This window comes from Trachurus trachurus (genome assembly GCF_905171665.1).
Source record: "Trachurus trachurus genome assembly, chromosome: 3".
NCBI lineage: Eukaryota > Metazoa > Chordata > Actinopteri > Carangiformes > Carangidae > Trachurus > Trachurus trachurus.
Window position 1 is genome coordinate 24,396,184 of NC_139893.1, and position 72,089 is coordinate 24,468,272.

General features: G+C 39.9%; 4 protein-coding genes, 1 long non-coding RNA gene and 1 pseudogene across 6 annotated transcripts; 4 read left to right on the forward strand and 2 right to left on the reverse strand.

Moving 5' to 3' along the window:
• Positions 1-4,285: 4,285 nt before the first annotated feature.
• On the reverse strand, positions 4,286-6,290 carry phospho2 (phosphatase, orphan 2; the record flags this gene model as incomplete). The annotated part of the gene is made up of 4 exons (XM_084000523.1): positions 6,062-6,290; positions 5,455-5,532; positions 4,979-5,073; positions 4,286-4,851 (listed from the first exon to the last, which is right to left on the reverse strand). The coding sequence occupies exons 2-4, from the start codon at positions 5,523-5,525 to the stop codon at positions 4,286-4,288; spliced, it is 732 nt and encodes a 243-aa protein (XP_083856649.1). The 5' UTR covers positions 5,526-5,532; positions 6,062-6,290.
• A 124-nt stretch (positions 6,291-6,414) lies between these two features.
• On the forward strand, positions 6,415-10,751 carry LOC310984154 (synapse-associated protein 1-like). The gene is made up of 9 exons (XM_083969289.1): positions 6,415-6,728; positions 7,046-7,164; positions 7,296-7,362; positions 7,870-7,943; positions 8,039-8,178; positions 8,836-8,987; positions 9,719-9,768; positions 9,883-10,039; positions 10,136-10,751. The coding sequence occupies exons 1-9, from the start codon at positions 6,527-6,529 to the stop codon at positions 10,264-10,266; spliced, it is 1,092 nt and encodes a 363-aa protein (XP_083825415.1). The 5' UTR covers positions 6,415-6,526; the 3' UTR covers positions 10,267-10,751.
• Positions 10,752-25,742: 14,991 nt separating this feature from the next.
• adgrg1 (adhesion G protein-coupled receptor G1) lies at positions 25,743-36,062 on the forward strand (the record flags this gene model as incomplete). The annotated part of the gene is made up of 12 exons (XM_084001576.1): positions 25,743-25,806; positions 28,782-29,047; positions 29,575-29,761; positions 32,209-32,255; positions 32,407-32,523; positions 33,578-33,620; positions 33,735-33,841; positions 34,035-34,150; positions 34,258-34,526; positions 34,617-34,716; positions 34,826-35,100; positions 35,929-36,062. The coding sequence occupies 12 exons, from the start codon at positions 25,743-25,745 to the stop codon at positions 36,060-36,062; spliced, it is 1,725 nt and encodes a 574-aa protein (XP_083857702.1).
• A 3,042-nt stretch (positions 36,063-39,104) lies between these two features.
• Positions 39,105-43,967, forward strand: LOC310984182 (Y+L amino acid transporter 2-like; the record flags this gene model as incomplete). Its single annotated transcript, XM_083969318.1, has 6 exons — positions 39,105-39,192; positions 42,195-42,778; positions 42,878-43,003; positions 43,391-43,535; positions 43,626-43,749; positions 43,860-43,967. The coding sequence occupies exons 2-6, from the start codon at positions 42,289-42,291 to the stop codon at positions 43,965-43,967; spliced, it is 993 nt and encodes a 330-aa protein (XP_083825444.1). The 5' UTR covers positions 39,105-39,192; positions 42,195-42,288.
• Positions 43,968-47,159: 3,192 nt separating this feature from the next.
• Positions 47,160-51,235, forward strand: LOC311008141 (synapse-associated protein 1-like; annotated as a pseudogene). The gene is made up of 9 exons (XR_014596513.1): positions 47,160-47,303; positions 47,553-47,718; positions 48,045-48,163; positions 48,295-48,340; positions 48,845-48,918; positions 49,012-49,155; positions 50,260-50,312; positions 50,428-50,584; positions 50,674-51,235. The product of XR_014596513.1 is annotated as a synapse-associated protein 1-like (transcript).
• Positions 51,236-64,281: 13,046 nt separating this feature from the next.
• Positions 64,282-66,274, reverse strand: LOC311005633. The gene is made up of 5 exons (XR_014596359.1): positions 66,191-66,274; positions 65,814-65,927; positions 65,503-65,591; positions 64,785-64,976; positions 64,282-64,365 (listed from the first exon to the last, which is right to left on the reverse strand). It is a non-coding gene; the product is annotated as an uncharacterized lncRNA (long non-coding RNA).
• Positions 66,275-72,089: the final 5,815 nt, after the last annotated feature.

The following is a 72,089-nucleotide window of genomic DNA, read 5'->3' on the forward strand; positions in this document are numbered from 1 at the left end:
AGCGTACACCTACAATTAAAGGTAACAAACCTACTGCTATGACTATAGCAATTATGACAATGGGCCAATTTGCCAAAATGTTGAACTATCCCTTTAAGTTATTTCTCACACTGAGGGAGGAGGTTGAGAATCAACATTAGGTACTTTCTTTAGCTTTAAGCTCACTCATTAATAAATGTAACATCTGTTTTTTTCCTTGTCTTATGGGTTAACAATAAAAGAATCACCCCTCTAGCTCTAATGAGTACATCTGTTGTGGTGTAGCAGTATATTTTTTGTGTAATATATCAAATACAAGGGATGTTATGTTGCTCGTGGGGATTTATCAAAGTTTGCTCCTTTAAATATTTATCAACACTTAATGCATAATAAATGGTGCGGTGGTGATATAATATAAATTACGGTGTTGAATTTCTCCTATTTCTCGTATAGTTCACGTACACAAATGGCAAACACATTAAAAGCTATTACTGTAGGTAAATTCAATGACACCCTCACAATACTGTTTATCAAAATAAAAAGTATTATCTTTTGTTTTATGAGATCTACTTTTGTAACAGTCGTGGTCCTTCTAGTTGATGAACTTAAAGGGATAGTTCACCCAAAATTCAAATTGCACTCATTATCTACTCACCCTCATGTCGACTAAGGGCTGGGAGAAATTTCAGAGTCCTCCGTGCCTTCTCGGAGTTACAGCGGGGCTCCGTGCAGCACTGCATGTCCATATGACGGTTGCGAACGGAGCTCACTTTAATTTGTCCAAAAAGACACACCAAAAAACATCCAAATACCTCCACACAGCTCGTCTGTAATGTCCCTCTTGTATTGAAGCCCCAACATGAGAAATTGTTCCAAAAAAAATTAAATAAGTCTATGTTTTAAGCTTGTTTGTAGCGAAGCTCCCAGTGTCTCAGTTCACTGCTTTGCCTGTGTCTGTGCAAATCTTGCACGATTTGCATTGACAATGCAATTTTTTTCGGAACAATTTCTCATGTTGGGGCTTCAATACAAGAGGGACATTACAGACGAGCACTATGGAGGTGTTTGGATGTTTTTTGGTGTGTCTTTTTGGACGAAGAAAAGTGAGCTCCGTTCACAACCGTCATATGGACATGCAGTGCTGCACGGAGCCCCGCTGTAACTCCAAGAAGGCACAGAGGACTCTGAAACTTCTCCCAGCCCTTAGTCGACATGAGGGTGAGTAGATGAGTGAAACTTGAATTTTGGGTGAACTATCCCTTTAAATAAGTCTATATTTTAAGCTTGTTTGTAGCAGAAGCTCCCAGTGTCTCAGTTCACTGCTCTGCCTGTGTCAGTGCAAATCGTGCCAGATTTGCATTGAAATAAAGGTAAGCAATACAGCGTGAAAATCAACTGCAGAGGCTTTTGCATGTGATATAAACATCTTGAAATAACAAGCAAGATTTATTCAACCAATAAAACTTGAACAATTTGAAATAATAATAATAAATTCCACCCAAAAGTCAATTTATACTGTAAGATCCACTTTAATCTTATTGTGTAACTCTTGAGAAGTGAAATGGTTGTTTTTTGGTTCTTTCTTTACACTTATTTGGAAAAATGTTCCTCATACCTTAATTATAACTTAGCATCATCTCCAGGTAGATGCATTGATACTTCCACAATAAACAGTAAGTATATCCAAGGGCAATAAAAAATGTGACAATCCTCATATTGTGATTCAAGTGACTACAATGACATTGATGCAACATTTCATAACGTGAAATATCTCATCAGTAGTTTCTGCGTCAGCCCCAACACTAAACTTTCTGAGTCCAAACTTCCTAAGATGTATATCCCAGTTTGACAGCCTCACAGTTGTGCCTGGCTGTTACTTATGCAACTAAGCATCTTCCTTTAATACAGCAAGCCTCAACTTAAGCTTCTTCCCACCAAAGGGAAAACTCAGGGAGTAAACAAAGCCTGCTGGGTCTTGGTCCATAATGCCAGGTTAGATCTTAGGCAAGAGCTGTTGGAAGAAATCCCTCTTGAAAATCCTTATCCATTTGTTCCAGTCTAGTGTTTGGGGGTTTATTTGTTTGTTTTTCTGTCAGTCTTGGGAAGAAATATCTTTGCATTTTCAAACTATGTATTTGAACAGAATGGATTAGTCGCTTAAATAACCCACTGGTTGAAGTTTGGATGGCAAGAGCAGAAGTTACAACAATAGCGACAACAACAAAAAAAACAGTTATTCCTCAATAACAGGCATATTATCACTAGAGAATAACACCCACTGACTCTGGTCATACCCTGAACTTTCCATTAGAAAAGAAAAGAAAAGTATGGGTCCAAGAGGTTTCTGGTTTTAATTGCATCATTAGAATTACAAGAATAAGAACAACAAAATACATTTGAACATGTTGCCTTGTGCCATTGTCTGAATTGTTCTTAAACATGTGAAACAGAGATGGACGGATGTAAAAACACTGGATATTAATTTCATTTATCAAATTAAACTGTTTGTTTATGTTCATGCAACTCAATAAAATCAACCTAAACTTTACATGATCAGGATAATCCAAACCCGTGTGACTTCAGACAACAGACCTGAGGTGTGAAACTGTTAAAATCCCTCAGGGTAGAGATGTTTACAGCCACAGAGAAGCGTATATTATAAACATTGAACAAATAAAGTAAAATAGGCTAAATAAATCCAAACTCCAACCGTTACAGTAATATATAATCATCTCAGTGTTGTCACACTTAATAATCTTAAAAATAAAGGCTTCTTTTTCTATCTACGTACGTACATGTGGTTACAGTTCAATCTGTGAGATTGAGTAACATTCAACAACGCTGAACTTTTATCAACAATTTAACTGTCATGATAGTTTGCATTTAGTAGAAACTCTCATGACAGTGGAAATAACACTATTTATTTTTTTTGTTATTTACTTACACTATTTACTTCCATTTCCTATAGATTCCTATACATTACGTCATGTCACAACAGGAGGTACCAATAATGAACAATGGCTGAATTCCATTTAGCTGCTTCAGTTCTTGCCCTGGTATTGTTCATGCTGGCTCACTGGGACAGTGGAATTACTGTTAATATCATTCCTTATATTAACCTATATTTCTACTTTGACACTCCAAAATGTCTACTCTTAAAGAAAAGGTCTGTTTACACTAAATATCAATGAGGTCAATACGTGTATTGGTGTTTTATCATGTTTTAGTGTACAGAGTTAGCAGAAATGTTCCAAAGCCTTCACACATATTTAATGTGATGACTAATTGAAAAAAGGCTGTGTTTAAGGGTGATGGGTTTAAGAAAACAGCAGTTCAGGTCACCAGTTATTAGCCTTTGTAGTAGAATGTGTCCTTTCTCTAAAACAGGGCCTTTCTAAACCCTATGTTTGTGTAAAGTTGTCCTTGAATTTCTCTTCAACAGCTCCTGTTAGCTTGGCTGTCTTTTGCTTTCTTCCCTGGGTCTCGGATCAGGCCCTTGATAAAAAACTAGGATTTTGAAAACAAAGTTAAATAAAACTCCTGAATCAGGATCCAGCGTCTGACAAACACTGCACATGTAAATATTGGCTCTGTACGATATTTCTTCTTTAAAGCAGAAGTAAGCGATATATTTGTGTTAATATAAGTCTTAAATAGTTCTATCTTCCGACAGCAATCACTTACATAGAGTGTTTGGTCTGAATCACGGGTCTGTCAGTCACTCTGCTCTGCTCTGAGCCGAGGAGAAAACTTTTCTCGTATCCTACAGTTTTTATCCAATGAGGAGAGAGAACGGCATGCAGGGCTGTGTGTGCAGCCAAGGGACGCCGTGAATGTGGTGACGTAGGGACGAGGACTGTTATGGTGCGTTCAAGGCAGACCGTAACTCGTGTTTTTCCGACCTGTGAAGTCGTACCAGTTCGATCTGGTACCACTTCACGGGTCGGAAGTTACGAGTGGCCGTTATAGTGCACTTTCACAGGTAAAACAGGTCAGAAAAACACGAGTGGGTTGCCTGGAACACTACAAAATCGTAAGTTGTGACTTGAAGCTGTAATTTACGGTTTCAAAAGCCGGCCTGGAACGCAGCATTAGCCAAAACGACCGGATCGCTTACTTCTGCTTTAACTGAGCTGGAATGTCTGCATTCCCTAAATGATTGATTATAATTGTACTTTTAAAACCATAAATACCTGATGATGTGACAACCATTGGAAGGGAACAGAAGATGTCCCCTCTAGTGCAAATTAAATATTTGCTAAAAAAGCAATCAAGAAGTCCCTTAATAATACTGCATGAGCTCTTCCTATGACTGCGTACTTGTTTTGAGTTCCTGGAGAATGTCAGTGCCACTGCTCCAGGCAAAAACTCTGGCTCTCAAAGAGGTGTTGTCCCTACATCCCTCCAGTTTGGACAGCAGTTTCTCTAGGGTGTACCCCTTTCTGGGCATCACAACATCATGCCCCCTCAGACAGAAAGTAGGGCACAGATCATTCCCACCATCTCCCACATAAAATATCTGCCCATACTCCACACCTACATCAGACTGCTCTGACAGGTAAAGCTCCAGGACTTTTTTCTTACAGAGGTTGACAGGGCATCGATCACACTCATGAGAGTGGTAGCATTGTACCTCCATGTACCCAAGATCATTGATCTTAGCAGGGTTGGTGTAAACCCTGTCGACGGCAGCGTGGAGCCCAGCGGCTTGAAGAATCCATTCTATGAATATGGTGTTGGCGTCGGAGATGACGATGCAGTCAATGGTGTTTTTATTCTGTGATATGTATGTCAGCAGATCTGTCATTCCAGCTGTGAAGGGTATGGTCTCCATCACACTTTTGACCCTGTCAGGGCTGATCTCCTGGTCCCCTGATGGACAGACCAAAAAAAGGTCAAACAACTGAAGAATGACCGTAGAATGTAAAATGTTTTTGTCAATAGTATTTGCAGCTCTGTGCATGAGTAAAATAGGGCTTGGCCGAAAGTTAATTCTCACCTATATAGTTCATCACTCTGCCCATGTACTCAGTCCAGTGGCCTTTTTTGTAGGAACACTTCACAGAGTCAGGGAGTGTCTGATCTGGAAGACATCTGGAAACACACAACAAAACTCCAATCAGAAAAACTGAAATTGTTATGTAAGAGTACCACATTGCACATATCTTAATATCATAAAAAATGATAAGATTTATTATGCCAATAATAAACAATAGTTAATATGTAGCTACAGGCAATTTACAATGAATTGTGTGCAGACTGAAATTCTCTGAGGGAAATGGTGATATTGCTTGTGTTTGAAATAGAGGAAAATCAGGTAGCCTAACATCTTTTTGTTCTGTGAATGTGGGACAGTTAGCAAATAGTTATGCATAACTTAGCCTAAGTAAAACATTTTGCTTCACATCCTATTCATGGGCTGAAATACGTCTTGTTATTTGGGATTTGATTGAATCAGTCAACATAATCCCTTACCTTACAACCCAGGTATCACTGTTGTCATCGACCACAGTGTGGTCAAAATCAAACACCATCAGAGTCTTCATTTTTCACCTGAAATAGATACAACAGTCTCAAACACAATGAACAAGAGGAGCTGGTTGAGAAAGTCAAACGTACTTTCGCTTTTGTTTTTCGAAGTGATGTTGTCACGTATTGTTCAGTCCAGCCGTGACCTTTGGCATGACTTCGTTAGACAAACTGTGTCCCTTTACTTTAATTAAACTTTAATAAGGGTCATCTTAACTGCACCAACCAACATTTCGGTTTCAACAAATCGTTTTCCCTAATATGCCGATTGAATCCCGACACACCATTTTATCTTAGAATATATAGAGAGTTATTTCTTCATCCGAATAAAGTTAAAAATGTAAGCTTATAGTTTTAAGTGGCATATTTTATACGGAGTCTGGTGCAACCTCGAGTCTCCTCCCGACTAACCGGCCACACAAACAGACCAGTCCCTCGATTTAAATCATTCAAAATAGATTTATAGGAGACAACACATATTAACGTGATTACTGCACTAAACCACTGGTAAAAAGACACATTTTTACAAAGTAGCCGAACCGGCGAAACTGACCTGAGCCTGCCTGTCATGAATCCGGCGCCTCGTCTTCCTCCTCCTCGTCTTGTTGTTGTTCCGTGGCGGTGCAACCTGTCCGGGCTCGTTACCGCCACCTGCTGGTAACGTGACGTTGTCGTCCCATGTGGATATTTAAGCCAACAGGATATAATAATACATTCAATACTTGGAGTTTGTAGATTTTGTTGTAACATGCGGCAAAAGTACACAACACGAGAAAAGTCCCTACGAGTGAAAAATGTAGGAAACTGCAGTAACTTTTGACTGAGAGCGCGACGGTCCCACCTCGTGACCACCGGGCGGCGGTAGAGCGCAACTTGACCTACACAGACACAACCAGGGAGGAAGACAGCGTGTCGGTTTAGTTCCTGGTTGCATAAAGTCGAGTGTCGCTCACTGGCCTACGTTGTTGTTTTGTCTTCATCTTTTAAGCCGACAGTTTTTCTTATTATTTCCACAGACATGTTCAAAGGTTTGGGGACGTGGTTGGGGTTGGAGAACCCGACGTACACGAAGACGTCGGATGACAAAGAGGAGCTGAGCGTGCAGCAGGAAGAGAAGGTGGTGGAGGCACAAAACGAGGTAAACAAACAGCAACCAGCTGACCAGGATGCACAACCAGAGACGGACCAGGAGGACTTGGAGGCTAGCAAAGGACTGGGTGGTGAGAAAAAAAAATGTTTTCCATCATATTATCATTGCTGTCTTCGTAAAATAGCTGTATTTAATATCAAGATCGAAGATTTGGCTTCTCAGTGACTCCAGGATCAATGCCAGTATCTCTGTCTGTGATTAGTCTGTTAAACCAGTAGATTGTAACTCTTGGTGAAATATCCCTTTATCCTATTCTTGTAGCTACGAATTTATCTTCAGCTTTGTTAAATGTTGCCCTTAACTCACCCTGCAGTCTTCTGATACATTTATATATGTGTTGTATACAACTACACATACATTAACCCTCCTCTTCCTCCTCATCTGAAGACTACATCTTCAGTTTTGCCTCCACTGCCACCAAGAAGATTTCCGAGTCAATGGTAGAGACAGCTCAGACCATCAAGAAGACTGTGGAAGAGGGGAAAATTGACGGCATTATAGACAAGGTACATAGCTGTGTTGGGTGGTTGTTTGACGAGTTCTGCAGCATTATGAAAGGCAGCTCTGTGTGATGGATCATTGTCATAGGTTGTTGTGCTTTGTGCTCAGCATAGTGTGCATGTGTGTGTATTTGCAGACCTTTCTTGGAGACTTCCAAAAGGAGCAAGAGAAGTTTGTGCTAGAGAAGAAAGCGAAGAAATCAGGTAAAATCAGAAGACAAAGAGGAGTTTTTGTCCTGTTAAAGAATGCTGCTTTACAAGACAAATTCAATCTCAGTGAAGTCTAATAGTTTGCATATCATGGTTTATTGTGAAAAACACTGGTGAATTTGCCTAAAAGCTCCCATTGAGAAAATCGAAACAATGGAAGAGTAAAGTATCAGTAAAGACGATAGGTGTAAGATTGGCAGTAGGATTCTAGTCTTGTAGTATGTAATAAACAATTCTACACAAATGTGCAAGGTAGGCTATACACAGACTGAAAATGTACCAAGCCCACTAATCCTGGCTGGTCAACGATTTGTTTTCAGATTGGCAATAGTGATTTAAAATCCTTCTGATTTCCTGAGAAAAAATGCAGTCATTCATAAAAATATACAGGTAAATCAGTTTATCAGACTGTAATAGCACCTCATATACAGGTCAGTGACACTGAAAGCACTTGACAAGGTTGCAGGGAATTTAAACACATAACTGTGTTTGTGTGTGTAGAAGTAGCAGTGCCTCCCTGGGTCGGCTACAATGAAGAGGAGACGATCCAGCAACAGATCCTTGCTCTGTCAGCTGTAAGCAAAGACACATGACTTTTATCAGTTGTTTGCAATATTGTAAAAAAAAAAAAAAAAAAAAAATCAGACTGAGCTCTCGCTGCTAATTCCAGGACAAGAGGAACTTCCTGCGGGACCCTCCCGCTGGTGTTCAGTTCCACTTTGACATGGAGCAGATGTATCCTCTGGCTGCAGTGATGCTTGAGGAAGACCAGCTACTTAACCGCATGCGCTTCGACTTGGTTCCCAAACAGTCTGTACTGTTCCAATATTGTGTGTGTTGTTGTATGTTTGTACGCTACCAGTCAAAAGTTTGTACACACCTTCTCATTCAGTGGTCTTTCTTTATTTTTATTACTTGTAGATTCATACTTAAAACATCAAAACTATAAAGGAACAAAATATAATTATATAGTAAACACTAAAAAGTGTCACCTGATGTAAACTCAACAGAGATGGTTTGGGACGTGTTGGACCACAGATTGAAGGCAAAACAGCCAATAAATGTTCAGCACCTCTGGGAACTCCTTCAGGATTGTTGGAAAACTGTTCAGGTGACAACCTCAAAGAATCAAAAGTGTGCAAAAAGCTGTCATCAAAAAATATCAAATCTGAAACATATTCTGTTTTGTTCAACACTTTTTTGCTTACAACATAACTATGTCACATAATATCTGTTCCTTCATAGTTTTGATGTCTTCAGTTTGAATCTACACTGTAGAAAGTAATTAAACTAAAGTAAAAACATTGAATGAGGAGGTGTATCCAAGATTTTGACTGGTAGTGTATGTGCGTGTGCAGTATACATTTTACATGAGTGTGTTAGCGGAACACAACTACTTTTATTACTTTTGAAATCACCATTGAAACGATCTCTCAGAGTGGATGGTGGTGTGTTTGTGTTTGACAGCGTGAAGGAGGAGATGTTCTGGAGGAATTATTTCTACAGAGTGTCTCTGATCAAGCAGTCGGCTCAGCTCACGGCGCTGGCAAACCAGCAGCAACAGAAGGACGATGAGGACAGAGGAGCCGGCGCTTCACCCGAGGACGTTGTCTTAACAGGTGAGAGGGCTGATTCACCTGTATGGGTTTCTGTTTTATGACTATGTTATTGATCTAACATGATTAATTCACATCAATGATTTGAATTGATGATACACCTTTAATTATTGACACATGCTCAAAAACCAGTAGTATGTGGTAAATGGTACATTATTCTTTGTACCGACAGGTAATTTATACAACTTACTATGGGTCTATTTTCTTTATACCCTTTAAAAATGTAAATTGGACAGTTATGTGTAAACATGACTTAGCTCTGGAAGCTGAGCTCATGATATAATCAGAGACCCTCCACAGGGGAGGAGATGTTAGGAAGTTTATTGTGTGGTAAAAGTTATGGGAGGAAAGTGAGTGAGTGCCGAAGGTGAAGGCAGCTGGACTTCTTTTCAGTTCTTGAAGACGTTTCACCTCCCACCTGAACGGCTTCTTCAGTTCTGAAAAACACTCAGTGTGGGAGTCCAGTGAGTCACACTGTGGCACAGGTGACGCTAACCACCACCTCCACGGTGAAAACCAGGTTACATACCGGAGATTCCCAGAGGTGAAAGGTCTTAAAAACTGAAAAGAAGTTCCGTTACGTACCTTCAACTCTAGCATTTAATGACCTGCATAACTGAGAATCTACACAGACTTATTAGCTCAGCTTGTCATTGCTGTTATTGAAACAGCAGACTTATGATTTGCATATGCAAAACTAACTGTACATACTGCTGTATTATTTGACTTTACAGACTCCGTCAGACCAAAAACTCCCCCAGTTTCTATCAGCGACTTACAGAAGGTAAGACTAAACAAGAGTGTATGCAGAGCTTTGATAGTTTCCAACATCATTCCAAAACCTCATGGACATTAATCCATTTAGTTGCCTTTTTAATCCTGCCCACATCATTCCCAGCCACCCCAGGATGAAGAGGAGGAGATGTCCACAAGTCCTGGAGTGTCAGAGTTTGTGAGCGATGCTTTCGACTCGACGGCCATCAACCAGGAGGACCTGAGGAAAGAGATGGAGCAGCTGGTGCTGGATAAGAAAGACAGCACACCCTCTCCTGATGGTTAGTCCTAGAAGGTTGATTCTGTTGATTCTTGGAAGTACTCAGTACAGAGCTCATTCAGCCAATTTGGGTGTCATTACCTTTCCTTTTATCCAGATGAGTCAGCAGACTGGGAGAAGGAGCTGCAGCAGGAGCTCCAGGAGTATGAGGTGGTGACCGAGTCAGACAACAAAGACGACCAGTGGGATCAAGAGATCGAGAAGATGCTGCAGGCTGATGACAGCTAGACGACTACCATGTGCCTATCTCCTGTACAGGCAATGATCTGACCCAATATGGATGATGATGATGATGATGATGATGAATCATGATGAATAGTGACCAGTGATGCACAACGGGCTGCACATCCACACCCTATGCCCCCACCCAGCTGTGATTACTATCTTGTGCAAATTGATGAAGGTGTAGAGGTGTAGCAAGAGAGTGTCACCTCTGCAGGAAGCAGTGGCCATGTTAAGACGTATTACTTCACTGCCCCTTCCTAAATGAGTTTTATCTGCTTTGTTTCCCCCACTAGAGGGCGATACAGTACAAGTATCATGGATTTTATAACGGAGAGGGTTTGTTGAAAATCACAGATCTGTATCAAATTTTATCTTTGTCTCCACTGCTACTTTGTGGTGGGTTGTAAAGTTGAGTCTTAGTATAGCTCCAGTATGGTAAAGTAAAATGTAAAGTTATGTTTATGTAAATAAAGAAGATTCTAACACTAGCCCTAACTTCAAGTTCCTTTTCTCATTTATACTTTTGCATTTTGAGCTCAAACTCCACGTAATGTGTTCATCATACACACTTCTTTACTTTGTTTTCACTGCAGTTTGATTTTCTATGTTTTCCCATAGTTTTTAAGTCATCTTTAAGTTTTTTTGTTTGTTTGTTTGTAGATATTAGGTGGCCACTCTGACCATGACTGATCATTCAGGCCCCTGCCCTCTGTGTATGGGGGAGGGCAGGGTGTTCCTTGTAGAGACCACTATCAGGATGGAAATGTTTTGTCATAGGACACTGGTGATTACTGCCAACAACTTAGCGTTGATGATCCATCTCCTTTTCCTTTGAGTAGACAGCTGAACTGTCGCCAAGCAACACAAACATTTTCATGACTTACAAATTAGCTACACGTTGCCTCAGGGGAGCACTGAAGTATTCAGGATTCTTTCCTTTCCTTCACCCTCTTTTGATGACCACACACTTCAATTCAATCACTTCAAATATTATTTCAGGATGTATTTTCATCTTTGAAAAGATTGTCAAACTCCAAAAAAAACAACTATTATAGTAATGTAACACCGATTCATGATAGAACACCTATACAGCAGAGATATACAGTACATAAAAGTCCTATATCATCACTCACAATACCTCTCGTCCAGTCAAATAACTTGGTGGAACTAACTGTTAATGGTTTTACATATAGACACAGTTAGTTGAGATTCAAACACAGATCATCTTGAAAAGAAAAGGCAGTGTTTTTCAGTACAGCTTTTTTTTAATGTAACATACCGGTAATAGTTCGATATTTGCCATATAAGCTTATTTGCGCTCTAACAGAGAGTTAAACAAAATTGTGACTCTTGTATCTGTTTATCAAAGGCTGGAGTCAGCAGCAGCTGGTTAGCCTAGTTTAAATTAGCACAAAACTAAGACAAAGGGAAACAACCAGTCTAGCTCAGTCTGACGGTCTCACTCAGATCCATGTTTTTTTGTTTTTTTTTGTTGTTGTTTTTAAGCAATTCCAATGCAGTTTCGGGGTAATTCTGATTTTCACTTTCTAGTCGCAACTTCCCGGTGGTACTCTGTGGGCATGGAATTTACCGTGCTTTACATGAATAAATGCACTGCTGTTGGTACATGAATGAGGGCTGATTGCAGTAGTGGGTAAGAGCGAAGTCTTTCAAGAGAGTGAGTCAGTAAGTGAGGAATGATACCGTAGAAAGGGGGCTGGATGTTTTGGTAGTAGAAAGTCTATAATCATGTTAAATGACTAGAGACAAACATGTAGCTGTGTTTCTGCCAACCAGACCTGTCTCTGCATGTTCCCTATACACTTCACAGGGGCAGAAACCAACCCAGAAACAGATGGTAGCCTACGCTGTGATGACTGTCAACACGACAACAACCACAATCAAGATACTGAAATGAATTGGAGAATAATTACTCATTTGCAAGTAGCAGTCAATACAAAGATCAATATGTCAATTACTGCTGTGCTTTCCTTCTGCTCTCTGGGTATCTGGTCTGTGTCCATGCATGTAATGTGAAAAGCCGTAAGGTGAAGGAGCAGATAAAAATCTCAGTGCTGCACAGTGTGCTCTCCCTCTCTTTTGTCTCTCTTTGTCATTTACACACACACATCACCCCCATCGCAGCATCACAGCTAGTGTCCACCAGCTGGTCTCTGGTCTCACTGTTGTCACCATGGTGACAAAGCCCCAGCAGATGAGGACCCATGTGTGCAGTTTATTGCTTGTGTGTAATGCTGGTTTAACAATGTTTTAATAATACATAAAGGTGCGCCTGTGTGTGTGTGTGTGTGTGTGTGTGTGTGTGTGTGTGTGTGTGTGTGTGTGTGTGTGTGTGTGTGTGTGTGTGTGTGTGTGTGTGTGTGTGTGTGTGTGTTTGTCTGAAGCGCAGACAAGGATATCTGCAGGCTATGTGGGCGAGACAGACAAAGAGGCTGAATGAATAGAGATGAAAGATAAATATGCTGTAAGATCGTTAGTAGTATGGCTACATCACAGACCACGTGTTTAACGTTTGATATTAAATACCCTGTGCTGTTGGGCACAGATCCTCATCAAATAACCAATATTTTGTTGAATATTTAGTATTTTACAGAAAAGGTCCATAGGTGTTTGATATATTGCCTACCAGGATACAAAAGGGAAAAGTGTGTTCCTATCATGGCTGCGTTTTAAAGCAAAGCTGAATAAAAAAGAATTTTAGCATATTTTTACTTCAATCCAGTAGCTACCATCCTGTGTAAAAGGACATGTGAAAAACTGAATTAAATCAACCCACTGAAAACCCTCCGATTACTGTTCACTAGAGTTGGCATTGCTGCCAGTGACTTGTGCCAAACCTTGGAAAAAATATAATATCTGGGGAAGCCAAGTAAGGATGAAATTATTTCAAATCCAGTTGTTAATCCCTTACAATTTTGCTTTGAATGAATCTCTCTCTCTCTCAAATTGAATCGTAGGCAACTGGACTTGTAGGAAGATGTTTCGCCTCTTATCCAAGGGGCTTCATCAGTTCATACGAATCAGTCTCACTAGTCCGCACTAGTCTGACTAGTGCGCATCGGTCTCACTAGTCAGACTAGTGCGGACTAGTGAGACCGATGCGTACGAACTGATGAAACCCCTTGGATAAGAGGCGAAACGTCTTCCTAGACAAATACAAGTCCAGTTGCCTACAATTCAATTAGAGAGAGATAGAACAATGACTTGGATGAATGAGAATATTCATAGACTTTGAATTAATACAAATTACTTCATATCCCAAAAGGGAAATGCATTTGTCTGTCAGCTCATCTACCATTTGCAGAAGATTTTGCCCCTGTACTATATTTTAAATACGTTTGATCTCTCTAAAAACAGAGACATTTTAGTTCCCTTTTTGTGTTTCTTTTCAGTCAGTTTTACAGGAAGTGTTGGCTGTAAACCTTAGTCTTGTTTGCGTATTATAATGTTCCACCAGGCCTCAAAATAGTAACTATGTGAGCTTAGGCCTACATTATGGCTGTTATGCAAATTATTTGTGCATATTGAAGTGTGTTGTCCAGAACATAATGAACTAATTTTCTACTGGCTCTCATGTGATCACCTCCAGAGCACTTAGCCAAGGGTATCACATTTTAGTGCTTTTAATAGGTAAGCTTGGAATTGGTCCTTCATCCAGTCCGATGGTCGTGACTTAATTCCACACCTGAAAACAGGTTGATGCATAATGTGCCTAGGACAAGCGGTCATAAATATATGCCCGGAAATATGTTAGCTCAACCCAGCTTCATTCTCATCACACTGATGTGAATAGTTGTGACAAAAATGGCCAAATTTGTGGCAGGTGATGTAAGGCACTGTAAAACTGTTTCATGGGGCATCCCCAATGAAACTGTGACTTTTTGTTTTGTTTTTATTTCTTCTTTTATGACAGAGCTATAAAATCATTCAAACCACAGTGGATGTATAGCCTCTAGACCCAAAAGACTCAGAGACCATTGTTGCTAAATTTTACAAGAAAGGGACTCCTACCAGTGGCCTAACCGCAGTGAGCGTGAAACTGAGTAGGAAGACTTTAGAATTTACATTTAGGCTAAGATGTCAGAGTGGGCGAGTTGAAGACGCACTTTAAGCAAACACTCTATTATTGCTGACAATAAGTTGATTACTGGGTAGTGTTTCCTCTCACTTTGCAGCTTATTTGCACAGTTGCGCCGAAAACTGTCTTTTACTGACAGAACCCGTCATTAACACTGTGATATTTGTGTTTGTTGGATTTAAGAACATTCACATTTGGGTGTCACCCTTAAGCTGTAGCTGGTGAGAAAGATACAGATAATGACACCCAAAGATGTTAAATCAACCACTAAGTAAGCACAAAGTGCAGTGTTTTATTTCCTCTCAGGCTCAGACATTCGTGCAACTTGACCGTGTCACATGGTAGAGCACAGAATGTTGTTCAAGTTCAGACTGCCACAGATCCCTGTGACCATATTTGGAGCTTTTTGACAAAAGATAGCATTACACGCTCAGGGGCCAACGTAGGAGTACAAGCCATTGTTTGCTGCCAATAATATTTTCTGCTCCGCTGCACCTTGTCCTGTTAACACCAGGCCTAATAGCTCATCTATTAAGTAAGAACCCCAGCCACCGACAGAGGCTGCTATGGTTTATATGGAGATGGATGATAAGATAACAAGCTTGTGCAGACTTGAGTCTGCAGACTTCCAAACTGTCTCTTGCTGCTTATATGTTTTCTTCCTCTCTTGTTGTTTCTTGTCTCTCACCTTTTCGTCCCACTCGTTTTTTCACTATCACTCTCTCCGTCCTTTGCTCTCCTTTGACTGATTTACTGGCACTTTTGTCTGTGACCATATTCAATTGTGTGTGTGTGTGTGTGTGTGTGTGTGTGTGTGTGTGTGTGTGTGTCTGATCCGAAGCACACCTGTCATCAACAAGACAGTGGCCCCTTTATTTCACAAGCTTGCATAGTTCAACCGACACACATAGTACACACACACACACACACACACACACACACACACACACACACACACACACACACACACACACACACACACACACACACACACACACACAGACTCAACCACTCACAGACAGTTGAACACAGGAGAGGAACCAGGTGTTTAATCCACCCCCAACCCACCTCTTCCCCTGTCTCTGTATTTATTTATTCATTTTTTTATCTTAAGAAGGAAAAAAGAAGACATGGAACTTAATTAAAACATTTGAGGTCAAGTGTTTAAAGGTGTTTAAAGTTGAAAATGTGCTTTAAATGGTCAGGTAGGCTCAAACAATGACATCAGCTTCAGGTGTGTCACTGATACTTTTTGTACAGTAGAAATACAAATGCACACAAATCTCAGGACTTCCCCTACACTTCAAGAGGAGTAATACCAAAAACCAGACTCCTTGTTGGCTCAAATCTTGCAACACAAAACAAAATTGTTCAGGGGTCTAAGGTTTTAGCAACCATATTAAAGACAAGGAAATGAATAAAATGACAAGTTCTTTTCTTTACATAACAGGAAATGCTATTCGCAGTGTTTAAGGTGACAATCGTATAAGCTCTGTGTTGTGGCTGTATAGGCTCTTGTTTTCAGACAGGGCTATCAGTGTATTTGTTTTGTTTTACCCCCTCCTGTTTTTCTTTGCTAGAGACCTCAAAGCTGTCTCACGATGAAGCTGTGGTCTGTGGTTACTGTTGATACTTGCCCGAATGCCAGCTGCCTGTGGCACTGAAGGAGGTGTTGTGGAGGTAGATGATAGCTCTCCCGTCTCTGGTTCACATAGGCTTACTGGAGGCACTTTTTGGGATTTTGGAGGTAACAACGTGACACATTCTATCAGTAGACATAAACAAAGGCAATAAGGCTCCTGAGGGCACTCAGCTCTTTTGATAACTTATGTAATACCCTGCACTGAGCCCTACTGTAAGGTTATGGCATGAGGTTGATAGAATGAGTAATATAAATTCCAATTAGGCTATAGCCTATAATTTCAGGGGTAGCCTAGTGTAGGATAGGACACCAAAGCCTAATAGAGCCCAATATGTCTAAGTGGTTATTATAGTCCAAAACCAACATTGAATGTTTATTATTCATCAGATAAACATTGAAGGTTATGTAGGCTAATACTGAGGTTTGTCAGTTTCTCAAAATATAACCACTCCTCTATGCTCTCTCTCTCTCAGATCCAGATCAATCAAGTTGCCAGTTCCTATTCAACACCCTGCTGCGCTGACACAGCCGTCAAGTTAGACACAGAGCAGGGGGAAACCAGGAAGTTGCCTTGTCTTCAAAATTGTCTCAGTAAGAAAAAAAGGCAGAGAGAGAGAGAGAGAGAGAGAGAGAGAGAGAGAGAGAGAGAGAGAGAGAGAGAGAGAGAGAGAGAGACCTTATTGTGAAGGAGTCTTTACGGAAGTGGGCGCTTGAACAGCAGCTCCGGCTGACACCTCCCTCCCGCTGACAGTCGCTTCACCAGCGGAGGCTCGGTGTGGTGTGGTGTGACGGCTGCAGACAGCACATGAGCCCGGCGTCTTGCTTTACGGACTTTCCCATTTAAAAAAAAAACAAAAACAAATATCAAGCATCTGAAGCGTGTTGGAGGCGTTAGAAATGAGCTGAAAAGACAGCAGGTGGACCCGAACGAAGTTTATTTCTCCCCGTGGTCGAGCTGACACCGGTTTATCGACTGAATTTGAAAGTCCATCCTTCAGAAAGTCTAAAACTACTCAAGGTAAGCCTGCGTTACTTAGCCTACAACGTTATGTTTGTAGAAACAAGCCACATTGTCTACTATGCTATAATTTTAGATTTTTAGCACATTAGAGATTCATTTAAAACTCATATTTTCACTTTTTAAATACCTTTCTGTAGCTACAAACTGTTTATTTGGGGGAAAAAATATATAGCCTATATATATATTTTTTTTTTTTACATTTTATTTTGTTGTAGGCTATGGTATTTTTTCTTTTTCTTTTATTTAAACACATTTTATGTAGGCCCACTCTCCAATAGAAGAGTGTGGTAAATGGTGAAGGAGATGCTAAAGGTGTGATTTAAATTGTGTGTAGGCTAATTGTATCATTTTCCAGGCCTGTTGGTCTTTGAATGGCCTTGGATTACAGGGCATTGATGCTTGGATGATGTACTTCATCATTGCTGAAAGTGAGAAATCAAACCTGTGTGTCTCTCATCTCAGCTGTAAGATGAGGTTTCCTGTAGGAACACAATCAAAAGACTTCACTCAGTGAAAACAAAAAACAAAACAAAAAAGGTTGTGAAAACGCCTTAGAAGACCTGGGCACTGTGTAAACATGTGTAAACTACCACATTCAGATCTGGATGGTTTTTTTCTCTCTATCCCTTGAAATGCAAATGTGCAGTGGGTGTGTGACTCATTGCAAAAGCATCCTGTCTGTTGTGCTGACATAATTTTTCATAATGAGTGAAAGAAAGCCTGTGAACCTTGTGACCAGGACTTAAGGCCACACTGGGGGTGATTTAAGCCTAATAATATGCAGCCTTTTGTCTGTACATATGTGTGTTTTTGTCTTTATGTGTGTGTGTGTGTGTGTGTGTGTGTGTGTGTGTGTGTGTGTGTGTGTGTGTTGTTTTATTGATTTATTCATAGCCCCGGAGGAAATATCTGCAGCAGCATTCCACCTGCTCCTCTAATTTCCTCACGGAGGATACCAAGATACAGATAAAGGCACACATACACACTCATGCAGACGCGCACACTGCATCACTATGGTGCTATCAGAAAGAATGCAAGGTCCTAATACAAATGTAGCCTAGGGAGCATTCCTCATCGGCCATATTACTTCTAGCCTTCCACTTCAACTTGAAGTGTTTCTGTGCAGAGGACTCGGAGCTCATTCCTGCTTTTCCCGGTTTTACTTTAGTGTGTCCTGCTCCTGGTGAGACAAAAACAAAGCCAGCTGGTATATTTTCAATTAGATAAAATGACTCTCACTTTCAGAAGTTTTTTTTCTCTATAGGAGTTCACTATGACTGTAACCTGCTATTTTCACACACAAGTCCTAAGCTGTTTGTGATGTTGCTGTGAGTCAAAATGACTACAGCAGTCAAGTTGCTTGTATTTTTAAAACATGTCCAACTCTTATCTGTAGCCATGTCGGCAGTGCAACACAACATTGTAGCACAGTGCAGTCCATGCTGCAGACAGACAAATGACTAAGGCCACTGTGTTGTTTCGGACAAATAAGGGTGAAGCGTCTGTTTCCTGAATGTGATTGTGTTGTGTTTTGCTTTTCCTAAAACCATGAATTTGACTCTTGAGGGAAAGAGAAAAAATGGAAATAGAAATACACCAAGCTAAATCTACTCATGTTACAATTTGGTTTTCCAAAGAAGTCTTTATCCTTCATACTTTGCTTTTCATTTTGGCTGAGTGTTGTGCAGGCTGTCAGAACTGTTTGTGTGTATGTCTTTTAACCATTGGCTTAAACAGCCTCCGAACCAGCCAGTGATCTTTGACCCTTATTCACGCTCACTGTCACTTCAGCTCAAAGGCCTGACAACAAAGAGCTGCTTTTGTTCCTTGAATTACTCTTCCATGCACATTCTTTGCTCTTTCACTCCGCTGCCTGTAGAGGAGTAGAGTGACTGCAGACTGAAAGTCTTGCAGGACGATATCCAAAAAATTCTTGCAGATAGAGATAGTAAATTATCACACGGGTTGAATTGTCAGTCTTTGGTGTGTGTGGTCTACTGTTTGCAGTGTTTGTCTGATGGCAACAGACAGGAAAGACCTGCAGTATCTCTCCTTCACACATCATGGGTGCATGCAGCAGCAGCCTGTTACCGAAAGAGCTGCTCGGTGTTGTCAGCACGCCCTGTATGGAGTGGGAGATGTTTTTCAACAGGGATGATAGCGTAGCCATCATCTCCCTGTTACCCAAACTACCTCCACTGGGTCGAGGGGGAATCCCACCAGAGCAGAGATAAGCTTCTTGATCAGTCTGTTCAGGCTTTTCCTGATGGCTGATGTCACCACAGAGTCACAGAAGGACCAACTGCTACGTGGTCTTCCTGTATCCAGTCTGGCATGGTTTTCCTGGTCTGGCATGAAGCCGCTTAGCTCCTTGTATTATGGAGTCTTCAGTACCAGTACCATGTATGGAGGATTGTTTCCATCACTGTAGTACTCTCAGCAGCTTCAGGCTCAGGTTGTGCTCCACTTTGACTTGACCAGCAATGAGCCTCACCATCTGGACCAGTGGCATGTCGCACCTTCATCCCTCTGACTTCTCACCTGGATGTCAGCTTTCCTTAGTGTAAGGCTTTTTGGTTGGCTTTACCTAAATTAAAGTGCAGGAAAATTGAGATGATGAAATTACAACATTTGGTTCAGGTGAGCAGTCAGCAATACAGAGGTACAGACATAAAATATGACAATCAGGGTCTCTGAAATCTTTCAGGAGGGCAAGAAGTGGTATTTTCCAGGTATTTTAATTCACTCAAAACAGGTCGGACAGGTAGGATTTTGGGTGCAGTCAGATCTACTTTTTAGTAGAAAGCCCATTGAAGTCTCACATTTATTTGTGTGGTAAAATACAAAGCGGTTTGGGCAGCTGAACCCTGTGGTTTTCTAGTAGATGGCATGCCTCGATTGCAGTGCTGTGAAGCTGCACTTATGCACAGCAGAACTGTTATTGATATACTAACACACTCAGATTGACAATGCTGATCATTAGCAGGTAACTATCATTACCATTTCAATGTTTTAGACATGCCACATGCTAACAGAGTGCCTCAGTCCTGAAACCCGGACATTTAGCATTTTAGCACTGAAGGTTCGAAGTCTGTAGGTTTGTATTGATTGTGTTTTAATAAGATGGCTAAGGTCTGTGGTAAATCCAATATCAAGATGTTTTATTTATATTCTACAACATTGTTGATTGCCTGGGACAGCATTTACAGCTCTGTGTTTATGCTCACACTTTTATCAACTGTTGTTGACTTGGTAGTAGTCTGGCCTGACGGAAGTGTGTTGCTGCGATTAGCCTCTGATTGGTCGGAGTGAGCCACCCGGCGGAAGTCCCGCCTCCTGCAGCTTTCACAGTCCGCCCGGTAAAGGGAAACATCAACAAACAACAACAGGAACCGAACCATGGATCTATTATACATCCTGGTCATGAACTGAACAGAAGAAGAAATGTCCGTCAGCTGTTGCCGACCATCGTTACACCGCTTATATCTATCGCTCTGCGCGGTCCCAAAGCGCACCGTTGCTATGGCGCCGACCACAACGATTGTGACTGGTTGAAAGAATTCCAAACGGCCGGAGCGTTTTTCTCTCTGATCGCAGAATCATACGGGACCAGCCAGACCCTTCTTCTCTGGAGGAGGGTCTGGCGAGCGAGACTAACTTGGTAGAGAGATGTAAGAGCTTAATCAGGTTTTCAGTCAGTCTAGTTTCGTTTAGGGCCTAACATTAGGTTTTTATTTCTGGCCATTGTAGGATGTTGGTCATAAACCAAACAAAGTAGGCCTATTTGAGAAATGAAATAATTTATCATCTGCATAGGAAACCAAATGTCATGGCTATTGGTTTTAATGTTTAGTAAGATAAAACAAAACAAAAAAAAACTGTTAAGCTCATGTGGCACTAAAAGTAAAGTCAGGGAGATCACCAGAGTCATTGGGTGCCATCCTCTGAGGACCATGAGTGATTGTAGGAAATTTAGGGGCATTACATCTCATAGCTGTTGGGCCTAACCTTGACCAACCAATACTGATTAGTGTGGATAAAGATACAAATTTAGCACCTCTGTAGCTCTGAAAATGAGTCAGACATGTCTCAGATGAATGTATTCGTTGCCCACACTGTCCCCTTTATCTGCTGTCTGTGCCACACATCATTTTGTCTAACACGCCAGTGAGCATGAAGTCAGACAAGGCTTGAAAGATGAATAATATAGATGGGTGAGTCAGACCCCTATGTGATGGAAAGATCAGGCGGCACAAGGGAGATTTTACTGGAATACAGAGCGACAGACGCAGAGGTCAGGAGTTTACTAGGCTTGTCTCGTTCACACATGAGTTGCAGGCGTGCATTCAAACACAAACACATATGTGTAGGAGTGATGTATCGGTGCTGTGAAGCAACAGGTTTCAAGATGAGTGTGGTATGAAAAAGAGAAATCCTAAATTAATGGTGTGTGAGCAGCATTCCAGTCTCACTTTCTCTCTCTCACGCACACACACACACACATTTATACCAGTCTTTGTTTGTTCCTCTCGCTCACAGAGGTGGGAAATGAAAGAAAACGGGAAATTCTTGCGCTGAATTGATGCCTGGGTGCCGTGCGGGGACAATAGGGGAAGGGTGGGGGTAGAAGTAGAGTTGGTTTACATGTTCTGCCCATTCAGCAGCCTAAAAGTATAAAAGAGGGAAGGAGAACATAGGTCTGAGCTGAGAAGGAGTAAATAGTTTTTCTATTTTGTTAAATCATGTTTTGTTAAATGCTCCTGTACAGACCATTGCACATGTGGCTTTACAGTGCCGTGAGTGAGTAAATGAGTGAGTTGTAGTCAGCTTTACAGTGAAATGATGAGTGAAACCGATGATCTGATCACTGAGGACAGACACATCCTGTATTCGGTGCAGAATAGAGGGGCACACATACCCGTATACAGCAGAGTTTTGTGAAGGTGCCTCCTCTCTCTCGAGTGTGACTAAGACGTCCACTGTGTTCACACTTGCTGGTTGTCTGTGGGTGGGGTGACACTGGTATACTGTCTTCCTCAGTGCAAGTGGCGGCCTTCCTCATCAATATACTGCTGATATTCACAAAGCCCTACTAAGTTGGGCTTAGTTTAGGCTGATGTGATTTCACACATAATGATGCTCATGCTGTGTATGATTTCACCATCAGCGTGTTACTCGGTGGAAGGGTCTTGTTGCAGAGTTATGTCACCCCATTACCCCCCAAAACATGGCAGTGTACCCTGGTCAAAATTTAGCCAAGTATGTATCGTTCTCTACAGCAGAGAAAATAAAACTGAGCTGATGAAAAAGTTTTAATCAAATGGTATGCGAAGTTGAAGTTGTAACAATGTAATGTTTTAGAACTTGTGTCTTTTTATTCCAATATGTGTTGTTTTGTTGTGTTAAGTGAATGTATGAATTTGAGTTATATATGGGATTGACAATCAAACAAATTTTTAACTCATCGGCCAGAAAACTGCTTTGGTTTTATCTATGCTTTATCTTAATTTCCATTCTGTGATGTTTTTTTTCAATTAAAGTTATTCACGTTTCCAGAAAAAATAACAATTTAGCAGAAAATATATCAACGTGTTTAATTCAGCTTGCAAATAGACCACTTACCATGACTCACCTTCGCCCAGTGGATAGGTTAGTGTGCTGTTGGTTTTTTTTTTACAGGCATGGTTGCACCATAGTACAACCATGGCAGTCTTGCATCGTAGACCACCACCCTATCTTCACATCCGTATAGGTCGCAGGGCTGCTTGCCTGTGCGCTCTCTTGGTTTCTGAGGTTCTGGGTGTGTGTTAAGAAAGTCAACATCATAGTGTACTGTATGCCTACCCATCCCCAAAAAAAGAGATGAGTCAGTTTCAATATGAATCATTGTGTGGCTTCTGAAGTGATCCTACATTAATTTTAACCTTGGGGATTTCTGCTGATCTCGCTTAATTGCTGATGCATACAAGAGGTTGTGTTTCGGTTGGTGTTGGTACAGTAGTTCCTCATCATTAACTACTGTGAAGTCTCACCTTAGCACCTTTACATTAATTGCCATAATGATCAAAAAGGGAAGTAGGAAACCCACAGACCTGTCATGTGAAAAATGTTATAGTTTCACTTTGTGTACTTAGAATTTAAGGAAGTTCATATCACATTTAATATTGTGTATGGTAATTCCTTTTTTTGTGTTACATCAGTAGCAGCAAAGAACATGTGGCAGTTACTTTTCCGTGACCTGCGTTGAAACCACCAGCTGAATATGTGGTTGAGGTTTTGATTGACGCATGTCTTTGCATGAGAGCACTTAACTTCAGGACCTGTCTCTGCCCTGCATCTTGCTGTAATCTATCGACATGACAAACACCTTCCTGCACCCCGTCCTGGCTGGCTGCTAATTTTCAAATTTCTTGCAGATTCTTGTATTGTCACTGCCAAACACATCAAATTTACTACAGCTCTTGCAGATTAACAGAAAACAAGCAATGTAATAGTGTGATAAATATCATAATTAAACTAAGCAGAGGATGATTTAAAGGGATAGTTCAGTTCTCATTCACATAGTGCACATTTGCCACGCTGTGAAATAATCATGTATAATTACGTAACATTACGACACATGAAGCAAATACCCAGAAATCTTGAAAACAACTCTGACTCATAATGTTACATTATTATTTCATAGCGTGGTGAATGTGCAGGTCACAACTTCTCCATGAGAGCGTTTTGGAGTTGTTGGATTGTGTATTTGATGAGTTTGATCAGGGACAGGGGACCTGTACCATTCACCTCCATTGTGTTCACTGAGCAGCTCACGTTTCTGCCCCGCAGATCTCAACACAACATGCACCGATAATTAAAAGTAATGAACCTACCCCTGTGACTATAGGGATTATGGCAATAGGCAAATTTGCCAAAATGTTGAACTATCCCTTTAAAGCCTTTGGTATTATGTTGACCTGCATGGTTAACTGTACATATAAATTGAATTGATGCATCTGTGAATACTTGCTGTACAAAAGGGGCTATTAAAAGCTGCCACATCACATCCTACCTCCATGTTGGCACGCATGTACAGACACAAACATGTCAGTTGCAACAGATAATGAAATGGACAACCAGAGCATGAGCAAACAACCAGATCACTATTATACTATATGTACTGTATATGGCCAAATACGCAGGTCATAAAAGCATGTCTTCAAACATTTACAGTATTGAAAGAGGCATCTCTTTGTGCTGATATTGCACATTTGAGGATCAAATCCATGTTTTAATTAGGCTAATTAAATGCTAACACAAGTGAAACCTTGCCCTAGCTGAAGCAGGCTAGCTCTCGCTGTTCTTTACCATTTGCTGATGCACCATCTGCCTCCTAACACTGTAGAAACGTGTCAATTTTGATATCTTTGGTCCAAAACTTACAGTGGCGTGTTTTGAAGTGGCCACAGTGAAGTACAACATAGCTGTTAAAAGTGTTGATCTACCCCAAAAAGCATTTGTAACTTGTAATAAATTGCTTAAACTTGCTTCTTTGTATGTGTCAGGTGTGTCAATCAGCGCATGTAACTTAATATAGCATGGCCTGCTGAACTGTACAGTCTTGTCTCTGTCTTTACTTCTTTCTTTGGTTCAACTGGTTCCTGTCTGTCCTCTGATGTTGACGACAACCACGAACCTCTGTTTCCCCCTCCACAGTCTGTCTTCATTTCTCTGTCCCCCGCAATGTCTCATGTACTCTACAGTAAGGCCGTGCAGTCACGGAGCTGACTGTGTGACTGTGGGTTTATGTTCCTATGCTGCTACGAAGCTGACAAGTGGGTTGAGGGTGCATGTGAAACTTTGAAAGTCTGTCTGGTGACAGCTGTCTGGGATGAATTTGCAGGAATCATGTGTGTGTGTGTGTGTGTGTGTGTGTGTGGCTGATTAACACATGTGTCTGTCTGGTTACATTCACATTTTTCTCATGAAGTCTAAGATGATGCAAGTTTGTGTGTTTTGTTGCAATGTCTGACATTCATTGACAGTCTATCATCTGTGTCAAAATCAAGTTGCTATAGGGTGATGGAAAAAGTGGATTGTTGGCACGTCTGTGTGTACAAGCTAAAGGGGAAGACTGTTTCCATTGATAACAGCATATAAAGGTCCCTTTGTGTATTTTGAGCGTGAGCTCATTTGTATTCATTTAAGGGGAGCTGAGATAACAAACCAGAGGTCCGGCTAAGAATACTATCATTAAAAAAACTGTTTCTTTATGTCTCCACTAATGGAGTTAACAGGATTGCAACATGGTCTTACTATAACTACTTCAAAGACTATGTTACCACTTATTACAAGGGGAATACCAATCACAGCAATGTTCCACCACAATGTCAAACCTGTGCTGTGTCTACACAGGGACTATTTTTTATAGTGTACATAAGATCTGCGTCTGCACATAGAAATAATATGAGAGTCATGTTTGTGGTTCAGTTATATTTAACACATTTCACTGTATCTTTTGTGCAATGACATTAAAGTATTCTATTTTAAATACTAGCCGCAAATTCACTCTATGAACTCTAATATCAGCAGCTGGTTTCAATTGTGGGCGGGTGGGTGGGTTATCTCGCTGACTGGCTATACGGCCTGCCTATGAAGATACATACATTATAGATTTCTTCCCCTTCTGCAACTGCATTTGACTTTCTGTGTTTTCCTTTTGGCAGCTGTTACCAATGGAGCCCAGACTGACAAACAGCATGAGGCTTGTGTTCATCTTGAGCATCCTCCTCTCCACAGGTAAGATAATCACTCTGAATATTTCTTTTTCTCTCTGCAGGTTTTCCAGAGCATCTGGTGTTTGTTGACTTGTTTGTGAAGTGACCACTAGAACTTATCTTTGAGTCATTAGACAAGGGCCTCCCTAAACAAAGGAAGATGTTTTGCAGACACACAAGCAAATGTATTTTTGCCACCAATGCAGTTTCGCTTGTACTACGAGCTGTCTGGGTGTCAGTCAGGGTTGAAAGTAGGCCAGTGTGTCTACTACCAAAATATTCAATGGTGGTACGCGGTTAAGGTCACAAAAAACAAACCAAAAAACACATTGGCCAACTTTTTCTCATCCGAAGCAGATGTAGTCTCCTTATTAATTGCTTTTAAGCCTTTCAAAAATTACTTCTGAACTGTCAGTGTTGTGATCTGTGCTTCCATTCTGTCTGATATTGTGTGTTGTGGGGTAGAGCAGGCAGATGTTTGCTTCAAAACTTCCCAAGTGAAATGTGTAGCAGAATGGTTTGTGGTGATTATTCAGTTTCACAGACAGCAGCTCACACAAGCTGTGTGTGTGGTGACGATCGGGGAGGGCTCTGCGACTCATATCAACCTCTCAAACACAGCAGCTGTAAAAAAGTGCACTTGATTTTTTGTTCTGGCACACTCTTTTTTTCCCCAACCAGACCAGACTTTTACGTATCATCATCTTTTGCTTTTGTGACACTTTTTTCTGAGAAAATCCAAACACCAGAAATAAACTGAAAACATCCCCATAGTCTATTAATTAGGAATAATTCACAATCATTTCTACACACAGTGTCAATGTTTTCTTTCTACTCTATATACACTACTCACAAAAAACTACTACTACAATGATATTATAGTCATTTTAGTATGAAACAGTAATTTCTTCATCTCAAACAATTTATTGAAACAAAAGCTCACATCAGTGGTGGTATACCACAACAAAAAATGTCCATGTTTCAATAAGTTGTCATGTGAACTAAAGACGTCCACTTCTCTGTCTTTCCATGACTCTTCCAGTCTGTCTCTTTTGCAACCTGCTGATGAGACTCTGTGACACTCTAACCTCAGTGGACATCCTGTTTGAAGCCTCATAATGGCTAGGTACTGTTGATTGACTGTGAGGTGTCGTCTTGGTCTCATGATGTCAGAATGTGAACAGCATGATGAAGAGGACTGTTTAGATAGATAGATAGATAGATAGATAGATAGATAGATAGATAGATAGATAGATAGATAGATAGATAGATAGATAGATAGATAGATAGATAGATAGATAGATAGATCGTAGATAGTGATTTCTGCTGTTAATCCCCTTGTTAGAGAACAGCATGTTATGTTATGAGAGATTGAACAGTTGGACATGTGCATTCAAAAGTTTAGAGAAGGTCAAATTAAGTTCACCTGTAAAGGTTAAAGTGCATATTAGGTGCATTCAAATTTCACCCAAAAGCCAAATATCCCTGACTTTTTGTGAGTATAGTGTATAAAAGCTTCTTTTTATCAGAGATGCATGAAGTTAAGGAGGTAAACAATACAAGCTATGAAGGTTGCGCTTGTAGTAATTAAAACGTCCCATCATCCCTGGCATCAATATATTGAAGCAAGGCAGTCAAGATGTTTAGCTCATGAAATAATTCAGAACATGTGGTTGTAAATAGCCCTTTGCAAACCCATGCAATTACTCTCTCAACATGTCAGAGATTTGTGTGTGCACAGTGGGACTTGAGTGTCTAGCGCATCGTTGTGTTTGGTTGGAGCAGGAAGTATGCGGACAGCCAGGAGATGAGCTGTGTGCTGATGAAGTTGCGTTTAACTTGTGCAGTTGTGGTAATTTGTTAACCCTCTGCACAATGCTATGGGAGGACATACACTGTGTGCTTTTCTGTTCTGCAATGTTTTTGTCACTTCGACTTTTGAGGGCAAACCTCTGAAAAATCACACACACCACTTCCTTAATGTTGTGCTTATTTGTACATTCTTCAACTGACTGGTTTGTGATGACGCAAAAAAATTTCAATGTGACCAGAAACATGATCGAAACCTACACGACAGGCGCATCAGATGAGTCTGATCATCAAATTACCACTAGTGTTCTAGCAGGCCTCCAACTAACTTCCTCACACTAGCTATTTAAAGGAAGTAAAAACTATTTTGTGGGACCATTCATTTCAACTGACTGTGTGATTGGCTGGTTGAGATTGTTGCAAAATCTGATTAGTAACCGAAAACACCTGTGGCCCTTTTCACAAAGATATTTTACAGCGGCCTGGACACATTTCATTGTTGCACAGTTTGAATTTCCCTGTAATTGATGAATGCCTCCAAAAAGTCAGATGAAAGTTGGATGTGCTTCATTTGTCAGAAAAAAACATTGTAATTATTTACCCAGAATTCATTGCACTATACAGTCCTGCGTAAGATGGAATGGATGAGTATTGACGTCTATCTCTTGATCACTACGATTAAATAGAGTATTTAACTATTAGCCAAAGTGTGTGTTTGTGAAAGTCAGCTGATTACAATAATGGGCAAGGAAAACATTTGGAATGAATGAGGTGTAAAGATACGAGTTGAGTACCTTTATTGTCATTCATACCAAGGTATAAACGAACGATACTCCTCCTAAATTAAGAAAAAATAAAAGTGTAACCTCACAATAATATCACGTTTTTCTACAACCACCAATCTTTCTTTTTTTTGTCATGTTCTCATCGTGAATTTTTTACAGGTTTACAATAGACTTTGAATTTATCTTTTGAACATCCTTCCTCAAGGCCAAAATCTTATTGACAATTATTTGGGCTCATCAGAATAATGGAAGACATGGTTTCAAAATAAACAACCAGATCTTTATTTATCTCAGGAGCTTGTCTCTGGCTTTGTTTCAGTATTGTGTTCACTACTCATATATTTTAACAACAGTCAAGCCTTTTGTCCTTCAGTCAATGTGTGTCTGCTTTTGTCTCCCTCAGGTTCAAGTGAGAGTGATCAGGACTTGACATTTTGTGGCATCTGGCGCCATGGCAACAACCCCCTGAGCGTGAACGTCCAGCTGACCCCAGGCTGTGATGGGATCTCGATATTTGCCGATATGCTCTTTCTGTCCATCAGTGGACAGATCACTAGCCGGTGTCGACGGTGTGACATGATTCCCCATCACAAGCTCGGACTAGATACAGAGAAGGAGACAAACTTCTGCCTGTACTGGGAACCACTGCTGGACCAGTTAACGCTGCAGGTAAAGAGTGGAGGAGGAAGGAGGCTAGATGAGGACTTAAAGCTAAAAGCTCATGTAGGCCTACAATTTTGTTTTTCACCCAGTATCTGGCTTAGTGTGGGTTACACTAAAATGCATGTACATGAAATATGTTATATACAATATACTGTAAATGTATCAGGGCCGTTGCTAGGAATTCTGGGGCCCCTGAAAGAATACTAAAGTGGGGCCCTGACTTTTCCACTTTTTTTCTTAGACTATGTATGTATTATCATTTTTTATTTAGCCTACTTTGTGTTGATGCTAATGCAGCATTACTATGAGTATTAGTCAGGGTCTTATGCAGAATAATTCAGTCATACAAAGATTAGACTACTGGGGTTAGACTGCTGGGCCCCTAGAATTATCATCACCTTTCTCCCCTATACAATGGCCCTGAAATGTGTATAATACTGTATGTTTAGGGTTAGGGATGTACTGTATGTAATACACTGTTAAAGAGTGTCTCAAGTGTTGCACACTTTTGATTTGTCTTTGTTTTGCTGCAGCTTGCAGGAAAGAATCACACCCTGTGCCCAAAAGACACCCTGAGGGGGTCCTACTGCACTCACCTGTCTGACAGCTCAGCTCAACCCGAGGCTACCTACGGCATCACCAACGGGACGCTTCGAACAGATTTTATCACCAACAAAACACGCAGTGGCTACAAGTTCAAAGGGGAATCTGTCAACTGCAGTAAGGACGCTTGGATGTCATCTTTGTAATCTATGAGCAAGATGAAAGTTTTATGCATCGTACATAATTGTTTTGTATCATTTTCTGCTCTAATAATTCAGTTTTGATTGTGCTTGAAGACCTTATTTGTTCAGTCAAATGTGTGAAATGTGTTAAGCATGTCAAATTCAAACCTGCTTTGTTATTTTATTTCATTTTTTTATTTTTAGCAGAAGATCTATGTGCAGGAGCAGGTCAAAGACCCACCCAAGACAACATGTAATTTCCTCTTTGTTTTTTCTCAAATACATCGTCAGATTTACAGTAGAAGTAGCATGACAGGGTGTTTTCTCAACATCCTTCCTCATAGGACTCTTGATTGCCGATGCCTCTTCTGTCTAGTTTTATGTTCAGTAATCAAGAGCGTAAACATTTGCCATAAACAGGAAGCTAAACTAAAAAAGTATGTTAGGGCGTTGGTTGCTTTCTTTAAATAACCATCTGAAACCAGTTTTTTAATCAATGTCGTGATGATGGGTGTGTGAATGTGTGTGTGTGTGTGTGCAGGATCGATTCCTGCAGTTTCAACAGCGTTGAAGTGAACATGACGGACGGTTTCAAAGGCATCAACCTCTCATCACCTATAAAACAGACTCACAAAGAGGTGACTCATCATTACTTTTGGGATGGAGCTACAAATCAAAATCTTCAAAAAAATTAATTGTAGAGGAAATTCTCAACAAATATCAACACCAACATGATGTTTGTTCAGAACAGTGTTATTCTATCTCACAGTGCTTCAAGCCTGTGAGTTGTGCTCAGCTTAATGAAGGAACAATATTTTAAAAACTAATCGGAAATTCATTGTTTCATTTCATTAAAAAGTGGCTTATTGGTTTCATTTAACATTTCTCAGCAGATATTTCTCAATTAGCAGTGAATGGTGGATTTGATGGGAATCATTTCAGCTATGGATTTGTGAACTAGAGAGTGTTATTTTTTTAGCACAAAGGAATGATACTTTTACCTGATAGTTCTTGACAGGATCAGTTGGTTCAGCAACAGCAACAAGACGAAAAGCAGCAAAACGATTCAAACAGGGTTCAATGATTATGGTTTAAGAAAAAATTCATAAATAATAATAGATCAAACACATTGTCATATTCCTCCTTTGAAATCTAGAGATTATGCTGTCCTCAGGTCCTGTGGCAGGCTGCTCCACAGGCGTAACTGCAGACTGCTGCCTCTCCATGTTGTTCTAGGAACAGTTAAAAAGGGCAGTGGGAGTCTAAATGAAAAACATATGTGACTTGTATTCAGGTGCTTGAGTGATTTGGAAACTAATAAAAAGGATCTTACAACCTTTTATAAAGCTGACAGGTAATAGGAATAGGATGCTAGTCTTATATCGTCATAAATCTGCACAGGCCACATCTGTAGTATTGATTGTGTCAGCAGTGCTGTTTTTTTTTATCTTTTTTGCTGCATACTCAAAAATAAAGCACAGTTCATGTCAGACGCAAAGAGACAATAACAATATTTCAGTAGTAACTTGATGAACCCACTGTGGCGAGTCCAACGAGACTATATCCAGACTGCTAATCAGGGACTCACTTTATAGCAGGATCTTAAACTGGCCAGTGAGTATGTACTCAAGTTGAGGGTGGTGGTGATTTAGCTCAGAAAATAGGTGAGAGCTGAGCCACATGAAAGTGGCTGATAGCAGCATTTTACTGACAAGTAGAGGATGGATGTTGAGACCTGACATTTTTTCCCTTCAAACTAGCTTAAAATAGAGACATTTCTCTATGTACCCATCAATCTGCACACAGTCTACTCATTACAGAGTGTACACCATGGGTTTGTGATGCACAGTCTCAAGTAGAGTAGCTCGGTGGTATGAATCCTGTCAACAATCTGACTTGAGATCTGAAAACCATGGAGATATTTTGTTTTATATCCATTCTGTATTTAACTGAATGCTTATGGATTGACACTATGATTTCTATGGTTTATAGGCAGCAGTTCCTCTGTTCGAAATGAATTCATGAATGAATTCAAATCAAATTAACTTTATTTGTCCCGCAAGGGAAATTTGTCTTGGGCAAGTGGCATCGTAACAGCTGCTTTGTACATGCAATACATACATTACATACACAATACATACACTGTAACAGTAACAGAGGCAAACATATCCAAGAAAAGAGAAAGAAAGAAAGTGTGGAGAGTGCAATAAACAGTTTAAAATACTTATAATACAAGTTCAAGTAAAAACACACTAATAAAAGAAAATGGACCCAATGTCTAATATCCTCTCTCCATCTGTGCTGTATTTTGTTTATCAGTCCAGTGATGGGACATCTGAAGTGCCCATTGCCACTGTCCATCTTCCCCCTGCTCTACAAGCAGCAGCAACTGGGACGAGCAAAGTGCGCTGCACATTCTTCCAAAACGTCTCTGTGTTTCAGGTGAGGCTCTGTTTGCCTTTAGCCAACACTGGCAGCTGAAGACAAAAGTCAGCACAACCTCACACACACACTCGTCTGTCTGTCTGCCATTTTTATTGATCCAAGTTTAAGCTTTGAAACAGTGCTTTGTTTCTACTGACAGGGGTGTGTTTGAATATGTAAGCGGTATTAAATGAAGTGTGTGTTTGTGTGTTCCAGGACGTTCAAAAGCAGGTCATGATTCTCAACAATGTAGTGGAAATTACTGTGGAGAACAAGATCATCGTTGATCTGCCTGAGCCAATCAGGATTGCCTTTTACCACGATCCCATATCTGTAAGTTTGTGTCTGCGTTAGTTTGATCCATGTTATATCAATTATCTAAATCTCTACACACTTCATTGGTCAGTATTTTCAGCAAATTCAAAATTAAACAAGTATTTGATGCTACATACAGTGCACTGAAAAATATTGTTGAAGTTAGTAATCAAAGAGGTTTGTGGGTCTTTATTTCACTCAGTTATGAACAGTACAGCAGCTGATGTGTCTGTGCCTTTGAATATGTGACAACCAAGACAAGATGGAGAAGGATTTTTTTTATTAAGAAGATAAAGTATGTCACAACACAATGATCGTGCATTGTTAGCATCATAAGTGTTGTGTTGCTTCAGAGAGAAACCCACGCCTAAATATAATTTTATCCTGTCATAAAGGAACAGAAATCAGATTGTCATCATTTTTAAAAATCCAGTTGAAAATGAAAATGAAAATACCAAAACTATCACTCCAACTGAAATCATGACTTATATTGCAATCACTATGTACCAAAATAATTGCACGGCATATTTTTTTTCATTATTTATAATGTTGTGCAAAAGCACTTGTGGGCAATAATTCATTACTGTTACTCAGGAAGAGGAGATTGTGGCCTTATTTCCTGCGACTTTGCTGTCAGGCAGCAAACAAACGCAAATTCTGACACCACATGTTGCTGAGCCTGGACTGTTCACTTACTGTAAAGCTGTGAACAAAACCAACACAACTGTTGCAATGGTTTTGCTCCATGACGTCTCTTTCGAGCAGTCGGTCACGTCATAACAGAAAACACAGAAACCACTTGCTTTCTTTTCTTACCTCTTCTCTTCATGCTCTGGGTAGTCTGAGGCAGACACACACACAGACCCAGACATGAACCCTCAGTTTAATGTTATATCTGATTAGTATTTACTATTACACAGTCTTTTGTGTAGAAAATAACAACTGCATGCATTTAGTGACAGCTCTTTCAATCGATGTGAGAATATTGTGGTGATTTAATGCAAATAAAAAAAAGAAATGTGCAGCATTATAATGAGAAATGATAACTCACATCTCTCTCCCTTTTCTTCAGAAAAATCACACACGGAAGTGTGTGTCATGGGACACCAAGAAAAGTAAGAGTCAATCTTATGCACAGTATTTATACAATACATATCTGGGATTTCCCGTTACTCAAACTCCCACAGATGATGATTAAGCATACTGAAATCAGTGTTGTCCATCTGCAGATCCATCGCAGGTCACCTGGCTGGAGGATGGATGTGTGACAAAGCAGATGGGAGATGAGCACACCGAGTGCAACTGTAACCATCTGACTTACTTCTCTATACTGGTGGTGAGACATGTTTGCAGACACACTTGTCTTTTTTGGGGTTTTTTTATGCAAGAAAATTACAAACAAAACGGAAAAAAGAGTAATGTGACAGTGACACACACACTCAATTTGTTTGTGAAGCAACACATAAAGCGCTTCACAATTTGAAGACCTTGCTGCTCTTTCTCATTGCCGTATCTGTCCCACACTGCAGCAAATGGAGCCTCGACCGGTGCGCCACCTCCTGGCCTTGACGGTTATTTCACATCTGGGCTGCGCTGTGTCTGTGATCAGCTGTGCCGTTCTCATCATTTATCTCTGGAGGAAGAGGTAATACTCCATGTTGATGTATAAAGTGTGATCCAAAGTGTGAAACAACAAAGATCATTAGTAACAGTGAAGTCAATTCTCACTTTCCTTCCACTCCCACCCTGCAGCAAACGATCTAAGGAGCCATCCATATCCATCCACCTGGGCTTAGCTGCATCTCTTGCTCTCCTCAGTCTGCTTTTCTTCTTCACTGGGACCCTGGCCAACGTGGGAGGGGAGAAGTTGTGCACCTGGGTGGGGGCAGTGCTCCACTACGCTCTGCTCAGCTCCTTCAGTTGGATGGGCATAGAGGTTTTCCACACCTTCTGGTTGGTGTACATGGTGTTCAACCCCCTCCCCAAAGACATATGGAAACTGTGGCTCTTCATTGGCTTTGGTGAGTGTGACATTATAGTATTTGTAATAAATCTATTCAATGACGCACTGAGGTGAACGTGACATTAAAGTATGACCCTCCATCCTCCAGGTCTCCCTGCTTTGCCTCCTATCATCTTAGCTGGAGTAGGAGACATTTATGGAAAGATAAAGGTGGTGTCAAGCGATGACGTCTCTGACCCTTATCAGATGTGAGCATGATTATTTGGATTAAGATACTTGACACATGCAGAGAGCTGAACTTCTGGCATTTTATTTATCTTTTCTGGGATTAATTGACAGTGTATTTGATGTTTGTAGGTGCTGGATGAAACACAATCCAAAGGGCTTGCTGGCTCACTATTTCACCAACATGACGGTCCTGGTCATCCTTGTGGTCTCCGGCACTGTGATGCTCGTCCTGGTCTATAGAAAGATCCACAGCAGGGATGAATGGAAGCAGAGTCGTGTGGCTTTTCTCAGCATCTGGGGACTCAGTTGCCTCTTTGGAACAACATGGGGTTTGACCTTTCTGGGCCTTGGACACCTGTTTGAACCTGTTACCTTCCTCTCCTGTATCATCAACTCTTTTCAAGGTCAGTACTTGTGGTGTGCATCTTCAGAACAAACAGACACAAGCAAGCTTCACTCAGACCAGCTTTATGTGATAATGTCATTACACTCCAAATGCAATAGTGGAGGAGCCATTATAGCAAAGAATTATATGGCACCAGACTTTAATTGAGATGAACAACAAGAAGCCACATATTCGCATAATAAATTGCCACCTTCACGGAAGGTTTAACTATATATAGTCGCTCCCTGGACAGAGGTATTGTTGCTGCTGGCTGACAGACTGGTGACTGTGTGTTTGGAGCCAGTTGTCCATTGTATCAGTGTGGGAATGAGACAATAGCCGTGGTTAATCATGGCCTTCTGTTACTGTGGCCTATCAGAAGAAAAGCTGTTTCCTCTCACATGCAGCACATTTGTTTTTGATCCAGATCCAAGAGCTAAACTTATTAACCCAAACACTGCTGAGTTGAAAAAGGGAATTTCAAATGCTAACTAGCTAACATGTCGCTTTAAAGATGACTCACAAACATGTAAATTCAGCATATATAAACATTGATTATTACAGTAAGAGTTGAAAATAACTGTTAGCAAAAATTATTAATAACCATGTGTCTGAAAAAAAGAAAACTAAGGACACCAAACTGATTCTAACCTGACTCACCCAGAGGTGAAACTTGGGATCAGTGGTAGGAAAACCTGAGCTGAAGTCAGATATTTTTTAAAATGAACAACTTCTTTTTGTAAGTGTATTTAAATTTCACCTATATACAGTTTCTGTATGCTTTGACATTTGATTTTGGAAACTGGAAGATGGATGAATGAATCTTGTGTATGCTCTGTTCCCCCAGGCTTTCTTCTGATGCTGCGGTTCTCCATGCTCGAGTGGATACGGAAACAGACTGGTGGTTCTGCTCTTGGCAGCAACAGCACTGGATCTACCAGGCAACACATGTTACAGCCCAAGAGCTCAAGGGAATCATGAACATGTGGTACATAAAAAAAGCTGCAGCAGTTATGTAAAAATTAAGGTTTCCATGATGCGAAGGAGAACGCTCAATAAGACATTGCAGCAACCCCCTGAGCACAAATGAAGAGTGAATTTCAATGTGACCCCAACAAGCAGTGAATAATATCTCCATTGATCCCTACACCTATCATTCAGGTGCCCTTTTTGCATTAGACATCACAGACATGCTCAGATGTGGATGAAATGATAGGTCAGCACTCCTATGACTGAAGCACCAGTAGCATTAGCACAAGCTCATTAATTAACTGGTGTCTCTAAATGTTTTCATTCATCATCCATAAGAAGAAGCTAAATATGTTCATATCTGCTATATGATCATATGTGGCTTCTTCAGGTTTCTTCTACCAGCACCTTGACTGTCGCTCTGCACAGGCATTTTCTATTTTATGTCCATATCTGCATTTTGTAAACAATCATTTTTGTTTATAGCCACAATATGTAACATTAGCAGCTAAAGGACCACAGGGCTGAGCCCCCAGATCTCATTCTGGTGTGGGTTAATTTCTTTTTTTTCTTTTTTTGTCAATTCTAGCCATAATTGGCTCTCACCTTGCTGGAAGTATAAAGATATTTAATTACTTGATTCTTCTTCTCTGGTGCAGTGGAGGAGAAATCACTCAGGAAAACAATGATACAGGCCCGGAGTCTGTATTTGTAAAATTACCTAGACTGGCTCTAGTTTAAAATAAAATAAAAAAGTAAAGAATTTATTTGAGATTTTACGTTCTAATCTAGAGATGAATTTAAGCTTCATTTCCAGACGGACGTTGAGAAGTTAAACGAGTACAGTCACTGCTTTGGTGTTCAATATATTGTGAAAATTGTATATCATTATTGTTATTATTTTTATTATGGACGCTCTTGTTGAACCGTAGATAAGCTTTTTATTTCTGCTTCTTTGTACACTTTTATTTTATTGTGACATCTTATACGGTAGCACTTTAGACTTTCAGTTTTCAGTGTATAGAACCTCAGTGAGTTGTCTTGTCTGTGGTTCTTGTAATTGACAACATTTCATAAACAGTATGCATGCATTGTAAATTAGCTATATGTTTGATAATGTTGTAGACTGACTCAAGCTAGAGTATAGTCTAGTCTGTATTTAGACTTTCAGTTTAAGTCTTAAAATGGACCAAATCCATTTAAATTGAGTAATAGTTCAAACAGTTTTGGCATGGTGTCTTTTTTTCAGTTTAAATTAGGTTTTAAATTCCTACATAACCATTTTTTTCATTTTAATGACATTCCTTTTATCCTAAGCACAGCACAAAAAGACTTTTAGATACTGTGACGTTTGCACTGTTTGTTTTGTAAAGAGAAATTGTATGACGTTCAAATTATTTTGTACATTTGAGTTATTCTGTATATATAGCTTTAATAAAAGTGTTTTGGTTACAAAGAGCTAACGGCTACATGTTTGTCTTTCTGTGTGTGTGTGTGTGTGTGTGTGTGTGTGTGTGTGTGTGTGTGCGCGCACACGCAGCAGTGCACAGTAAGCACATTCAAGGCTTGCTGTTTTCCTGCTCTGTCATGCCTCCTTATCTTTTGCCTGTGTGTTTCCTCCCTAGAGGTTTCAGATGTGTTTTTCTCATCACAAACATGCTGCTTGTTTGCCTCTGAAATTCTCAATGTCTCCACTACGTGTGCCCACATGTGCCCCAAGATCAGTGGTCAGTGGTGATTTGGAACATGTTTACTTTGACTTTGTCATACAGAAAATGTTCCTATACTTAACTCTTTTTATCTGTGGTGCCGCCCGATGCAGGCATGCCAGCTCATTTTGAGATAATGGTGGTCTCAGACTGCTAAGTGAAATCCAATGGCGTCTCCTCCACTGACATGACTAGAAAACAAACTCTGTTTTCATAAAAGTGAGGCATGGTGCTCTACTTTCACCCACGGATGTGGTGTTTGGGTTTCTGCAGGTGGCAGTGACTGAGGTTACAAAGATGCTAACTTTGTTTTTGTCTTGGCTTGTTGGTTATACTATGGCTATGGCATGTCTTACTGACATCCCCAATGTATTGTAGTTGCACTAATAAAATCTAAGTAAAAACACAACACACTGAATTGTCATTTTCTATTGAAAACATTTTAAATACATACTCCTGTACTTCTGTGCTGTTTGTGTGTCTTTCACCATCCCTGACACTTCAGTAACATGACAATGGCACATGACACATATTGCTGAAGGGTCGGTCCTCCCTGCCTCATGCTCCTATAGCAGGGTCCCTCTAATTACATGTCTCCACTTCACACACCAGCAGTGTGTCACTCTTATGGCAATCGCATGAGACTGGTTGCAGCGATATAATGGAGTAAGTTTTACTGTGGAAGGTAAGCCCATAACATCAGTTTGGAAACAACAATAATGAAAATTTAAAAAAAATAATCACAGTTACAGTTTGTGTAGCCTGCATAGGCTGAGTGAATTCTCATATAGCCTATGTACATGTAAGATAAATACATGTACAATGAAGATAGAAAGAAGACAGACAGACAGACATACAGCCATTAAGATTATAAAACATTTCATCAGTATATCCACACTATGGGTATTTGATGTGCTATTTCAATACCCATTGAGAGCGTATGGTATAGGCTAATAATCTCCTTGTAGGTGATGTGGTAAGTTTATTCTTGATATAGGAATATACACCATTTGTTATAGATCTTTGTATGGGTTGATTCTCAGTTATATCATTTCTAGTGCCACGTGGTATTGAAACATTCTCTCTTCACAGGTGTTGGTCGAGTTAACACTTTTTAATTAGACCTAGGCCTGTGATAGAAATCTATAACTAAAAGAAATAATTGTGACTTTACTGATTCTTGTTTTTCTATCTGCATGACAAACCATCTGCATGTTGTTTTATTTTATTTATGTTGTCTTTTTTCAGTAGGTGAAGATGCTGAGCTTCGACATGAAACTAATAGTAGCTAGTCTACCCCAGCGTCACATGACCCCTCCCCTGAGCAGCAGCAGCAGCAGCAGCAGCAGCAGCCAGTCAGTTGTTTACCGGTGCTGATGCATTTGTTGGCGGACGCTGTTGGCTCTCTGTCAAAAGGAGGCAAAGCAGCACAGGTAAGACTGGGCGATATCCCGAGGCTGTTGACGGCAGAGCAGGGATTGTTTATAAGTGCCACGGTGGGACGCCGGTGTCTCTATCTTTGTCTGAAGGAGACAACGGGACAAAAGGGAAGTCGCGTCTGTTCGCACCGGCGACAAGCGACCCACAGAAAGCAGAGTCAGTGCCGGAGATGAAAAGGAGGACATTAGCGATTGATAAAAGGCTATAATCTGTGACTCCATGCTGTGTATTTTGTGACAGTGTAGCCTATTTGTCATTTTATTGACGCAAGGTGGACGCATTTTTTTATTCGTTTGGGTTCAAAGCCCTGATAGCATCGTAAAAAAAGAAAGAAAGAACGGAAAAAGAAAACAGACTACCTCTCCATTGGCTAATTACTGCTGAACGATAACATATAATTGGTGAAGAAAGCAGGTGTAGGCCTACTTTTATCAGAGCTAATTACAGCGCATTGTTTTGTTATGAACAGGGGCTCTTCCTGTGAATCGTCCCATGGTTAACCTGCATTGGACGTTTCAATTTATGTGTGTTTGTTACACATATGTGCTTGGTTCATACAAATACATTTTACTTGACATTTTTAGTAACAGATTGAGATGAAGAGGGACAAATGATTTCCCCTGCAGGCTGCGTGAGACATAATTGTGGTTTATTGTGAAAGGTGCAGCAGCGGAAGTGTGGTTTAGTCATTGTGTCCTACTTGACGCGCGCTGTTCTGTAATGGGTTCATTGTACTCTAAAATGAAAAGTTCTTTATTTCTTTTCTTTATGAACGTCTTTATCATTATGGCTGTCATGTGTCTCTATGGGTGTAACATCACATCAGGAAATACACAGATCCCTGCTGATGACTCAGCCTCAACTGGAGCTAACAACCCTTCTTCTATAAGATTTATCCACCTTGACCTTAAGGAGGGCACACCCCTCTGACAGGTTATAGGGCTATTGATGGGAAAAATAAATTATATTTTAATATATTTTAGCTGCTTTCCCACAGGCTAATACGTTGAACTAATCTTGAAAGTGTTCTCTGTTTTTGCTGTTAACAGTTTGCTTGTGTTGTATTTGACACACTTTATCTTCAGCTTCAATCTTCAAAGGTAAAGAGTGTCTGTTTATCCATCCTCACATTTGTCATATTTATAGGTGATCTGTATGTTCTTGAAAGCAGAACATGGTGATAAATGACAAGACGTGTCAAATGTCACAGGTTTAAAAGAATGGAGAATAGTTGTCATTATGAGCAGCTCTTGGTCATGTTTACCTGCCTGTTGTTCCTCTTACCCTGTTAACCTTGTTTCCAGTTACCGACGTACAGTAGGTCTACTACCTGTTCAGACACTCACACACACTATGAGATAATAATGGAACAACGGAACAAAAAAAATCTATAATAGCTCTGATTATCAGTTATTTTTAGTCGTCCATCAATTAATTTGCTCATTTTTTCCTAAGTAGGCTACTATTTTCCTAAAGCTGACATGGAGTCCAATGGCTCTCTCTGACTAACAGTCCTAAACCCAAACATACCCAGATTACAATGACCCAAAACAGAGAAAAAAAGCTTGATCACTGCCTTGATTAGTTATCAGATAATGAGCCAATTAATTAATCATGTTTAAAAAGATTAGCTTTGAGACTCTGGCAGTGAGGAGAAAATGCTACATCTCTTTCTGTCTGACCGGTCTTTTCCCAGCATCAGAAAATGAGTCGCTCTGCATTATACTCAGCTTCCTGTTTGTCTCTTGATGTCACATGGGCTTCTTACAGTCTTTGAAGAAGTGTATTTGAAAAGTAGGGTGTGGTGGCAGGTGCCAAAGGTCTTCCTATCCAGGACATCGCAATCACATGAATTTCATCTTGGAGGTCCTTTCATGTGCTCTAGTACTGTGGTCACTGCACATCACACCTATGTTATGTCTTCACAAGTGTTAACCAAGATGTATGATGTTTGACACATTTTACATGTTGACGGATGCATAGCCTACAGGGAGTCACACCGCAAACACATACGGCTCTGAGCGCAGATTGCATGACTTCAGGTCTCAGACTAACAACGTTACTTCTGTTTCAGTGTGTGCATTGTTGAGCGATGAGATTCAAGTGAACAGTAGCAGTATGACTGTTATCACCAGGTAAACAGCTGGTGTGGTGGTGAGGAGCAGATGCCTAATGGTTGAAATGAAGCATGCATCTGACATGCACACAGCCCATTGTGACCTTATAGCTGATCCTCCACTCTGGTTTATTGTCATTTCATTCTCTTATTAATTACACATTATTACACATACCTTACGCGTGGTCTCCACTAGTCTAACCCTTTATCGACAATGTGGTTGAACCAAGGACGATCTCTGAGGCTCTCCTCTGATTGGCTGTGTGTTTTCTAAGTGAGCCAATGAAAACATAGCTGATACCCAGGTGGGTCGTAGAGGAAAGCTCAGTTTCTGAATACAGGCGGTGTGAATTTATCTGTGGACCGAGGCTGATTCACGATATATGTATGGAAACTAGACCAAAGTAGACATGTACATCTGCCTTTATACTACAGGTATATGAAGCACAAAGAGAAGCTGGTTATGCTTGTTTATGGCCCTGTTTTTTGAGCTACTGATGTATTTCATTGTATTGTTATTGATGTCATAACAGTGAACTAGTTTTGTCCCAGACTTACAGTCTGTTCTCATTTTGAACTAGTTTCTTCTATAGTCATTTTACGTGGCGTAGACAGCCGTTTACCCTGCTGAATCACCTCTGAGCATCATATTTCTCCTCCTCCTGCTGCTGCAGTTAAAGTTTCCACAGTCACTGGCACTGCCCTCTCTGTTATCTGCTCATCCGAAGCCTCTTTCCCGTTCCCGTGCTACTCTGAGCTCAAGCCATGACCTTCCTTTTACAGGTGTTTGGTACATTAGAGATTAAATACCAGTCACAGAACACTCAGTTGGCATTGAGCTCTCACAATAACTTTGTACATGTGAATGTTTTTGTACAGGTTGCTGCAGAGGTTGCCAGATAGGGACCAGGATCTACAGTGTCCGCAGCCTGTCCTCTGCTCCTGCTGGTTCAGCCCAGAGACAGACGCCGCCATGACTGACAGCGATGACTCCAAGAAGATGAACGGCAGTGCTGGCCACTCCTCCCATCTTTCGGAGGCACCCAAAGAGAGCATGCAGCTGAAGAAGGAGATCTCGCTGCTCAACGGAGTCAGCCTTATCGTGGGAAACATGATCGGCTCTGGCATCTTCGTCTCCCCCAAGGGTGTCCTGTTGTACAGCGCTTCTTACGGCCTGTCGCTGGTCATTTGGGTTATTGGGGGTGTGTTCTCTGTGGTGGGGGCCCTGTGCTACGCCGAGCTGGGCACCACAATCACCAAATCAGGGGCGTCTTATGCATACATCCTGGAGTCCTTTGGTGGCTTCATTGCATTTATTAGACTGTGGACATCCCTGTTGATCATCGAGCCCACCAGCCAGGCCGTCATCGCCATTACATTCGCAAACTACCTGGTGCAGCCGCTCTTCCCAACATGTGAACCGCCATATGTAGCATCCAGGCTCATCGCTGCAGCCTGTATATGTATGTACATGTGAACTGCTCTGCATCCCACTGCTGTTTTGCTCATGTCTGTCTACCTGAGTGGACACAAAGCTGTGATACTTTCCTCTCCTTCCCCAGGCTTACTGACATTCATAAACTCTGCCTATGTCAAGTGGGGGACCCGTGTGCAGGACATTTTCACCTACGCCAAGGTGGCGGCCCTCATTGTCATCATCGTTACTGGCATTGTCAAGCTGTGTCAGGGTGAGTGATGTTTCTGCAGTAGTTTTCACATGGCTGCCCCATGGGAAGTAGCAAAACACAGTTTCCACTGAATGATGTTATGTGCAAAAAGCTTGGTTTTCTCGTGATGTCATTCCATTTAAACATAGTAGGCTACCAGATTCCTAGGCTCCTAGCATCTGCTAAGTGTTGAAAATCCCACTGTAATAGCTGTTGTAGTATTTAATCAAAGGCAACAATGTTATCTGGTCTATTTAATATCTTGCAGTACAGTGCAGAGATATATAATAGTACAGACTGTGTTTGCTCCACAGCCTTTCAATAAAAAAAATATACAAAGTTTCATATATATATAAAATACAGTACTTTTTTCTGACTCTACCTTTAATTGTTGTGTCTGTGCCTTAGGTTACACAACCAACTTTGAATCATCCTTCCATGGATCATCTACAGATCCTGGTGACATTGCGCTTGCGCTCTACTCAGCCCTCTTCTCCTACTCAGGCTGGGACACTCTCAACTTTGTTACTGAGGAGATCAAAAACCCTGAAAGGTAATTTTTTCCTTTTTTTGTTATCTATTCGGCTAACAAGTCAGAATCCTTGAATCAGCCTGGTAATGACCTGATATCCTGTTGTTCCAGGAACCTTCCCTTGGCCATTGCCATCTCTATGCCCATAGTTACCATCATCTACATCCTCACCAATGTGGCCTACTATGCTGTTCTGGATATTAGCGCTATACTGGCCAGTGATGCAGTGGCAGTGGTGAGCAAACAAAATGTCAAGTGCTTTGGCAAAAGAAGATGTTGAGATGGAAAAAAAGATGTAATCCACTTAATCCACACATGTTAATCCACTTTATATGCCTGCTTCAGACATTTGCAGATCATACTCTTGGTGTGATGGGCTGGACCATCCCCATTGCTGTGGCTCTGTCCTGCTACGGTGGCCTCAATGCCTCCATTATCGCTGCGTCCAGGTAGAATTCAAATGATTCTTGAGAGTCGGGACAAAACACGTTCTGAAAAACTTTTTTGGAAAATTTACACTATATTGATTAGAGTTATATATTCATAAAGATCTGTTCTATTTAACCATGTAAAGGTGCAGGCTGGAGGTTGAAAGACATTTTTAACAAATTCACATGTTTACCATAAGGACTTGATTTGTGTCAACTCCGTCAGACACACTAAAAGTATATAATTATATAATTATAATAGCCTAACAAGAATCTTAAGTTCTGATGTATGTTTTAATAGTGTTTAGTTACTCTGATATGCAATAAAAAGTAAGATATAAACTTAAGGTTTAATTTCACACTGTTATGAATACACAGATTTCTAAAAATTAGCATTTTCAAACTTTATCTTTTATTTTGCCACTATAGAAAAAAATACTAAAGTGAATAAGACACAAGAGGATGTAGATCTGATGATCCTCTATTACTCAAACAACAAAAACTGAAGAAAGAATTATTTGTTTCCCCAAAAAATTACAAAAACATGTATCTGACGGTGCTGATGAAGAGCTGACGGAGCTGACGGAGTTGACAAAATTGTATTTGCATTTCTGATCAATGAGCAAAAGCTTTTTTAAACAGATGGAAGTGACACTAAATTAAGAAATAGCAATCCCTTGTCTTACTGAACATATTTTTAATTCGACTATAATAAACAAAACTGTAAATACACCATTTCAAACTATAACAAATTGCACTTCTTCATTTTGTACTCCGAAGCCCTTCTATAATGTCACATTATCTAGCATTTGATTGGAAGATGTGTCTGTTTTGTACAAATCTGCCACAGATAACACTGTACTGCATATATTACACTAATGACGGTTGAAAAGGCAGGGTTTTGCACACTGTCCGAGTCAAAGAGACTGGATGCTGTGGCATTCTGGACACATATCCTATGGATCATGTCTTAAAATATATCAAGACAAAATTACCACAGGTGCACTTTTGGTCTGATGGTCCAAGTAAACTGATTTGAAAAAGCAACATTGAACTTCTTCCCTGCTCTTTAAGAAGTGTGTATATTTTAAATAGTGAAAACTACACACTGTACCTTTAAAATCAATCAATAAATCAAACATGTAGACAAGTGCTATATATAACACATGTGCTGGAAAGTCATTCAATAATAAGCAGATAGAAAAGAGAAGACAATTATTCAATAAGCAGACCACAGACTGGCCGTGCTCTACAAATCACAAGTATATTGTAAAATAATGTAATTGCATGCTATATACCTACATGAATGTGCAGATAAAACCCTAAAATAACATTCTATTCCTTTACTATATTTGAAAATAGTATAATATTAGCACATTTAAGCAGTTATTGGTGAATTTGTCAACTCCGTCAGCTTACATGTCAACTCCGTCAGACATAAAACCTGACGGAGTTGACTCTGACGGAGTTGACGAAATGGCATGTTTTTTTCCTTCTGCAGAAAAAAGTACTGCAGCTAGCTAGCTAGTTTTTTGGCTATTGCTAGCTGTCTCCATAATCTCAATAAAATACTTTAATTGAGTCCACTATGGTTTAAAAAAAGTATCATAAGGGAGAGATGGTGTTGACATGCTCCGGCTGTGACCATAGGAAAATTTACATTGTTCATCTAAAATATCAAAAAATGTCATATTTACCAGACCAGTGTGGTATTGAAGCATTTACCACAGCCAGGAGAATGAAAAGGGATCCTCAGGGGATAGCTGGCCATGCTATTGCCTGATTTAATGAGGTTTATGAAAAAATCTGACGGAGTTGACGGAAACAGAGGACACAACTTTGATGGGCAGATTTCTGTGGAAAATATTTTTAGATGTTCATGGCATGCATTGTTTTATACATTTATAACCCTTATCTTTGATTTGATATAAATGTTTTCACAATTGTAGAGGTTTTTAAAGTTTTTTGGGGCTGGTGAATATTGTGACCTATTGCTGAGGACAAGAGAAATAACATGGGCCGTCTGACCACTGGTCATATAATTAAACAAATATCCCCCAAAAAAGGAATTATCTATGCTAAAACATAACAACAGTATTCACAATTCATTTAGATCTAACTTTGTGAGTATGTCAATCATTATTAATTTCTTTATTTTTGATATAAATAAGACTTTTCTATGTGGGACATGTTTTGTCCCGACTCTCAAGAATCAGTGAATTATTAATAATTATTCACTATGGTGTAGAAATTCATTTTTAGGGCAGCAGTGTAAGAGACTAATACTCTGGCTAGTGCTTTTTTGGTGTTAATCCATGTGTATGTGTTCTCGTGAGGGTCACCTTCCAGACGCTCTGTCTATGATCCACATCTACAGATTCACTCCGGTCCCTGCTCTCATCTTCAATGTATGAATATGGTTCAGTCACATTTATATGGTTGAGGAAGAAAAGAAAATGAACACTTAAAGGGACATTGTATAGGAATTACTCCCATCTAGCGGTGCAGTTGTATGTCACAACCAACACAATCGTATTCTTTATGCTGCATTCACGTGGAATCGGGCAGACGGCAGACGGACAACAGCCACCTGTCATGGCGATATCGAATTGTTTACCTGACTCACGTTTTACCGGCTTTCTCTCTTTGACTAAAATTACATCCGGTTAGTTTCCGACTGCCGTCTGCCTGACTCCATGTGAATGCAGCATCAGTGTGACCCTCCATCCTTCCTCACACTACACCGTGGTGATGGTTTTCACAGATGCCACCTCAATCGTTTCTCCCTGAGCCAACCGCTCTGGTGTCTCCAGTGAGTTTCCGTGGTTACCTACGGTCACGCTGCCACTGAACGTAAAAGATGGCGGCGCAACATGGCAGCCAGCACTGATCTTACCCGCTCTACAGTATATGAATGATATGAATGGTAAATTTAAAGCTTACCATAACACTTCAGTTTGTTGATGCGTGTGATTACTGATTAATGAAAAACATACTTTTGAACAAAATAATCGATTTACGGACAGACAACAGGAGAAGCTACACAATGTCCCTTTAAGGCTGTATGATGGAAGGTAGAGACTTTCATTGTATTGGCTGATTTAAAACTATTGTCCAGGTAAAAAAAATACTATTTTTCAAGTGCATGTACTGTATTTTGCAGCATTTTAACTGTTCCCACTCTGCCTTTACTTCTTTGTGCACCATCCAGTGTGTCATGTCACTGATCTACCTGACAGTGGAGGACGTCTTCCAGCTCATCAACTACTACAGCTTTAGCTACTGGTTCTTCATGGGTCTGTCCATTGCTGGACAGATCTATCTCCGCTGGAAGGAGCCCGACAGACCCAGACCTCTCAAGGTTTGACCAGTTACTTCTACTCCGTAATCCCAAGCATTCCTCTTATCTAAATCTGGGAAATAAGAAGTAGAAATGTAATGTACTACTGAATTCTTACCATAAATAGGGAGATCATTGGAGATGACTAATACTTAAAGTGTCTACAATTATTTTTGTCTCACAATAAAATAACTGTATTTTCCATCAAGTTCATCCCTTTGCAGATGTTACTCTTGATTGGTGTCATTTGAAACTAATAAAATAAAAGAGAACCCGACGTACACGAAGACGTCAGATGACAAAGAGGAGCTGAGCGTGCAGCAGGAAGAGAAGGTGGTGGAAGCACAAAACGAGGTAAACAAACAGCAACCAGCTGACCAGGATGCACAACCAGAGACGGACCAGGAGGACTTGGAGGCTAGCAAAGGACTGGGTGGTGAGAAAAAAAATATTTCCCATCATATTATCATTGCTGTCTTCGTAAAATAGCTGTATTTAATATCAAGATCGAAGATTTGGCTTCTCAGTGACTCCAGGATCAATGCCAGTATCTCTGTGATTAGTCTGTTAAACCAGTAGATTGTAACTCTTGCTGAAATATCCCCCTATCCATTTAACTTCAGCTTTGTTGAATGTTGCCCTTAACTCTCCCTGCAGTCTTCTGATACATTTATATATGTGTTACACAAACTACACAATGTGTAGTTTACAACACATATATCAGAATATGTATTAATCATCCTCTTCCTCCTCCATCTGAAGACTACATCTTCAGTTTTGCCTCCACTGCCACCAAGAAGATTTCCGAGTCAATGGTAGAGACAGCTCAGACCATCAAGAAGACTGTGGAAGAGGGGAAAATTGACGGCATTATAGACAAGGTACATAGCTGTGTTGGGTGGTTGTTTGACGAGTTCTGCAGCATTATGAAAGGCAGCTCTGTGTGATGGATCATTGTCATAGGTTGTTGTGCTTTGTGCTCAGCATAGTGTGTCTGTGTGTGTATTTGCAGAAGAAGCAAGAAAAGTTTGTGCAAGAGAAGAAAGCGAAAAAATCAGGTAAAATCAGAAGACAAAGAGGAGTTCTTGTCCTGTTAAAGAATGCTGCTTTACAAGACAAATTAAATCTCAGTGAAGTTTAATAGTTTGCATATCATGGTTTATTGTGAAAAACACTGGTGAATTTGCCTAAAAGCTCCCATTGAGAAAATCGAAACAATGGAAGAGTAAAGTATCAGTAAAGACGATAGGTGTAAGATTGGCAGTAGGATTCTAGTCTTGTATGTAATAAACAATTCTACACAAATGTGCAAGGTAGGCTATACACAGACTGAAAATGTACCAAGCCCACTAACCCTGGCTGGTCAACGATTTGTTTTCAGATTGGCAATAGTGATTTAAAATCCATCTGATTTCCTAAGAAAAAATGCAGTCATTTATAAAAATATACAGGTAAATCAGTTTATCAGACTGTAATAGCACCTCATATACAGGCCAGTGACACTGAAAGCACTTGACAAGGTTGCAGGGAATTTAAACACATAACTGTGTTTGTGTGTGTAGAAGTAGCAGTGCCTCCCTGGGTCGGCTACAATGAAGAGGAGACGATCCAGCAACAGATCCTTGCTCTGTCAGCTGTAAGCAAAGACACATGACTTTTATCAGTTGTTTGCAATATTGTAAAAAATAAACAAAAAAATCAGACTGAGCTCTCTGGCTGCTAATTCCAGGACAAGAGGAACTTCCTGCGGGACCCTCCCGCTGGTGTTCAGTTCCACTTTGACATGGAGCAGATGTATCCTCTGGCTGCAGTGATGCTTGAGGAAGACCAGCTACTTAACCGCATGCGCTTCGACTTGGTTCCCAAACAGTCTGTACTGTTCCAATATTGTGTGTGTTGATGTATGTTTGTACGCTACCAGTCAAAAGTTTGTACACACCTTCTCATTCAGTGGTCTTTCTTTATTTTTATTACTTGTAGATTCATACTTAAAACATCAAAACTATAAAGGAACAAACATAGAATTATATAGTAAACACTAAAATGTCAATTAAAACAAAAGTGTCACCTGATGTAAACTCAACAGAGATGGTTTGGGAAGTGTTGGACCACAGATTGAAGGAAAAACAGCCAACAAATGCTAAGCACCTCTGGGAACTCCTTCAGGATTATTGGAAAACGTGACAACCTCAAAAGAATCAAAAGTGTGCAAAAAGCTGTCAACAGAAAATATCAAATCTGAAACATATTCTGTTTTGTTTAACACTTTTTTGTTTACAACATAACTCCATATGTGTTCCTTCATAGTTTTGATGTCTTCAGTTTGAATCTACAATGTAGAAAGTAATTAAACTAAAGTAAAAACATTGAATGAGGAGGTGTGTCCAAGATTTTGACTGGTAAGTGGTAAGTGGTACATTATTCTTTGTGACAGGTCATTTATACAACTTACTATGGGTCTATTTTCTTTATACCCTTTAAAAATGTAAATTGGACAGTTATGTGTAAACATTACTTAGCTCTGGAAGCTGAGCTCATGATATAATCAGAGACCCTCCACAGGGGAGGAGATGTTGGGAAGTTTATTGGTAAAAGTTATAGGAGGAAAGTGAGTGAGTGCCGAAGGTGAAGGCAGCTGGACTTCTTTTCAGTTCTTGAAGACGTTTCACCTCCCATCTGAACGGCTTCTTCAGTTCTGAAAAACACTCAGTGTGGGAGTCCAGTGAGTCACACTGTGGCACAGGTGACGCTAACCACCACCTCCACGGTGAAAACCAGGTTACATACCGGAGATTCCCAGAGGTGAAAGGTCTTAAAAACTGAAAAGAATTTCAGTTACCTTCAACTCTAGCATTTAATGACCTGGATAACCTACACAGACTTATTAGCTCAGCTTGTCATTGCTGTTGTTGAAACTGCAGACTTATGATTTGCATATGCAAAACTAACTGTACGTACTGCTGTATTATTTGACTTTACAGACTCCGTCAGACCAAAAACTTGCCAGTTTCTATCAGCGACTTACAGAAGGTAAGACTAAACAAGAGTGTGTGCAGAGCTTTGATAGTTTCCAACATCATTCCAAAACCTCATGGAGATTAATCCATTTAGTTGCCCTTTTTAATCCTGCCCACATCATTTCCAGCCACCCCAGGATGAAGAGGAGGAGATGTCCACAAGTCCTGGAGTGTCAGAGTTTGTGAGCGATGCTTTCGACTCGACGGCCATCAACCAGGAGGACCTGAGGAAAGAGATGGAGCAGCTGGTGCTGGATAAGAAAGACAGCACCCCCTCTCCTGATGGTTAGTCTTATAAGGTTGATTCTGTTGATTCTTGGGAGTACAGAGCTCATTCAGCCAATTTGGGTGTCATTACCTTTCCTTTTATCCAGATGAGTCAGCAGACTGGGAGAAGGAGCTGCAGCAGGAGCTCCAGGAGTATGAGGTGGTGACCGAGTCAGACAACAAAGACGACCAGTGGGATCAAGAGATCGAGAAGATGCTGCAGGCTGATGACAGCTAGACGACTACCATGTGCCTATCTCCTGTACAGGCAATGATCTGACCCAATATGGATGATGATGATGATGAATCATGATGAATAGTGACCAGTGATGTACAACGGGCTGCACATCCACACCCTATGCCCCCACCCAGCTGTGATTACTATCTTGTGCAAATTGATGAAGGTGTAGAGGTGTAGCAAGAGAGTATCACCTCTGCAGGAAGCAGTGGCCATGTTAAGACGTATTACTTCACTGCCCCTTCCTAAATGAGTTGTATCTGCTTTGTTTCCCCCACTAGAGGGCGATGCAGTACAAGTATCATGGATTTTATAACGGAGAGGGTTTGTTGAAAATCACAGATCTGTATCAAATTTTATCTTTGTCTCCACTGCTACTTTGTGGTGGGTTGTAAAGTTGAGTCTTAGTATAGCTCCAGTATGGTAAAGTAAAATGTAAAGTTATGTTTATGTAAATAAAGAAGATTCTAACACTAGCCCTAATTTCAAGTTCCTTTTCTCATTTATACTTCTGCTTGCATTTTGTAGAGCAATTTGAGCTCAAACTCCACGTAGCCCACTAATGTGTTCATCATACACACTTCTTTACTTTGTTTTCACTGCAGTTTGATTTTCTATGTTTTCCCATAGTTTTTAAGTCATCTTTAAGTTTTTTTGTTTGTTTGTTTGTAGATATTAGGTGGCCACTCTGACCATGACTGATCATTCAGGCCCCTGCCCTCTGTGTATGGGGGAGGGCAGGGTGTTCCTTGTAGAGACCACTATCAGGATGGAAATGTTTTGTCATAGGACACTGGTGATTACTGCCAACAACTTAGGGTTGATGATCCATCTCCTTTTCCTTTGAGTAGACAGCTGAACTGTCGCCAAGCAACACAAACATTTTCATGACTTACAAATTAGCTACACGTTGCCTCAGGGGAGCACTTAAGTATTCAGGATTATTTCCTTTCCTTCACGCTCTTTTGATGACCACACACTTCAATTCAATCACTTCAAATATTATTTCAGGATGTATTTTCATCTTTGAAAAGTTTGTCAAACTCCAAATAAAACAACTATTATAGTAATGTAACACCGATTCATGATAGAACACCTGTACAGCAGAGATATACAGTACATAAAAGTCCTATATCATCACTCACAATACCTCTCGTCCAGTCAAATAACTTGGTGGAACTAACTGTTCATGGTTTTACATATAGACACAGTTAGTTGAGATTCAAACACAGATCATCTTGAAAAGAAAAGGCAGTGTTTTTCAGTACAGTTTTTTTTTAATGTAACATACCGGTAATAGTTCGATATTTGCCAAATAGGCTTATTTGCGCTCTAACAGAGAGTTAAACAAAATCGTGACTCTTGTATCTGTTTATCAAAGGCTGGAGTCAGCAGCAGCTGGTTAGCCTAGTTTACATTAGCACAAAACTAAGACAAAGGGAAACAACCAGTCTAGCTCAGTCTGACGGTCTCACTCAGATCCATGTTTTTTTGTTTTTTGTTGTTGTTGTTTTTAAGCAATTCCAATGCAGTTTCTGGGGAATTCTGATTTCTACTTTCTAGTCGCAACTTCCCGGTGGTGGGTAGGCTAGTCTGTGGGCATGGAATTTACCGTGCTTTACATGAAGAAATGCACTGCTGTTGGTGCATGAATGAGGGCTGATTGCAGTAGTGGGTAAGAGCGAAGTCTTTCAAGAGAGTGAGTCAGTAAGTGAGGAATGATACCGTAGAAAGGGGGCTGGATGTTTTGGTAGTAGAAAGTCTATAATCATGTTAAATGACTAGAGACAAACATGTAGCTGTGTTTCTGCCAACCAGACCTGTCTCTGCATGTTCCCTATACACTTCACAGGGGCAGAAACCAACCCAGAAACAGATGGTAGCCTGCGCTGTGATGACTGTCAACACGACAACAACCACAATCAAGATACTGAAATGAATTGGAGAATAATTACTAATTTGCAAGTAGCAGTCAATACAAAGATCAATATGTCAATTTCTGCTGTGCTTTCCTTCTGCTCCCTGAGTATCTGGTGTGTGTCCATGCATGTAATGTGAAAAGCCGTAGGTAAGGTGAAGGAGCAGATAGAAATCTCAGTGCTGCACACACAGTGTGCTCTCCCTCATCGCTGCATTACAGCTATAGTGTCCACCGGGTATTCCATCAAGCTTGCTTAGCTCAAAGTCTGGCTTAAATGGTCGAGTCTCGCTTATTTGAGTGAGAGTTCAGTTCCATCAACATGGCATGGTGTATTCACACCTGTTTAGTGCGCACCCTGGTGCGCACCAAATGTTAAAATGATACATTGTTTCATTTTTCAGTTAGTGCGGTTGCGTTCACACCTGCTTTTTATCACTCGGGACCAAACTTGGAGAACGTCACGTCTCCATGACTACCGGTTGGAATCTGGAAGCGCTGATTGATAAAACTTTAATGATGGAGACTCCAGTAGGGCCGGTTAGCTCTGGTCATTTATTTCTATAATGTTTGCATGTATAACTCTGTTTGGTACTTCCGGCTGGTTTCCGGTTGCGTTCACCCAGCTCGGTCCCGTTAGTTCCCGGTTAAACGTTAAACACGGACCTCCGCTGCTCGGTAATCAGCTGCTCCGCGGACCCGAGGGACGGACCCGCCGACCTGAGCGGACTCAGCGGACACGCACCGACCGGCCGCCCCGCTGCTGCTGCTTCGTTTGTGGGTCAGAGCTCCGCAGCACCGGAGCACCGGGCGGTCTCCCCGCTGCGTTAACCCGTTGTCAGCGACTACGGGAGCCCTTTTAGCTCAAACTTGTTGAGTTCGCCTGGCAGTTGGTTCGCACCAGAGTGCGGTTGCTTTCACACCTAAACTAGTGCGCACCAGAGTTCGGCTGGAGCCGAACCGAGACCACCTCCTCAGGCCGCACTAGTTTTGGTGCGCATTAGAGTGCGATGTGCTTTCACACTGACCCAAACTGGACCAAATTTAGTGCGCACCAGATTTAGTGCTCACTAACACTGCAGGTGTGAATACACCAAGATTAGCTCCACCTCGGTAACCATGGAAACGTGGTTCTGGCTAAGCCTGACACTTCGAGCTAAACTCTGACTTCCCGTTCCATCAAAGTCGTTAACATGAATGCCAGCCTTGTAACCATGGTGACTTATGCTGCCGGCCAATTCTGGTCTGGAGCAGGATTAAGGTGAAGATTAACTAAGATTAAATTTATGGTCAAAAAATGTCCAAAAGACAGATCTGCTGGTGTTTTTACACACTCACCCTCATGTAGCTATAGGTAATGATAAAATGATAAGATATAAAAAAAAAATATAGCCTATATATATATAAAATTAATTAAAAACGAATTAAAAAATAATAAAATGAAACTGAGGCATTTAAACCTGCTATTCACTATCACTTCATCTCCTTGAATTGATGGATTTGGTAAATATGATTTTCTACAGTCAATTCTGAAATATATGTAATGAACCATATGAAATAGTTGATAAATGTGATAGCCTATCACTTGTTAAAATAAATGAATACATTTTGTGAATTTATTTAGGTCTTAGGCTAAACGAATTGTTAATACTGTAGGTGTGACTATCTATATTAACTTCGTCCCTTTGATGAGGGGAATAAAGTATCTTTTTGGACTTTTACACCTTTATTTCTTACTTTCTTTTGTATAGCTAATAGTAGGTAGGTAGGGATACTGGGGGCGTGGCTAACAAGCTGCTGTGTAAAATTACCCAGCAGGCCGTTCATCTGACCACCTCCCTCACTCAGGGTGTCAGTAGCTAGCTACAGCTTTTAGTTACTATACAGAGTCATTTTAATAGGGGAGAGCGGGGCACGTTGGGTCATTTTTGACATTAGGCTTTATTATTGAAAAAGTGTTTGTGTTTCATTCATTATTTTACTATACATGTATACATATATCTGTTAGCTACAAATAGACACCAAAAGTAAATTCCTAGCCCTTTCACATTTCAAACAGTTATACCGAAAGCAGCAGGTGTGCAAATGGGGCACATTGGGACAGGTAGGGGGGCACGTTGGGACAGTGTTGTAAATTACCTTAAAAATGGTTGCAAACAATTACATTTTTATAGAAACATGTTGTGTGTAATCTCCACAACTGCATATATTATTTATGATGTATTTATTATTTTAAAGATATCCACAGGACCACTAAGTAAAATAACATGTAAATGACGAATGAATTGTCCATTCAACATCTCAAAATTATATTTTCATTTGCAAATACATGAATCATTATTTAAAAAAAAAAAAAATTTCAAGGAAAAAACTTAATAACCCATGAACTATTGAATTAATATATATAACATATTAACTCATATAAGTCTATTTAAAAACTCATTCATGCAAGTTAGTGGGGCACGTTAGGGGCCCAACGTGCCCCACCCATGACTGCAAGCATATTTAGCTAGCTGTCACTCAGCGCTACGTAGCATGAAACATGGCAACTATCCTATCTTGTAAGCATTATAATACTGACTAAAATGATATATGTTTGATTTTTGTGACATGTATACAAAAGGTTTAAATAGAAAATTACTTGACGTCAAAATTTCAATTTACCTGAGCTTCAAACCACGAATCTTGAATAAAAAGTGAACGGATGAATGGAGGCTCCCGCCTACTTCAGGGGATGCCGGAAATCACGCAGAGGGTGTGCTCACCAAAATACGTCCTTATTGCTACAGCGGATCACCTCGAAGTAGCCCTGTGCCAACGTGCCCCTCGGACCAACGTGCCCCGCTCTCCCCTACTTTAATCATTGTTTTAACAGACGATCCATTTAGAGCAGTGTTTCCTTTTCTTCTTGTACAGTCCTTATATTCATCATAAATCTCCATAAATAACGTTTAGTCTGCTGTGGAGAAGCTTCGGTGCATTTGTTCCCTTTGCTTTCGGCCATCTTATGATATGTTCGGCACTCGACTGGTGTGGGGAGCATACATCAGTCCGACTGCCCAAAAGTCCGACAGCTCATTTCTCCGACTACCCATTCTACAGTGTTATGGTTAGGTTTAGGGTAAGGTTAACCCCTTCAGACCCGCATTTCTTTGGCTGAGCAAAAAAATTTTTTTTATATATATTCTGACTCCTCTCAAACATCAAAACAAAGTGAAAAAAAAACATTTTTGCTAACTCATGTTTTTAATAGTATTTTTTCATGTCCATTCCAATGGACGCCAGGACTAAAAGGCCGTAAAATGTCAGAAAAACTTAAGAAAAATAAGGTTGTGTTTTTCCACATAGTAATCAATCAGGTATGACCTAAACATCTAGAACTGGATGTTTGCATGGTTTTGAGTTTGTGTGCAGTTCTAAACATGTACATCAACTTGATAGAAGCCTGCAAGAAGAGAGGAGGATGTCGCACTTGTCACAAAAGATGTGTTTTTTCATGTATAGTCTTCATCTGGTAGCCTCGTTGTTTTCATCATAATTTGGCATGTCAACCATGTCATACTGTACTTTAGGTAGAATATATATAGGTACAGTGGCAAGAAATAGTATGAACCCTTTGGAATTTCCTAGTTTTCTGCATTAATTGCTTTGCTTTCCATTGCAGGCCTGACGTTTGCCACTCCACAACACTAATGGAAAAATATTTTGTTGACTGTTGAAACTAAGATTTAATTTATTTTTTAAAGTAAAACTTTATCAAGACTTCCTACAGGATAATGTCAGGGTGGCTGTCCACTAGCTGAATTCAGTAAAATAGCGTGATGCAGCAGGACAATGAGCCTAAACATTTAAATAAATCTACTACCTAGATAATCTAGAGTAGCTTCAAAAAAAGAAAATCCACCTTTGGGAATGGCCCAGTCAGAGCCCAGACCTGAATCCAATAGGGGTGCTATGGAATGACCTCCATTCACACCAGACATCCTAAGAACATGGCTGAGCTGAAGCAGTTCTGTAAGGACCAATGGTGTTGTGCAGTTCTGATCTGCAGCTACAGGAAACGTTTGGTTGAGGTTTTTGCTGCCAAAGGAGGTTCAACCACTTATTAAATCCAGGCATTCACTTACCTCTTCCACCTGCACTGTGAATGTTTATTGGACATGTTCAATGAAGACATGAAATATTATAATTGTGTGGAATTAGGTTAAGCACATCGTGTTTGTTTATACTTGTGACTTACAGTAGATGTAGATCGGATCACATTGAATGGATAATTAATGCAGAAAACTAAGAAATTCCATATTTTTTCTTGCCACTGTATACAGTATATTGTTTGAAGAATTCATAGGGTCTATGGGATGATCCTCATCAATTGGAGGATTCTCAAAGGAAGTGTCCATGATCGTAGTGAATGGCCTGTGACGCCACTTGATTTCTTCTTGCTACTGTCATCTCCTCCTGTCCTCCTCTTTCACTATACTGTCTGTCTCCTCTACCTCAATCTCATCTGCCACATAAGTTCTTCTGGCATGCATGTACTGTAACCTCTCCACTGTCCCTCTCTGAATCTAATAACAAAACAATCACATTTGAACTCATTTCATGTATTCTCACTCTTGAACACTTATCCATTCCATTTAGATAAGACATTAAATTGATGGAAACCACATACTAACAATTATAAACTGTCTTAATTTCTAAATTTAGGCCTACCACCTATCTCACTCCTGGTAACATCCTCCTCATTGCCTGAATTCAAGGAGTCAAGTTCAGATTTACGAGACGTTTGCGGGAGTCTTTGACACTCATTATTATGATTATGAGAACATTATGAACAAAAAATATATATTAAAAATGTTATAATCATGAATAAATAAACTGTGACACCATGCTTTACCTATGAAAAGCTTACAGGTATTTAGTTTCTTTATATACTGACACTAAGCATTTGAGTGTTGGCTTACCTCGCCTAACTCCTGATGTCCACTGCAATGGACATTGAACTTTGAAAAAATCCTACAAATTAATGATATGATATTTGTTTAAAATAACTTCAAATATTATGACTTGTAACAGTTAAAAGTATACTGACAGCAAATTGCTTTGGCCAGCATGAACATAAATTTATATTTTTGACTGAAAATGGGCGCTTCCTCCTCCCTCTCTGCAGTCGGTCCACCATGCTTGTCTTGTCGGATGTCTGTCACTCTCTCAGAGTGTGCTCAAAGTCATAACATGATTGTGGTTGGATAATCAGGACCCAATCAGTAACTAGCATTGCTGACATCATTGAATTACAGAGTATTTATTTGTTTAGAGACAGAAATATGTCATGTCCATTCCAATGGACGCAGGGTCTGAAGGGGTTAAGGGTTAGGGCTACTTAAGTCGGAGAAATGGGAGGTTGGACTAATGGACGCAAAAATAAAGAAATGTATGGTCGGAGAAATGGGTAGTCGGACAGACGCCATGCGCCCGACTGGTGTGGGCTTGGACCAGGTGAGGCTTACAGGTGAGGCTTGAATTAGCACCAAGTGGAGCCAGCTGATCTCGTTTGATGGAACGGGTTGGGGCTAGGTTTGGAGTTCTCGCTAATTCAAGCTTCAAGATTATACCATAGTCTGGATTTTCTTAGCGACTTTGATGGAATACCCAGACTGGTCTCACTGTTGTCACCATGGTGACAAAGCCCCAGCAGATGAGGACCCATGTGTGCAGTTTATTGCTTGTGTGTAATGCTGGTTTAACAATGTTTTACAGTTTTTCTCAATTGCTAAAACACTAAACCCTGTTGATTGAACCAAATTCTCAGTTGCCTGAACCCACTGATTAAATCAGTCACTCTTTTGGCAAAACCATCAGCACTTTTCACCTGTTTAGACACAACTTACCAACACATTTTCATTGTGATGCACCTGTGTTGCATAATGCTGAGCACAGGTGGCAAAAGTCAAACACAAGTAAAGCACAAGTTTCACCGGTTGAACACAACAACTCAAAATTGATCACACTTGTGTCCAATGATGTGAGGGCAGTGGCGAAAGTACCATTAATGCAAGTAGCCTAATGCCGTTGCATTAGGGCCCATGGCCAAAAAAGGCCCGCGGTGAACGGTAAAAAAAAAAAAATAATAATAATAATAAAACATTAAAAAAAAGAAGAAAAAAAATCAATTGGTGGTATAGGCTACTGTATTACAGTTTTTCTCGATTGCTAAGACACATTTCTTGAAAGCTGCTCACCTTTTCTCTAAACTGTGAACACAAACCCCAATTTTCAAGCTACATTCACAAAACCTCAGACTCTTCTTGCAAAACCAAACTTTCACCTCAAAACAGTTCAATCTGTTCTCAAAACTGAACTCTGTTGTCAAATCGTGCCCCGAGTCAATCAAAATTAAAAACACTACTGAGCAGTCGACACTACATAGAAAAATAGAAAACACAATGACAGGACATGAATCTGTAGAAATAAATGTTTATTGTTCACTGTAGGCTAAATAGTCCGGGAGCCATGGGGTTGAACCTTGTTTCGTCTGATAAAGTTTTTTTCTCTGCTGTTTCTTGTAGCTGGGGGGTTCCTCTTCAAAATCCAAGAGGGTGCCCGGTGATATCCCTTGAGCATTTTTACAGTTTTTCTCGATTGTTTACACACATTTTCTGAAAGCATGCCTCATACTCTCAGAACTCTATACACAAATCCAAAAACTCACACACAATGGGCAAAACCCTTAACTTCTCCTGCAAAATGAAACTTTACATTCAAAACAATGTTATTTATTCTCAAAATGCTATCATAGTCTCAAATGACACACACAAACCATCACATGACTAGACATATAAGAACCAGTTGAACACTGATGTGCTCAGTGTAAAACACTATGATGAATGGAAAACACTTCTACTCCATTCATCATAATGACTTAGGCTTTTTGTTTCTTTTTTTTTTTTTTTTTTTTACAGTAACTACAGACAGTATATACTGTAAATGTGTTGTAAAATATTTTAGAATATTGTTTTTATACTCAACACTCAAATACACCGAAACATATTAAATGAGTGAAGACACGACCGAGATGGCCGTGTGACAATGCAGCCATGCTGATGTGACCACAAAAGAAAAAAAAAAGAGTGGGTTGGGGTCAGCTGGTTTACAGCCGAACAATTTTGAAAGACTGAACACATAATTTTGATGGGATGAGACTACTGTGACATGTAGCTCACCTAGTAGAGCAGCACTCTTTGTAGTCAAAGACTTTGTTCTATTCTAGGTTTGAATCTTTCCATCAACATGCAATTTTGGTGATCAATGCATTTTTTTCCCTCATCATCATTATGATCACTTCTATATATGTGTGTGTGTGTGTGTGTGTGTGTGTGTGTGTTTGTGTTACAGTATAGTATGTGTGGCCTCTTTCTGTTTGGTTCCAGTTCATCACTGCCTGTTGCCCTTTTTTGCTAAAGTAAAGCTCTGATTGCTAATTGTAAAACTGTGTGACAGGTGTTTACCCAAGTGATGAGTCAGTGTGCATAGTAGGGAAACTAACTTTAGAATTTTGAATAACAGTGTGTTACTCGTGAAAACAAGAGATTTTCTTCATGAAAATTGTGCCAAATGCAGAGAATTGTGTGTAGTGTTTTGAAAAAAGTGTGTTAATTGAGTGTAAAGCAGGAATTGTGCTTGTAGTTTAGCAGACTTGGTTCAGGGGGTTGGTGCACGAGCTTGCATAGTTCAACCGACAAATCCTACACACACACACACACACATTCAACCACTCACAGACAGTTGAATACAGGAGAGGAACCAGGTCTTTAATCCACCCCCAGCCCACCTCTTCCCCTGTCTCTGTATTTATTTATTATTTTTTTATCTTAAGAAGGAAAAAAAGAAGACATGGAACTAAATTAAAACATTTGAGGTCAAGTGTTTAAAGATGTTTAAAGTTGAAAATGTGCTTTAAATGGTCAGGTAGGCTCAAACAATGACATCAGATAACGCTGTGTTCAAACATTAACCTGCTTCAATACTTGCAGCTTCAGGTGCGTCAATGATACTTTTTGTACAGTAGAAATACAAATGCACACAAATGTCAGGACTTCCCCTACACTTCAAGAGGAGTAATACCAAAAACCAGACTCCTTGTTGGCTCAAATCTTGCAACACAAAACAAAATTGTTCAGGGGTCTAAGGTTTTAGCAACCATATTAAAGACAAGGAAATGAATAAAATTACAAGTTATTTACTTTACATAACAGGAAATGCTATTCGCAGTGTTTAAGGTGACAATCGTATAAGCTCTGTGTTGTGGCTGTAGAGGCTCTTGTTTTCAGACAGGGTTATCAGTGTATTTGTTTTGTTTTACCCCCTCCTGTTTTTCTTTGCTAGAGACCTCAAAGCTGTCTCACGATGAAGCTGTGGTCTGTGGTTACTGTTGATACTTGCCCGAATGCCAGCTGCCTGTGGCACTGAAGGAGGTGTTGTGGAGGTAGATAATAGCTCTCCCATCTCTGGTTCACATACTGGAGGCACTTTTTGGGATTTTGGAGGTAACAAAGTGACACATTCTATCAGTCGACATAAACAAAGGCGATAAGGTTCCTGAGGGCACTCAGCTCTTTTGATAACTTATGTAATACCCTGCACTGAGCTCTACTGTAAGGTTATGGCATGAGGTTGATCGAATGAGTAATATAAATTCCAATTATAGCCTATAATTTCAGGGGTAGTGTAGGATAGGACACCAAAGCCTAATAGAGCCCAATATGTCTAAGTGGTTATTATAGTCCAAAACCAACATTGAATGTTTATTATTCATCAGATAAACATTGAAGGTTATGTAGGCTAATACTGAGGTTTGTCAGTTTCTCAAACCGCTCATCTATGCTCTCAGATCCAGATCAATCAAGTTGCCAGTTCCTATTCAACACCCTGCTGCGCTGACACAGCACGTCAAGTTAGACACAGAGCAGGGGGAAACCAGGAAGTTGCCTTGTCTTCAAAATTGTCTCAGTAAGAAAAAAAGGCAGAGAGAGAGAGAAAGAAAGAGAGAGAGAGAGAGAGAGAGAGAGAAAGAGAGAGAGAGAGAGAGAGAGAGAGAGAGCTTATTGTGAAGGAGTCTTTACGGAAGTGGGCGCTTGAACAGTAGCTCCGGCTGACACCTCCCTCCCGCTGACAGTCGCTTCACCAGCAGAGGCTCGGTGTGGTGTGGTGTGGTGTGGTGTGGTGTGACGGCTGCAGACAGCACATGAGCCCGGCGTCTTGCTTTACAGACTTTCCCATTTAAAAACAAACAAACAAATATCAAGCATCTGAAGCGTGTTGGAGGCGTTAGAAATGAGCTGAAAAGACAGCAGCATAAACACAGCATAAAACCTGTGTGTCTCTCATCTCAGCTGTAAGATGAGGTTTCCTGTACACTGTAAAAAAAATTCCGTAGAATTTACGGTAAAATACTGGCAGCTGTGGTTGCCAGAATTTTACCGTAGAAAATACGGTCACAATGTATTACACATTACGGTATGCTGTTTTGGCAACCGTAAATTTCACAGTAGAGAACTGTTATTTGTTTACGGTAATTTGCTGTAAAAATAACAGTTATAATATAAACCTGTTTACGGTAAATTCTTTTAAAAATAACGGATATACTGTAAACCTAATTACAGTCCATCAGTGAAAAAACACGGTAAAACTGTAAGATATAGTACGGTATTTTATTGCAAAATTCACGGTAAAATACTGGCAGCTGTGGTTGCCAGAATTTCACCGTAAAAAATACGGTACAACACATAATGGAATTACAGTTTGTTGGCGTAGATTTTACAGTCAGAAAATGCAAATGGTAAATTATTAAGGAAATAACCAATTAAAGGACAATTCCAGGCGAATTCAACTCGGGGGTGTATTTTCCTATCATTTTAGGTCTAAAAGAAGGAATCTTAAGATTTTCAGTTTAATCGCTCCTGTTTTGCGGTAGTTGCGTCTGTCCCCGCATCGCCACGGCAGCAATGAATGGGAGTGGATGTAAGTTCCGCTGTTTAGGCTGTTTCCATCCCTCAAAGCCGCAATTTTTTTCCACAGACAGCGTAAGATGGAGACTCAAACATGCACCGAGAAGTTTATTTACTTCAAGCAAGCCGACATGTTTGTAAAACTAGATCTAATTCAAAGTCTCCCAGAGTCTTGCGCGAGCCCGAAGTTGCAGTGCTGGTGTATTCAGGTGCAGTTGGAGCTATCGTTTGTGTCATAAACACAGGAATACCAACTCTTGACTTGCTTCAAGTGTACATTTTTTTCCACAGACAGCGTCAGGTGGCTACTCAAACATGCGCTGAGAAGTTTTTTTTTACTTGAAGCAAGTAAAGAGTTGATATTCCTGTGTTTATGACACAAACTGTAGCTTTCCTACTGCACCTGAACACACCGAGCACGGCAACTGGGTCTCGCGCGAGACTCCGGGAGACTTTGAATTAGATCTAGTTTTACAAACATGTCGGCTTGCTTGCTTAAATAAACTTCTCGGTGCATGTTTGAGTAGCCATCTGACGCTGTCTGTGGGAAAAATTTGCGGCTTTGAGGGCTGGAAACAGCCTAAACAGCGGAACTTACATCCACTCCCATTCATCGCTGCCGTGGCGATGCGGGAACAGACGCAACTACTGCAAAACGGGAGCGATTAAACTGAAAATCTTCAGATTCCTTCTTCTAGACCTAAAATGATAGGAAAATACACCCCCGAGTTGAATTCGCCTGGAATTGTCCTTTAAGCCCATTGTAAACCAAAGTACAGACTATAATTGATAAACTTTAAGAACCTCTCTTTGCTACACATTCTCTGTGAAAAACAGAACTTGTCCAGTATACTCACAAGGCAGTGTTGACATCTTGAAAAGACAGTGTGTGTCCATACATATGAAGAAGGATAGTCCATGATAGAAGAAATAAACATAATGAAAAAAGGAGCCACTTGCCCTGTGTTGATCAACACTAATGAGTCACTGAGTCCAGACTTGGCTGAAGAGGGCTCTTAACATATACATGGTGTTCAAGAAACTGGAACTTAAAGGCCCCATGCTGTGCACTTTTCTCTGGGTTTATTTACCTGCTGATATCCCTAACAAAATGTATCATTGGTTTTGAGTACCTGTGATCTGCTTAATATCGTTTATATTGCCCCTTTCTGTTGCCTCTTTCTGGAGTTCTAACAGGCACAGGTCATTTGGCCAATCAGAAGAGAGAATGAGAACCTCTCCTTTGATTGGCTGACTGTTTTAGAGTGGCATGTGGCCGGGCCAATCACAGGCAAGTAACTGAAACCTAAGCTGCATTCATACAAATTGAAAAAAAACAACTGGTCACGGTGGGCGGAGTTACCTTGTGTGTGACATCACAGAAAGGAGGAAGTGCTATCTGCTCGTCTTAAAGAGAATGTTCGTACAAATGGGCGGTGTGTGTTTCTCCGTTTATGACCAGTTTGATGCATGGGGCAGTATATACGTGGCCCAGAGACCTCCCCAAGCATGAAAAAATAACCAAAATCACATTTTTCATGCCATGGGGCCTTTAAAGCATCCAGCAGTCACCAGTTCTGCTTGAAGACTCATATATTGTCCATTTGGTGTCCACTGTAGACTGGCATGATCCTCTCTGCAGCCAGAAAACAGAAACAAAGCAAAGGTTAGATTGATGCAGTGCCTGAGCATGGTGCCTACAGAGATAAATTCAGCCTTCTGTTGTTAAACTGAGCTCCAATGAGCTATACATAGAATGAAACCAGCACTCTGGAATATAGTTTTGCAGGTCATCAGGAGTATTTCATTTATTTTATTGTATTAGTGTAAAAGGTAGAAACTGTCACTTTTCAGGACTAAATGATCATCAGTATTTGTTTCACCCTTGTCGAATTGCAGCCAAAATCCTGAATCCTGTCCGTAATACTGATTTTTTTTCTACTGTATGTTTGTATGAAGCTGTTGGCACCGTGCATTTGTGGGAGATCGATTGAGTGAAGTTTGAGTTGTGCTTGCATCTACTCATTTGCTACACTGACATAAACCATTGCTTACCTCTAATTAGCCTTGACAAGACTGGTGTTTGAGTCATTGGGTCCAGACTTGACTGAAGACAGGTGGGACAGAGTCTCATACAGACATGGTACAATGTTGAAGAAACTTTGGGCAGGTGTTGTCATCATTCCTGCTTGAAAATTCACCAGCAGTCTTCAATCAGGTGTTTACTGTGGACTGGCATGAACCTCTCTGCAACCAGACAAAGAAAGACAACAAAGAAAACATTGTTAATGATAATGATAATTATTATTATATAGCACACTGTTGCAAAGTGCTTCCTGCAGCAACAACAACAACAAACAAAACATTAATAAAAGAAGTTGGAACAGAAAAAAAAAATGGTGAATGAAGAGTAGGTTTAAAAAATCTAATAGAAAGGCCAACCAATAAATATGATTTCAGGAGGCGCTTAAAACAGTTAACAGATTTAGCAGATCTAATAGATTGAGAGAGATTGAGGGAGAAACTGTGGAGGCTACAGCTGAAAACACACAATCCTTTGGATTTGACATTAAATCAGTGATTTTGATGTTTTTTTTTAAGGATAGTTCCGAGGATTTATCCTTAAGGAACTCCAGATAATAGGGTAGTAGACATAAATGGGAGACATAATTATTGATGTGGCCATGTAAATATTTGACAGGTATGAAGAAACAAAAACATTTAGGCTAATGGCAGCACCAGTTCAGAAGCCTATCAATTTAAATGTACTCACTGAAGCTGAGTGTTGATAACGCTGAAGATGTACTGGCCATGCCACATTCCTGCAAAGTAGGCTGCCTTGCATTCTCCAGCTGCACCATGCTGAGGAGAAGGTAAAATGATTTTGTAGTGTTAAAAATGTGTACAACTAAGGATGGGATGGTTCTGTACAAATATAGTATATGTTGAACACAAAATGAACTCATGTAACACTTCAGTAATAATGATAATGGACAGAAGTAACTACATGGATATCTGAACAAGGCAGTTTTAGGCCGGTGTATTTTCCCTCTTCCACACAAACACAGTAACACATAACTTTACCTTAACAGTAATGATGTTGGCCTCCCTTAGGAACTTCTGCACCTCCATGAGAGCAAGGCTCCTCTTCAGACCGTCTATCTCCATGTGCTAACGTTAGCTTCCACATACTTTACTCTGATTAGAAAACACAAAAACTCTGGTTACTCTCAGGTCCTGTCTCTCACGCTAGTCTCATGCTATAGTAGTCAGCGTTATTAGCTTAACGATCCACCGTTAGCGTTAGCATAACGACCGTTATCGTTATTAGCATAACAATAGACCGTTAGCTGTATTAGCATAACGGTCGTTAGCGTTAGCCTAGCCATCGTTAGCGTTAGCCTAGCTCATGTGCTAAACGGCCAAAGTAACACAAACCATGCTCATTTTTAAATACTTACAGTTCATCTGTAGCTTTTCCACGGACAGTTGGTATCGATCCAACCTGAGAAAGTCCAGTCCGATCCACCGACACTCGTTGCTGATTCTGAAGCAGTCAGACTTTTTTGCAGACTGAAGCTGGGGCATTTCCATCAAAAATAAAATTAATCCACTTTACTTATGTCGTCTTTGGCTGACAACAGAGCAGCTTGGTTGTAACCAGGTTGTAACGGCGCTCCGGCCAAAAATAACGGATCTTGGTGGCGCGCAGCAAACCAACCGTTGACCCAACAAATGGGTTACTATGGTTACTGCTGGGTCACCTGTGGGTCACCCAAGCCAGAGCTGACTCAAGCTTCTTCTTTTTTTCCTTTTTTCTTTCTTTTTTTTTTTTACTGTGTGTAGGTATGTTATGGAGACTACATGTTTGTACAATAGAGATGTTTGTATTTTAAAAAAATATATATTTATGTCTAAACTCTTTTGCACATTTATTCTGAAATATATGTTACATATAGGCTATTACATGTTATTTTGACTTAATCTTATCTTAATTCTGTTTTGACAACATGTAGTTTTTCTATTGCATTAAGTGCTTCACATCGACCCGAACAATGCCCACGTGACCACAGCCTGTCCTGATACCATACTTTTTAACATTCTACTTTCTATAGAAATGATGGTATGATTTAATGGTTGTGTACCGTAAATTTAAACGTAAACACCAGCAAAATCTGTAATTCAGACAGAATGATACCGTCAATTTTACGGTAATTACACGCTTGTGACATTATGGTATTTTACCGTGAATTTTGCGAACTTTTTACAACATTCACAGTAAAATTCCATATTTTCTACTTAGTAAGACCGTAAAATTTAAAGTTATTTACTGTATCTTGATTTACGGTAATTCAGTGTATTTACTACAGTGATATAGGGTGAGTGTACCTATTAAGCCCACGTACCATATAAGCCCACTTGTGACTTCTGAGTCAAATAAAAAAAAAACTACATCACCATTTTTGCTGGTTCATGGTTCTTCCAATGAAGCAGCTTGTTACATAAATTATACTTTTTATTCTAAGCAAATCAGATTTGTCAATCTTGAGTTATCGAAGCATATGTGTGACATGTACCTGCTGCTCCCGAAGAAGTTGCAAAAAAACTTCAGTGATTTTGATGCCCTGAAAAAACAATATTTATTCCATATTTCTACTCCGACTTTAGCTAAGTACTCATTTGTTACCAAAATTTAAGAGATTAATGCTTTAAATAAAACATGTGTTAGAATTTTACTAGAATTAGAAATAGTTTTTCTTTTGAATTCAAAATATGCATTTTAGCATGCTAGCAAACAGCCCACATGCTGCATCTATGCAGCCACTGCATAGCATTGTTCATTGCCATGACATAAAGCATGATAAACATGGATAGTTTACATTTTTGTATGCAGAATATCCTATTGTATTGTTAAATTGATAATACATATGAATATTTATCTTTCTGTATTTTTTAATTGACATTTTTACCAAGTGGGCTTAAAGGGGACAGTAGCAAAAAAATCACACCATTTAGGGCAGATGTAAACGAGTATAGCTAATTACTTAAATACATGATCAATTAATACTTTTCATGTTATGTTAGTGCAGCTTATATAGACTCATGTCATGTAGTTGTTTTTAAATGTCATGTGTGTAGAATAAAAATATTCAGATTTTTAACCAGTAATTCACTGATGTTCCCTTTAAGCCCACCTGCTCCCATTAAGCCCACTGGCTGTGTTTCAATGGAGAGTTTCTTCCTTTCGACTTTTGAACCATTTTCCTGCCTAGGTTTGACCTCACCTAAACAATCAGCTTCATAATTCAGATAATTAAATACCCAAATTTAAATATTAGTGATATTGCATCGGCCAATTCATTCATTTTATTAATTGTTTCTATTTAAGCTGTGTTTTTATGTTTAAAAAGTTATTTGTTTAGTTGTAAATACTGAAATTGATTCATTTATTATCCTTAAAATAGTATTGAACCAGGAAACTGTCTTTCTCTCAGTCATTGGGTCTTCAGAAATCTAGATAAAAACACTTTCAACCAGCTGGCTGGACCAGAAAATTTGGCCAAATGTAAATGCCAATTGTATAATGTAGGATAGAGATACAGACAAAATGACAACAGATATTGAAAGCTTAAGTACTGAAGAGTAATTTCCATTCTAATTTTTATTTTGTTCATGAATAGTTTTTTGGCTACATTCCAAAGAAGACATGTTGTAAGTTTAGCTTTTTCGGTGTTGACAACACAGCAAATAGGCCGATCATGCCTATTTCAAATGCCATTTACAGGGCCAAGGAAAGGAGTGGAGACAAAATGAAAATAGCTATTGAGAGCTAAGAGATTACATATTTTAATAGAATAACTTTGAATTTTTAAGATTTTTAAATATATATATGTATTTATCAACAAATCATGAAGTGGGCTTATTTGGAACACCCATGGGCTTAAAGGGTACATTAAGTACCCATTAAGCCCATGCCAGATTTTTGGTATATTTTGACAAATTAAACAATAAAAACGTTAAAAATTGGTATAAATGAATGATTGACACTTCAAATTAGACATTAGACTATCATTTGAACTAAAATGTTTTCACTTAAATTGGGGTGGTATATATTAAAAATGGCTGAAAAGCAGATTTGGTGGGCTTAATAGGTACACTCACCCTACTATTTTTGATTTTACGGTATTTTACTGTTGCTATTTGACAGTTTTTTACCGTAATTTCTACGGACATTTCTTACAGTGTAGGAACACAATCAAAAGACTTCACTCAGTGAAAACAAAAAAAACAAAACAAAAAAGGTTGTGAAAACGCCTTAGAAGACATGGGCACTGTGTAAACATGTGTAAACTACCACATTCAGATCTGGATGGTTTTTTTTTCTCTATCCCTTGAAATGCAAATGTGCATTGAGTGTGTGACTCATTGCAAAAGCATCCTGTCTGTTGTGCTGACTTAATTTTTCATAATGAGTGAAAGAAAGCCTGTGAACCTTGTGACCAGGACTTAAGGCCACACTGGGGGTGATTTAAGCCTAATAATATGCAGCCTTTTGTCTGTACATATGTGTGTTTTTGTCTTTATGTGTGTGTGTGTGTGCCAGTGGCGGCTGGTGACTGAAAAAATTAGGGAGGACAGGAGGAACACCAGTCCACGGCCTCATTTTATTTTATAGCACTACTTCTCCCTACTTTATTATATTCAATGAAAATTAAACAGTAAAACAATGTCTTACAAGATTTCTTAAAAACAACATAATTTTATTAAATCTTACTGTTTTCAGATTAACACAGGCCTAATGAAAAAGACAGAGCCATGATCTTGGATGTGGGATGTAAAAAAAAAAAAAAGCAGGCCAGTGTTCAACACCTGTAAATGCCACAGTGGGGATTTACACCCTCTGATTTAAAAAGGAAAAACAAAAACCATGAAAATCTGTAATTATTAATAACAAAACAAAGTGTTCCACTCAAATTACATACATATTTGGCTTTTACCTCTTAGATATAGCTATGCTTTTACCTGAGCTGATGGCGGAGAAAAAAAAAAAAAGTCCGGTCGTGTCTTTGTTTACCCTCCAGCTGCCCAGGTCACGTAACTGAAAACTATTAACAATCTCTCTGACTGCTTCTCTCTGATATCTCCTAACAGTTTATCCAGAAATCTGCTGATATTTCCTTTCAAATCGATGCCAATATCTCTGAAAACTCCGTATTTCTTGTGCTAGGAGCAGCATAAGCAGCACGGCTGGGAGTGAAAGTTTGGCGCACATAGCAACAGTAACCAAGGGGGGTTGGAGAACTGTCATTGGACCAACCTGCTGTCAATCTTGTGTTCTGATTGCTGATTGGTACAGAAGAGCCTCCTCCGTCATGACGTCATTTTACGTGTCTTAGAGGAACTTTTAAAATTCGAATTATCAAAATTCTTGAGAACATATGGAAGTTCGATTGCTAAGGCCAAAAAAGCTGAAGAAGAAACTCTAATCTCAGAAATTACATCAATAACGCAAAAAATTCATGTAAATTTAACTGAAAATGATTCTCAACGTTTAATTAGTTTACAAAACAAATTAGATGACATTTATAAATTGAAAGCTGAAGGGGCCTTTGTGAGAAGTAGAAGAAGGTGGCTAGAGGAAGGGGAGCAGAATACTGCTTACTTTTTCAGACTTGAAAAATTTTATGCTAAAAATAACACTATACAAAAATTAAATATTGATGGAGACATTACAGATGACCCCCGTAAAATAGCTAAATATTGCTCAGATTTTTATACCAAATTATATGAATCCAAATACTGTGAAGAATCTACCTGTCAATTTTTAGGGTCTCTTACAGAAACAAAATCTATTGATATTGACTTAAAGGAATCTTGTGACAAACCACTAACACTACAGGAAGTTTTATTGGCCATTGAACACCTCAAACTTAATAAATCTCCAGGCACAGATGGTATTACTTCTGAATTTTATAAAGCCTTTTCTAAACAGCTTGCACCTTTCCTCTTAGGTCTTTTCTCAGAATGTATAAGAAATGAATCGCTTCCTCCTACCTTAACCCAAGGCCTTATATCTCTAATACCAAAACCAAAGAAAGACAAACTTTTTATTGACAATTGGCGTCCAATTTGTTTACTAAATAATGACTATAAATTATTTGCGTTGATTTTTGCTAAAAGAATTAAATTTGTTTTAGACTATATAATTGATGAAACTCAATCCGGCTTCATGAGAAATAGACATATTTCTAACAATGTCAGATTAGTGCTTGATTTAATTGATTATTCGGACTTATGCCTTGATGAAAGTTTCATTCTTTTTTTAGATTTCTACAAGGCTTTCGATACAATCGAACATAAATTTATATTTCATGCCCTAAAAAAATTTGGTTTTGGTTCGTACTTTAGCAGTGCCATTAAAACAATGTATACAAATGGAAACTGCTCAATCAAATTGCATGCTGGTACTTCTCCCCGTTTCTTCCTCAAACGCGGGGTCAGGCAGGGATGCCCTATATCTCCTTACCTTTTTCTTCTATGTACGCAGTTACTCACCGACTCCATAAAGCTTAGTCCATTAAAAGGTATCTCTATGGCGGACAACGAAGTTATCATCAGCCAACTGGCTGATGATACAACCTTATTCTTAAAAGATAGCTCTCAGATACCTTTAGCCATTGATTTGATAAGTACTTTCTCTATTGCGTCCGGACTTTGCTTGAATGTAAAGAAATGTGAACTGCTTGCTCTTAAATCCTGTAATATCCCTTCCATAAGTAATATACCTGTAAAAGACTCTATTACTTACTTAGGTATTGTCATTACTAAGGATAAGGAAGCCAGATGCGATCAAAATTTTAATTTAATTAGTGTGACTGCTGAAGCAGTCACACTATTGTTCTTCTGTTTGGCCATTTTCTTCCGCCTTTTTACGGTCTTCTTCTAGTCCTTCATACTTTGTGCTATTTCAACAATTCATATATCAAAACGTGCAGCTTTTTTTGAACTTTATTGGCATTACTTTTCTCTTTTTAACTATTTATACTTTTTCAAATATTTAACTTTTTAGATGTTGACAGTGTGCATATCATTAACAGACAACAGTCTTCTTCACAACTCCACTGTAGTGTAGGGGTTAGGGTGGCTGCTTGCCAACCCTAAGGTCACTGGTTCGGATCCAAGGGAAGAACTCTTGTTATGTTATGTTGAATTCTGCTCTCCTCCCCCGCCTTCAATTGGTTACAGGTGTTTGTTATCTCCTTGATTACTCATACCAGTTTGCAGCACATCATCACATTACAATGAATGACAACAGTCTTGAAAGCAGTGTGCTCTCTGTAGCCGAGTGGCAGAGTAAAG

Coding starts and splice junctions, on each gene's coding strand:
- LOC310984154 (XM_083969289.1), top strand. CDS start 6,527: ATGTTCAAAGGTTTGGGGACGTGGTTGGGGTTGGAGAACCCGACGTAC. Junction 7,165..7,295: donor TTGACGGCATTATAGACAAG/GTACATAGCTGT, acceptor GTGTATTTGCAG/ACCTTTCTTGGAGACTTCCA. Junction 7,363..7,869: donor GAAGAAAGCGAAGAAATCAG/GTAAAATCAGAA, acceptor TTGTGTGTGTAG/AAGTAGCAGTGCCTCCCTGG.